This window comes from Jaculus jaculus, chromosome 21, assembly GCF_020740685.1.
Source record: "Jaculus jaculus isolate mJacJac1 chromosome 21, mJacJac1.mat.Y.cur, whole genome shotgun sequence".
Lineage (NCBI taxonomy): Eukaryota > Metazoa > Chordata > Mammalia > Rodentia > Dipodidae > Jaculus > Jaculus jaculus.
In genome coordinates, this window is record NC_059122.1 from 8,976,387 (window position 1) to 9,047,545 (window position 71,159).

Genomic DNA, 71,159 nt, shown 5'->3' on the forward strand with positions numbered 1-71,159 from the left:
ATGTGGGTCCTGGAGACTCTAACCCAGATCCTTTGGCTTTGCAGGCAAATGCCTTAACCGCTAAGCCATTTCCCCAGCCCCCCACTTTTTTTTTTTACATTTTATTTATCTATTTTATTTACTTATTTATTTGAGACAGAGAGAGGGGGAGAGAGAGAATGGGTGTGCCAGGACATCCAGCCACTGCAAGTGAACTCCAGATCTTGTGCATCTGGCTTATGTGGGTCCTGGGGAATCAAACCAGGGTCCTTTGGCTTTGCAGGCAAACGCCTTAACCACTAAGCCATCTCTCCAGCCTCTCTTTTATTTTTTTTTTAAATAGGAACTTGCTATGAAGCTCAGGTTGGCCTTGAACTTGCAGCCGTTCTTTTGCCTCTCCCTCCTCAATTCTAATGTTAGAGGACTTTGTCACCGGGCCCATCAGATACTATTACTTTTAAAGTAAATGCAAAATAAAATGTTGATAAATTGGTATTAGTTATAAAGTGATGACTGCCGTCTCCAATTCCACTTTTAAGTCCTTTGGAAATCTTTGTCCTCATTTAAATTCTCATCTTGCTGGGTGTGGTGGCGCATGTTAGGAGCCGTGCAGACGCTATTACAACTTGGCGCCGGTTTCTGGCCTCTTATTGGTCACAGCTGGTGTAAATCAAGCACAGTGCGCATGCTCCAACCCGTCGTGGGCCGATGCTAATGAGGCATCCAGAAAGTAACCAATCACTGGTGGCCACATATCCGCAGTTGACCAATCATTTGTGGGTAAGCGGCCTAAAACCCTATATAAACAGTTGCCTTTCGTGGTTCTGGGTCTTCGCGTCTTCGCATCTAGCAGTTTGGCAGTCCCCAATAAAGTGTGTTCAGAAGAATCCTGATTGTGGCGTCCTCCTTGCTGGTGAGGCGGGCGTGACAGGCGCACGTCTTTAATCCCAGCACTCAGGAGGCAGAGGTAGGAGGATCATCATGAGTTCAAGGGCAATCTGAGACTACATTGTGAATTCCAGGTCAGCCTGAGCTAAAGTGAGACCCTACTTCAAAAATACAACAACAAAAATTCTTCTTTCATTCCTTTGGTTAGGAGTTTATTTCTGGTTGAACTCGTGGTAGTCCTCCTGACTCAGCCTCCTAAGTCATAGGTACACAGTACCACATCTGGCCTTCCTCTAGAAAACTTTTTATTAGGGTTCTTCATGGTCCCGTCTTCCAACTTCTGTCCTCCCCCATCCTCAGATCCTTACTGGCCTGTTTGAGGTAATTCCGTCCCATTTCCAAAGCTCACATCGGTTCCTTCTTGCTGGAGATTCCTGGACTTAGAGTCTCAGCTCTGGAGAGCAATTTTATTTCATACCTGCCTGTGCATGTTTACAGCGGGGTTCCCAACAGACATGACGGATGGAGCAGGTCTACACTGTGTTCCCACACTGCCCCAACACCAGTCCACTGCAGCTGGCTGTTCCCAGGTCTGTGTTCATTTGAGGCAGCATATAATACTCACTAAAAAACGTTGTCATTTATGCCAACATGGTGGTGCACGCCTTTCATCACAGCACTCGGGAGGCAGAGGTAGGAGGATCTCCGTGAGTTCGAGGCCAGCCTGAGAATACAGAGTGAATTCCAGGTCAGCTCGGGCTAGAGAGACCCTACCTTGAAACCCTCACCCCCCCCCCAAAAAAAACCAGTTATTTATTTGAGACAGAGACACAGAGAAAGAAGTAGAAGACAGAGAGAGTGGGAGAGAGTACGGGCACACCAGGGACCCTGCCACTGCTAAAAAGAACTCCAGAGGCACGTGCCTCTTCATCAGATGTCATATGGGTATGGGGAATCGAACCCGGACCATCAGACTTTGTAAGCAAGCACTTTCACCACTGAGCCATCTCACCAGCCCTTGTATTCTTTTTTTTTTAAAAATTATTTATTTATTCATTTGAGAGAGCAACACAGGGGAAGAGGGAGAGAGAGAATGGGCACGCCAGGGCCTCCAGCCACTGCAAACCAACTCCAGACACATGCGCCCCCTTGTGCATCTGGCTTATGTGGGTCCTGGAGAGTCGAACCTTGGTCTTTTGGTTTTGCAGGCAAGCGCCTTAACTGCTAAGCCATCCCTCCAGCCCCTGGTTTTGGTTTTTCGAGAAAGGGTCTCACTCTAGCCCAGGCTGACCCTGGAATCCTCGTGTTCATTTTAACATCACCACCATGCATAGTGTCTGCCACACAGTAGCCAAATGTTTGTTGTTGCTGACCCAATAAATGCATGATTTTAGCTTTCGTGTGTTTGTTTTTTATACATTCACAGCCGCATTCTGTGGCTAGGCTGGTTCACAAATGGCTTCTAAGGATCCCTGCCTTTCAGTATTCATACCCGTAGGTGAACCATTCTCTCACTGAACCTGCTCTCAGGTCACTAGGGGAGCTGTTGTTGTGAATGCTGGGGACCTCTTAAAAAAAAGTTTGAAGCCGGGCGTGGTGGCGCACGCCTTTAATCCCAGCACTTGGGAGGCAGAGGTAGGAGGATTGCCGTGAGTTCCATAGTGAATTTCAGGTTAGCCTGGGCTAGAGACTCTACCTTGAAAAACCAAAAAAAAAAAAAAAAAAAAAGTTTGGGATTTGGTGGCTGGGTGTGGCCGCGCACACCTTTAATCCCAGCACTCAGGAGGCAGAGATAGAAGGATCCCAGTGAGTTCAAGTCCACTCTGAGATAATAGTGAATTCCAGGTCAGCCTGGGCTAGAGAAAGACCCCCCCAAAAAAAAGTTGGGTGCCTCAGAGACAGCCCTTCCATATTTAAGTCTTTTTTTTTTTTTTTTTTGAGGAACTCAGACCATCAGACTTTGCAAGCAAGTGTTTTCACCACTAAGCCATCTCTCCAGCCCTTGTATTTTTTTTTTTTTGGTTTTGGTTTTTTGAGATAGGGTCTTGCTCTAGCCCAGGCTGACCTGGAATTCACCACATAGTCAGGGCGGCCTCAAACTCAACAGTGATCCTCCTACCTCTGCCTCTTGAGTGCTGGGATTAAAGGCGTGCGCCACCATGTCCAGCATAAATCATATTTTGATTGCATCCATTTCTGTCCAGGACTCATGACTCACGAGATTGTAGATAGACAATTGGCCCAAGTCGGGTGCATCTTCGAAAGCCAAAACCCTTGCAAGGTCCTGCAGTCCTCAGTCTCGCTTTCCTTTGGGCTGTGGTAGAAAAGAAGTTCACAGTTAAATTGATTTATTATTAAGTTACTGTAAGAGTTAATTGTTGAGAAAACTGGTTCACTGAGTTACTGCAAGAGTTAACTGCTGAGGAGCTTTAAAAACTTTTCTTTGGCAGCAGGTGGGGAAAAAAGTCTCAAAAAAGAAGCTGTCCAGAAAGGGCCCAAAAGGATGATTAGAGAAAAAAAAAAGAAAAAAAAAAAAAAGACAGTTTAGGCTAAAGTAAAATGGAGTTCACTGTTAGGGTGGCCTGACTACAGAAGTGATTGATATGCAAATTTCCACATCTTGTTTGTTCATTTACCTCTCCCCTTAACTATAAAAAAAAACTACAAAATAAAAATAAAATCTGCACTTGGGGCCAAGACTTCTTTAAAAGGCTTACCTCAAACTTTTTGGGCCCCGGATAATAATAAACCCCGCTACTTTCACTCATGACTGTTAAGAGTGATCTTTCCAAAAAAATGTCTACAACTGGGCCAAAACCGGTTTAGAGGCTGCAGAGGTGTGATCACACCTTCCAAGGCTCAGGGTCCATTGCGGAAGAGGTGGCAGAAAGAATGTGAGAGCCAAAGGAAGGGTAGGACTCCTTACAAAGTGCTCCCTCCAGACACAGAATGGCCTGGATACCCATGACCTCACAGTGCCTGACACTACCTACACAAGACCATCATAAGAGGAGGAAAAGATCATGACATCAAAATAAAAGAGAGACTGATTGAGAGGGGGAGGGGATGTGATGGAGAGTGGCGTTTCAAAGGGGAAAGGGGGGGGAGGGAAGGTATTACCATGGGATATTTTTTATAATCACGGAAAATGTTAATAAAAATTGAGGGGAAAAAAATAAAATAAAACAAAATTTAAAAAAAGAAGCTGCAGAGGGCCGACCTTTGGCAGCTCACCCTTTGGACAACCCAGCTCCACCCTGCAAGTCCTCCACCGGCCACGCGGGGGCGCGCAGGGCAGCCACAGCGCGCTTGGGGTGGCGAGTCTTGATGGACGGGCCCCCTCGTGGTGGGCGTGGCCAGAGCCCCGGAAGTGGGGGGCGGGGCTTGCGGGACGCAGCGCGCCGGCGCGCCGAGGGCCGTGTCTCCCGAGTTCCTTCTCGGTCCGTGGCTGCGGTCGGTCCTCCCGGTGAGGATGCGCGCGCGCTCTGAGCGGCGGAGCGCGGCCGTTTGTTGGGGCGGGGATCTGGAGGGAGGGGCGGCGGCAAAGGAGCGGGAGGGGGGAGCGGGGGGGGGGGGGCGGAAGGGAAAGGCCCGGAGCCGGAAGCGGACGGGGTCGGTGTACGCCGGCCCTTCGTCCGACTTCCGGCCCCGCCGCGCTAAGTCTGAGCCTCGCCGGCCACCGTCCCGGTGCTGCGCGGGCCCCCCAAACGTGGACCCCGAGGCTGCTGGTCGGAGGAAGGAGTAAGGTTTCCTCGCTGGCGAAAAGCAACGCGGTTCCTGCTTTGACAGTTCAGGAAAGTTTAAGAAAAAAATAAAGAACAGTACTCATGTACAAGAATCACTTTCTAGGGCTCAGCGGTTAAGGCGCTTGCTTGCAAAACCTAAGGACGGGGGTTCGAATCCCCAGTGCCCACATAAAGCCCGATGCACAAGGTGGCGGATGCGACCAGAGTTCGTTTGCAGCAGCTAGAGGACCTGGTGCATCCACAAAAAAAAAATGATCATTTTGGGCTGGAGGGATGGCTTAGCGGTTAATGCGCTTGCCAGCGAAGCCAAAGGACCCAGGTTCGATTCCCCAGGACCTACATAAGCCAGATGCACAAGGGGGCTCATGTATCTGGAGTTCGTTTGCCATTGCTGGAGACCCTCTTTCTCCTTCTCTCTCTGCAAGTAAATAAATAATTAAAAAGAAAAAAAACCACTTTGTATAGTATTTACCTGTCACCAGCCCCAAGGACACAGAGCGGCAGTTCTGTACTGCTGGGCAAAACGTCTCGGGACGGGAGGGTATTGGGTGGGATTCCGTACGCACTGGCACTGCCGAGATTCCCACCTACCTATGTGGAAAGGACCTGGGTTCATAGGCTTAGGGGTGCAGCGGGATGTTTGCAAGCTTAAAAAGCAAGTGTGCTAATTTAACAATTTTTTTTTAAGCTCTCCGTCTTGGGTGTATTGAGCTGGGATGATTATTATCATTATTGTTTTGCCAATCTGATAGCCATTTCTATAGAAACTAGAGAAGAAATAATTTTTTTTTTTCCCAGCAAGAGTCTCAAACTTGTCTTGCAGGCATGTGTGGGGAGGATAGATGGTAACTACTCATTGTGAGAAGAATTAAGAGGTGTGAAGTGCTCTAGAGGGTAACAATCCACGTTGTTTAGTAGTGTCTCCCATCAGGAGTTTAGTAACCTTAGAAGTTGGCCAGCAATGTTTGCTTGCCTGCCACAGTTCATTGAAGAGGGCATGTCAGCCCTAATTCAATTTTAGGTGCTGCGGAGTCTATTGATAAGGTCCTTGAAAATAGATGCATAGCTTTTTTTTTTTTTCTTTAAGCCGGGTTTTAAGGGTAAACCAATGATTACAGATTATCAGCTACCATTGCCATTCTAAATGGTACTCATTTGTAAGTGATACGACTCATAAAGATTTTAATTATATAAATACCCAGACACAGTCTTTTGCTTTTACTTTCTGCCACAATACATAAGAATTTTGATATATGTTCTCAGATGAGCAGGTTTTTTTAAAGATTAATTTATTTATTAGATACGGAGAGAGAGACAGAGAGAGAAAGAGAACGGGCACACCAGGGCCTCCAGTCACTGCACATGAACTCCAGATGCATGTGCCACCTTGTGCATCTGGTTTACGTGGGACCTGGAGAATCGAACCTGGGTCCTTAGGCTTCACAGGCAATTGCCTTAACCACTAAGCCATCTCTCCAGCCCCCAGATGAGCAGTTTTCTTGAGCCATGTGAACAGTGTGCATGGCCCACAAAGGAGAGTTCTTTTCTGCCAGGTGTCAGCAAACCAGAAGTTCTGGAACTTAGCAATGTGTGAAGGCTGGTTTAGGAAAGCGCCTGGAGAAGAATGTAGAGACAGCGTAATGACGAGTTTTTTTGAAGCGTAGAGAACACCAATGGAAATTACAAGAAGGGTCACCTGGCTTGGGGTTTACCCACACAACACACCCTATATAAATGATTCAGTGGCACAGAAACATGAAAGAAGGAAATACTTCAGTCCCTTTTAACTGCCACCCTGCCACCCTTAGACGGGGCATGCCTCCTGGTTTGGAAGTGATTTTCAAGCTTCAATTAATTTTCCCTTTGTCAGCGTCATTCAAAATAAGAAAAAAATAGAAAGCATCTTACTAGTAATGTCAAACTACTGTAGATCAGACTGGTTTTGTCTAGTTTTAAATTGGTAGTGACTCAGAGTTAACAGGGAGTTCCCGTAACTTAGCATAGCCTTTGTTCACTTACATGTCACTACTGCAGTAGTAATGGTAATGCTGCTATCAATATTATACTATTTTTATGGATTACTAAGTATATTAATTGCATTAGTAAAATTAATAGTGTGTAGGCTAAAATACGAAGTTGAGTCACTTTGAAATCACTTAATATACAGATATCTTTATTTATTAGAACTGGCTGCTGTGTGGCCAGGGAGGTTGCTCAGTGGTTAAGGTGCTTCCTTGAAAAGCTGCTGGCCTGGCTTCCGTTCCCCAGTGCCCACGTTCAGGCCAGATGCTCGGAGCGGCACATGCCACACTTTGTAGGAGCAAGGGGCCCTGGTGTGCACACGCTTTCTCTCTCAAATAACTGGTGGATATGAACTGCCTTTTAGGTAATATTGCAGTAGACCACTTTGGCATAATTTTATATGCCCTTCACTTTTAGGAAGATTTAAAACATGAAGGCAAATGGAAACTATAAGGAAACCACGTGTAACCATCAATCACAGAGACCCTGATAATGTGTAATGACACTGTTGGCTCTGTGTCCTCTCTGGTGTGTGTGCGTGTGCGCTCGTGCGTAAGTGTTTGGAAGTAAGCGTCACTCACGCACAGGCCCTTCAACAAGTGTGTCATGAACACGATCTTCACCCCATAACCACAATCGTCATCGTAAAGAAGAGTAACAGCCCCCTAAAGCCCACTAAAGTCCAGGTCTGAATTCACATTCTTCCCCCCATGTCTGTTTTCTTACAAACTGGAATGCAGAGTCCTACATTGCATTTGGTTATTTTACCTTCTTTGTGCCTTTTAAAGATCGTGCGCAGTAATTTGGACGATCGAAAGGAGGCCCGGAGTAGCCCCCGCGCGCCTCGTGCCCGGCCGCCCAGGAGCCGCCGAGTGTTGGCAAGGAGCCCTCGCCTCGCCTCGCCTCGCCTCCAAAGAGAAGCCTCATGTTCCTCTTGGATGGGTTTTCCACACTCTCTGTACTTCGTTAGACAGTGTGTGCTTCATTAGACATTGTGATTTACATTGTTGATTTACAGGTTTTTTCAAGTTAGGACAAGTTTTGGTAGTTATTTCCTGAGGACTTTCCCCCCCTGCCTGTGTGTGAGCGTGGCCTCCCTGGCTGCTCCGTGACTCCCGGCTGGTGGCTTCCTTCAGCCTAGGACACTCACGGGCATCCCCACGTGGGGTGTGGGCCCCACACTCTTCCCAGGCACCCAGCTGAGGCCATTTTAGGGCTCATCTTGCTTTGTTCTTCCCCATCTCTTAGTCCGTCGTCGCCTGTTTTGCGACAGTCTCATGTCACGTAGTGCTGGAATCATAGGCCTGTGCCACCGTGCCCAGTGTTTAAAACCCCATTGGGTACGTGTCATGTTACATGTGTACGGTATGCTCATGTGTGAAGATGTTGAGTGTTTCCCGTCCCTCCTCCACCTGACTCACCCCACACACGGCCTCTCACTGGACCTGGAGTCCCTGCTTCTTGATTCAGCTATTTGCCTGGGGAGCCCAGTGACCCTCCGCCCGCGTCCACCCGCCCAGCCGCGGGGTAACAGACGGGCACAGGAATGGTCGGCTTTTTACGTGGAGCCCCGGGGCAAACTCGGGTTCTCTCGAGCCATCTCCTGGGCTCCTTCATAGCAGATTGCTTTATGTATTGAACTTTCGTTACATACATATTTCTAAGTTACATTATCTGGAAGTAAGGGCTTTCTTACTATATCTTGACCCCACTCAGAAGTCCCAGGATTTTATTTTATTTTTGTTTTTTCAAGGTAGAGTCTCACTCTAGCTCAGGCTGGCCTTGAACTCATGGCAATCCTCCTACCTCTGCCTCCCGAGAGTGCTGGGATTAAAGCCCTGCGCCACCATGTCTGGCTCCGGGATTTTATGTGAAGGATGTGTATTTGTATTTTAAAGTTTACATTCTACGAGGCAGGTTTTTCTGCCCCATTATACTTTTCTCCTCAAACCATTGCCAATTGATTTTCTTCTAATCTATTTTTTTATTTCCCAAATGATTTACTGAGAAAATAGATTCCATGCATTCAAAATTTTTTAAAAGTTAAGTGAAAAAAGTCAACTTTTGCAAGTAAGCACTGTCTGGACCTCTAAACTCATCAGTCAAGAGCAGATTATGTCGATTCAGTTGCCACACTTTATCCGCTCTTCACACATGTTAATTAAGCCAGGTTCCTTTCTCCTCTCATCCAGCCTAAGCCCTGGGGCACTCACTGGCGCTGTCACTTGGGGGCAGCGAGCATCAGGGGTTGGTCCACCCTGCTGGGCTGTCAAGGGTCCCACGGGCTGCTGCTTTTCATGGCGGGCAGCAAGAGTTGAGGAACAGTGTTCTGAGCTTTTGCTGTTTTTTTTTTTTTTTTTTGCTTCTCACATCTTTTTATTTTTTTTAATTTTTATTAGCATTTTCCATGATTATAAAAAAAATCCCATGGTAATTCCCTTCCTCCCCCTCCCACACTTTCCCCTTTGAAATTCCATTCTCCATCATATTACCTCCCTATCTCAATCATTGTACTTACACCTATATAATATCAACCTATTAAGTGCCCTCCTCCCTTCCTTTCTCTTCCCTTTATATCTCCTTTTTAACTTACTGACCTCTGCTACTAAGTATTTTCCTTCTCATGCAGAAGCCCAATCATCTGTAGCTAGGATCCACATATGAGAGAGAACATGTGGCGCTTGGCTTTCTGGGCCTGGGTTACCTCACTTAGTATAATACTTTCCAGGTCCATCCATTTTTCTGCAAATTTCATAACTTCATTTTTCTTTACCAATGAGTAGAACTCCATTGTATAAATGTGCCACATCTTCATTATCCACTCATCAGTTGAGGGACATCTAGGCTGGTTCCATTTCCCAGCTATTATAAATTGTTGCTGGGGCTTTACACCCATTTTTTCCTCAGCCATCATGGCTGCGGACAGCCACCTTAGGGTTGTCTCATTTGCATATCAGCTCTAGGCCATCCCTGGTCAGTCTCTGGCCTTGGCCCGTGGTTGCCATAGTGATCTTGTCGCTGCTGAGTGAGTACCGCACCTCTACTCCTAACTATTGCTCCTGACAGTCCCCATTTCTACTTCTAACTCTTGCCTCCGCCAGTGCCCACGTCCACCTGACTGGCTCCTCACAGCAGTGTACGGTGAAATACTGTCCGTTGCTGTCCTCTGCTTCATGTTGCCGTGGGGGTGATGAGCAGAACCCAGCAGGATCTAGGCGGGGGTGTTCAAGCTAGGGCAGCTGGCACGCCTGCTCACTGCCAGTGTGGTAAGTGCGTAGTTTCCACAAGGGCTCACGGTGCGTGTCTGTTCCAGATGATCACGCGGAAAGAATGATGGTCTTCCCCTGCGGCCTGCAGCCTGCCGCCCGCAACTGTCTTCTGACCCGGTTCAGCTCGGTGGCCGACCGGAGCAAATGGACCTCACTGGCAGTGACTTCCGCTGGCTGTGGTCTGCGGCAGCCCTTCCAGCCCGTCAAACAGGCCCGGGGACTGTTCTCCGCCAGCCAGTGGGATTTGGTGACCTTCCTGCCTAGAAACTGTCATTTCTACAGGCCTCATCATGACAGCAGAGCAGGATGTCTCTCAAGTGCCCACAGTAAGGAACTGTGCTGGAGCGCCCAGAAATGCACTGGGCGGCTCGACTCTTCCCCAAGACGGGAACCGATCCGAGCGGCGGCCGCTCTCCCTGCGCTCCGAGCCAGGAGTCTGCGCACGTCTGCGCGGGCTCACGCCGCCCCTGTCCCTCTCCTGCTGATGGTTCTGAAACCGGTGCAGAAGCTCCTGGCCATCATTGTGGGCAGGTGAGCCAGTGCTGCCAAGACCGCCGCCAGCCACGTCAACGTGACTGGTGTGTCCTTCCTACCTGGGCCACACCTGCTCTTGTCACTACGAGGAGGGGCCTGACGGGGGAGCCGCTGGCACCTCGGGAGGTGGAGCCTTGCCGAAGGCGGGAGTGGCCCGGGTGCTCTGCCAGGCCTAGCTGCCCTCGTCAGTTCACTCGCTCCCATGCTAACGCTCTCCCCCTGACGCTGGACAGGAGGTGAGGTCAGGCCTCTGCCCTGCCCCCTTTTCCTGCCGCTATGAAGCCTTCCCTCAAGACTGTAAGCCAAAATAAATTACATCCTCCTGTGAGCTGCCTTTGGTTGGATGTTTTGTACCAGCAGTGAGACTAACTGTAACAGAACATGGGTCCTGAGAAGGCAGGTTGATGGTACACGCCTGACTCTGGATTTTGGCCCTTTGGAACTGATTTATGGGAGGAATGTAGAAGGATTTGAAACCTTTGCCTAAGAGATGCCTTGGAGAGCTGTAGGTGGAGTTTGGTTGGCTTTTCTTGTGAGAGTTGAAGAACCTGAATGTCAACAGAATTATGGACTGCAAAGATCTGGTGTGTGACGGAGAGCATTGTCTAGACTAGGCTAAAGGCAGTGTGAGGCTTGCTGTTAGACCCATGTCCAGAGAACTGTTTTTTTGTTTGTTTGTTTGTCTGTTTGTGTTTTTTAAGATAGGGTCTCACTCTAGCACAGGCTGACCTGGAACTCACTATGTAATCTTAAGATAGCCTTAGATTCACAGCGATTCTCCTACCTCAGCCTCCTGAGTGCTGAGATTAAAAGCATGTGCCACCATGCCCAGCTATCCTGCAAATGTTTGCAGGGGCGTGTTGCGTAAAAATGGGCTGGTGTGAGCAGAAGGCTATGGCATAGAAGAACATGAAAGTTTCAGGCTGGAGACAGCATCTGCTCAGCTCAGTTTGGGAGATTATAACCGTTGAGGTTGGGCCAGCTGTTGTGAATTAGGACAGCACGAACAATGCTGACTCTGGAAAGTAGGGGTCTAAATGCTGAAGGAGTGTTCTGCTATTCAGTCAGCTTTATTCCTCCAAGTTAAAAATTCAGTAGCCCACTCTGGGCCTGGAGAGATGGCTCAGCAGTAAAGGCACTTACTTGCAAAGCCTGTTGGCCTGGGTTCGATTCCCCAGTGACACAGGAATTTGGGGCTCCTTGTACACCAATAATTTGGGGTGTTCCCAGATCCTTGTCCTATGAATTCGAAGGATGAAATCCACCGACCAGAGGATAAGGTTTAGACGGATTTTCTTAGAGTTTGAAGCTTTTGGAGGATGAAGATGCGGGGGCTTAAGCCTGGAACACGAGGAGGCAAGGTGGAGCTCCTGCCCAGGGAGGGAAGAGGGCTGTGAGAAGCCCACCTCGAGACTCAGATCTGGGCTTGTTTGGGAGTGGCTACGTGAGGAGGACCAGGTCAGCAGGGTGCAGTGGACAAAAACCAGGTTTTACAGCTTGGCCAGTCATCCTAGGTAAGGGCCAGAGTTTCTGTCCTTTAGCAAAGGTGCAAACTTAATCTAGAGATCTTTCCTGGACGGTATAACATCCAGGTTTCTGCAAGCTTACCGACATGTCCTGCTTTTAGTCAAGGAATAAAACACCATTACTTTTGGGGTCTTGTTACCCTAAAAATATCTGTCTCTTGTCACCAGTACCCATGTAAAGCCAGATGCACAAAGTGGTGCATGTATCAAGGTCCTTTGCAGTGGCAGAGGCTCTGGTGTGCCTATACTCTCTCTGTGTGTGTCTATGTCTTCTCTCTCTCTCTAAGAACAGGAAGGAAAGGAAAGAGGGAGGAAGAAAAAATCTTTTTAAAAAATATTTTTCCCATTATCAGCTTAGACAATTGGAACTTTTAAAAAAATGTATTTATTTGAGAACGACAGAGAGAGAGAGAGAGAGAGAGAGAGAGAGAGAGAGAGAGAGAGAGAGAATGGACACACCAGGGCCTCCAGTGACTGCAAAAGAACTCCAGATGCGTGCACCCCCTTGTGCATCTGGCTAACGTGGGTTCTGAGGAATCGAGCCTCGAACTGGGGTCCTTAGGCTTCATAGGCAAGTGCTTAACTGCTAAGCCATCACTCCAGCCCAGAAAAGCACTTTTTTAAATTATTTCTTATTTTTTCGAGGTAAGGTCTCACTGTGGCTCAGGCTGTCCTGGAATTCGCTATGTAGTCTCAGGGTGGCCTCGAACTCGGTGATCCTCCTGCCTCTGTCTCCAGAGTGCTGGGACTAAAGGTGTGCACTACTATGCTGCCCGGCTCAGAAAAACTTTTTTTTTTTACAAAAGAATTTGAACTCTGGCTCCATATGCTTAATTACTTTTTTCTTCTTTAGCTAAGAGCTTTATGAAGCAAAAGCTTACGTTTACAGAGGAGTATAACACAGAGACTCAAGTGTTTGATGATCGACAGTTCTGGCCCATGCATTTGAGGTTTGGTGACAGGAGGCGACAGGATTCTCAGCCTCTGACTTGTTCTCTTTGCTCCAGGGGCATCCGGAAGTGGTGGCAGGCGCTTCCTCCTAACAAGAAGGAGCTGTTGAAGGAGAGCCTGAGGCAGAAGCGGAGGCAGTGGTCGCTGGCCCTGGGCGGCTTTGCGCTGCTCTTTGTGATGTTCTATTTCACCCACCTGGAGGAGAGCCCGGTCACTGGGAGGCGGAAGCTGCTGCTGCTGGGCAAAGAGCACTGCAGGCTGCTGTCCGAGCTGGAGTATGACCTCGTAAGTGGCCAGGGTGCCCTTCCCGCCACTGCTGGCCGGGCCTTCGTAAACTCGGAGGGAGGGTGCCCGCTCTGACGCTCCGTCTTGGTATGAAACGGCCCGGAAGCCTCAGACCTGGGACAGGTGTCCCCACCGTGCACTTTGACGGTCACTCTCCTGGGAGCACCCTGGATGCCCCGTGGGTGGCGAGGGGCGAGAGGACCAGAACCCTGGGCTGCGCTGCTCCGCTCCGCGCTGGCGGGCCCGGCGTGGGCCGGGCTCCTGCTCGCTTCTGCCCTTCTGCTCTCTGAAGGGAGGACTGCCTCCTTCCCCATCTTTCCTCAGGGTGAGGACAGTGGAGCCGAGAACCTTGTCCGTTTTGTTTATTGCTTTTTAAAAAAGTTTTCGGTAATTATTTTATTTATTTGAGAGAGAGAGTAAAAGAGGCCGAGAGAGAGGGTTGGGGGAGAATGGATGCACCAGGACCTTCAGCAAACAAACTTCAGACACACTCGCCACCTTGTGCATCTGGCTTATGTGGGTCCTGAGGAATCGAACCTGGGTCCTTTGGCTTTGCAGGCAGGAGCCTTAACCACTTAGCAATGCCTCCAGCCTTGTTCAGTAAGAACTAGCACAGAATGCAAAGTAATGCCCAATGTGTGTTTACTGAATGAATGAATGAATGAATCTGTACTGAGAATGTTTATATCTTGAAAGCAAGGAATAATACGGTCGTGTTTGGTCCTCAACTTCTTTTGGCATTTCACTGTGTTCCCTTCCTCCTTCCTTCCTTCCCTCCTTCCCACCTCTCTCCTGTCCTACTTTCCTCCCTGCCTTTCTCTCTCTCTCCTTTTCTCCCTTTAGTTTTCTTCCTCTGTCTCCCTATCTGTTCTGTCTCCCTTTCTTCTTCCTTCCTTCCTTCTTTCATTCCCTTTTTCCCTCCCTCCCTTCTTTCCTTCCCTTCATCTGTCTCTCCTTTCCCTACCTGCCTGCCTTCTGTCTTTCTTTCCTTCCCCTTCCCTCCCCCCCCCTCTTTTTTTCTTTCTTCCCTTGCTATGTAGCCATAGTTGACCTTTACCTTGTGATCCTTCTTTCTTAGTTCTTTGAGGGATGAGGTTACAGGAATGTGAAGGCATACGAAACCCTATTTTCTTAATGCAAAATAAAGGTGGAATTGGAACATCTTAATTCCTTGGAACATATCATAACTCACACAGTGACTTCATGCCTGGTGAGTTGCTCCAGGGTGGAGATCATTACTGGGCTCCAGGCCCCTCCACATACAGAGGGTGTGCCCACGTGCTACTGGTTGAGTGGGAACTGGCCTGAGCATACCTAGGTCTTTATGTAATTACGTTTGAGGCAAGTGCATCACTGTAGCCCAGGCTGACCTGGAACTCATTACGTAGTCCAGGCTGGCCTTGAATGTAAGGCGATCTCCTACCTCAGCCTTCAGAGTGCTGAGATTAAAGGCATGAGCTACCACACCTGGTTCTTGATACCTTTTTATTACAAGTGAACTTCTGACCTTATCCACGGGAAGGGATTAAAAATAGAAATAAGGGCTGGAGATATGGCTTAGTAGTTAAGCGCTTGCCTGTGAAGCCTAAGGATCCCAGGTGGAGGCTCGATTCCCCAGGACCCAAGTAAGCCAGATGCACACGGTGGCGCACGCGTCTGGAGTTTGTTTGCGGTGACTGGAGGCCCTGATGCGCCTGTTTTCTCCCTCTCTCTCTCTCTCCCTCTCTCTCTCTCTCTCTCTCTCTCTCTCTCTCTCTCTCTCTCCCCCTCCCTCCCTCCCTCCCTCTTTCTCTGTCGCCCTCAAATAAATAAATAAAAGTAAACAAAAATTTAAAAACAAGTAACAATGAGTTCTTAATGTAAAATTTTTTTCTTAGTTAAGACCAATTTTTTAAGCTCTGCACCTATAAAGATTTGAATTGCTTCATAGTATTTAGCCTAGTAAGGGGCCAGCTAAGAGACTATTTTGGGAAGATGGAGACAGACATAGATGTTTTTAATTTACAGATGCAAATGCCTGCTTGATAAGAGAATTAAACATGTCCTTATGAGATATTATAAAGTACTGTATTCAGTACATGTGATCTTAAAAAATTACCAACTTAGTTTATGTGTGAGTGATGCTGTACATGTTATGGAAGCAAAAGTAATGCTTTGAGTCCACCCTCAGCATTCTCAACATTTGCAAGGATCTCCCTTGACTAACTTCAGGAGGAAAACGTTTGCGTGTAGAGTATGGCTGGTCTTGTCCTTGGTATGTGTGTGCTGCGTGCTCATGCTTGTTTGCATGTGTACGGAGCAGAGGACCAGCTGAGTGTCCTGCTCACGTGCACCGCTCACCTCCTGGGAGACAGGGCCTCTGGGCCAGAGCCCGTCAGCTGGGCAAGGCTGGCCTGTCCATGAGCTGCCCGCCTGGGCTGACAGGCGGTGCCACAGTGCCCAGCTTGTTATGTGGGGCTGTGAAGTTAGCTTCTCATGCTGGCGAGTCACGCATACCTCCTCAGGCTAGTCTTTTCTTTTTTAAAAAAAAAATATTTATTTGCAAGCAGAGAGAGGGAGAGGAGAGAAGAGGACACAGAGAATGGGCGCCCCAGGGCCTCCAGCCATTGCAACAAACTCCAGAGGCATGTGCCCCTTGCGTATCTGTCTGGCTCATGTGGGTCCTGCGGAATTGAACCTGGTTCCTTTGGCTTCGCAGGCAAAAGCTTTAACCACCAAGCCATCTCTCCAGCCCGTGCTAGTCTTTCTCAATCAGTGTCATGTAAAGGAAATAATAAGTGCTGAGATTTAAATCATTTCCTTGTAACCTATGCGAACAGAACCCTTTAAAATTAATAAGGTGTTATTTTTGGTAAAAGTTAAATCTTCCTGTACATACATGGTATTTTTCTGTTTAGCAAGTTATGAAAATAATTCTCTTTTGCATCTTGCCTTTTTCTTGAGACAGAGTTCCATGTGTCCCAGGCTGGCCTTGCATTTAATTGTGTTGCCAAGGCTGTCCTGCGTCCATCTCCCAAGTGCCACCGCGCCTGGTTGATGTGGTGCTGGGCCTGGGAGGCAGGACTGACTATGTGCACGTTAGGCAAGCGCTCCACCAACCGAGCACGTTCTTGGCCCTGCAAAGTTTTGTTTGTTCTGTGAGATTTTCTGTGAAACCTTTGTTCGATAGGTAGTGTTTTGGTTTCTGAAATGCCTGCGAAGGTAAAAATAACTTCAGCATTTTGCTTCCATTAGTAGGAAAGAGGACTAAGATTTCGATGTTAACACATTCATATGCAAAATTGATTCCTCTGTGAGTGACCATATTGCCTTTGCGTGAATAATTCAAATTTCAGAAATTTGAGTGTCTAGTATATGTAAGTTTTTATATAATTCAAAATTAAAATGTTCAATGCTAGCCATATACCTTTCCATGGAGCAGTGTAACTTTCATAGAGGTAAAATTCTTCTTGAATTATTTATTTATTTATTTGAGAGAGAGAGAGTGTGTGTGGGCACACTAAGGCTTCCTGCCAGTACAAAGGAATTCCAGATACATGCACCACATTGTGCATCTGGATTGATGTGGTATTGGGTAATTGAATCCGGCCCATCAGGCTTTATAAGCGAGAGCCTTTAACTGCTGAGTCATCTCTCCAGTGCCTGAAAGTGTTAATATTTCTTTGGTTTCAACCTTCCCAGTGGATGGAGAAATTTAAAAACGATCTGCTGGCTGAAAAAGATCCCCGATGCCTGACTGTTAAAGAGGTAGTGGATCATCTAGTTGTGTGTAATGGCGACATCCCAGGGATCTCCGAGATCAACTGGGTTATTCATGTGGTGGATTCCCCTGATATAAATGCCTTTGTACTTCCGGTAAGTAAGCGCCCTCAAGTGCATTTCCGTTGCCGCTTACTGTCCTTAATTCGTGTGGTGCTCTGACGGCTCACCGTTGTCTTCTTGATGGTGCAGAATGGACAGGTCTTTGTCTTCACTGGGCTTTTGGAGAGCGTGACGGATGTGCACCAGCTCTCCTTCCTCCTGGGCCACGAGATCGCGCACGCGGTGCTGGGCCATGCCGTAAGTACCCGATGGCGTCGCTTGCCGAGGTGCTGCTTTGAAGTTAGCGTCGTGCGGGTTTTAAGGAACTGGCTTTCCTCACATTTCTTTCTTTATAAATGATGGCATGTAATTGCCTTATTCTGTTACCTGGAAAAAAAAAATATGATTAGCTAATTTTGAGACTATGGTTTTTAGTAGATTATACTCAATAATTAGTGTTTCTCATAAATACTGTTTTTATCACTTGCCTCTTTTGCTGAAAAGCAATTATTCTCAACCTCTAATTATTTCAAATTTTAACCCTCTCGTAATTATTAACATATTTGCAATGCAGTCAGGAAATTAACCTTGGGAAGTGATACTACTATTTTAAGTGAGTAAACCAGTTTTCCTCCATCCTTATTCACCGTCAGAGGATAGCTTGGGACGTCTCTGGAAATGTCTGGGTTGATGTGTTACACATAACTGACGCAGAGCAATAAGGACACTTGTCACGTCACAGGTTACGACACTTCATCGGACTTCTACCTTCTCGTTCTTAACTCGGGACCCACAGGGCGCGTGCGTTCCTTCCGTTTCATCTACGAGGACGCTCACACCTGCTAAGGCTCTCAGCAACCCCGCTCGTGTGGTAGAGGCCGTGTGGCTCCTCGATAGCATAACACATGTATCTGTTTTACTCGGTTTTTTAAAAATGTTTTATTTGTGTAGTTGAGAGGAAGAGAGCATGGGCCTCTGCAAATAAGCCCCAGATGCATGTGGTACCTTGAGCACCGGGCTTTGTGTGGGTCCTGGGGAGTCGAATTCGGGTCGTTAGGCTTTGCAGGCGAGCGCCTTGACTGCTGAGCCATCTGTCCAGCCCTGTTTTACTCATTTTAAATTTTTAAAAAATTTTTTTGTTGTTGTTCATTTTTTATTTATTTATTTGAGAGCGACAGACACAGGGAGAAAGACAGATAGAGGGAGAGAGAGAGAATGGGCGTGCCAGGGCTTCCAGCCACTGCAAACGAACTCCAGACGCGTGCGCCCCCTTGTGCATCTGGCTAACGTGGGACCTGGGGAACCGAGCCTCGAACCGGGGTCCTTAGGCTTCATAGGCAAGCACTTAACCGCTAAGCCATCTCTCCAGCCCTGTTTTACTCATTTTAAATTGCTGTTCCTTAAACACAGAAGTGCTTTTTTCCACATAATTAGTCAGAAGTAGATTTTCTTTAACTGAAAACATGAAGGTTAATATGGAGGAGCTTGCAAAATGCTAAGTCAAAAATGCAAATCATACCAACTTCAAGTGGAAATTATGTTTATGACCCTTCTCAGAGTCATCTCAATTTCTGTCCCCGCCTTGAAGAGTGATGAGAGGAGCTGGGTCAGGGTCGTGTATTCTGAAGCGCAAATCCCTCTGATTTCTTCTAAGTCACAGGCAGGTTAGAAAAAACAACGCTTCCAAGAAAAAGTCACAAAAAGGGTTTCCAGACACATGCCAGAGCAAACTTTAGCAACGGGAGCCGTGTCGCTGTATGTGTTTTGCCCTCTGGAGCCGTGGGGGCCGCCTGCCAAGGCCGGGCTCGGCCACTGCAGCGTGGAAAGGCCTTGGGCCGGCGGGCGGGCGGGCGGGCGCCCAGCTCGCTCCTCAGCCGGAGCCCCGCCGTGCTCCCCGGGCCGTGCTCCCCGGGCCGTGCTCCCCAGGCCGTGCTCCCTGGGCCGTGGTCACTGCAGCCAGGCGAGCCGCACTTAGGAGCATTTCCCTGACAGGCTGTTAGCAGCAGTGTGCTCTCTCCTGGCAGTCTTGGTTTTGATGGAGTCTAGTCTGATGTTGTTCTCTTTGTTGAACAAATACACACTTTTAAAACTTTCTAGCTCTAAGTCATTTTTAACAATTAATAGCAAGATCATTCTGTTTGGTAACGCTATAATGTCTTTCATGTTAACATAATTTTTTTTTTTTTTTTAACCATTGACACTTCCTATATTGAAATTAAGCTTGTTTTGTGTGAACAGATGATACTGTGAAAGGTCATCATGTGCTTTTCGTTTGTAGCCACTTTGCCTCCCTGGCAATGACTGCGGTACTGTTGCTGTCAGCCTTACACGGACGCTTCCCAGTCAGCTTCGATAGCAAACAGCGAACCTTCAGACCATTCAACTTAAAGTCACATCACCACGTGAAACAAGTGTTTTACATAAAACCGTGTTTTGGTTACTCCTGTAGTTAAATTTGAAAACTCAGACTCTAGTTCTTTGGTGAGAAAATACAAAACATATGAAACTGTGAACTTTCATAAATGAGTGAGACTTTCACGTACTACGTCAAACAATCCAAAGACTTATGTATCTGACCAATGCGCTGTGCACGAACGAGGTTCCTCAAAAGACTTGTTTAAAAGAAACTTTTAATCGTTTTCTGAATTGTTCTTGTTTTAACGGCTTCATCTGTTACAACAGCGTCATCTTTATCTAGAAAGTTGGTCTGATAAGCACGTGACTTGTTTGAAAAGACAGAATGTCTGCATTACCCCCTAAAGCAGCCTGGGCCTGACTTTGGCTTCCTTTACTAATAGCTATGTGAATTTCCGAAAGTTTTTTTTTTTTTTTTTTCAAGGTAGGGTCTTGTTCTATCCCAGACTGAGCTGAAATCAGTCTCAGGCTGGCCCAGAACTCACAACGATTGTCCTACCTCAGCCTCCTGAATTCTGGGACTAAAAGGCGTACGCCACCAAGCCCGGCCTCCCAAGTTTTAAAAAATCTTCATTTCAGGTTCATTATCTACTAATGGGGATAGTTGTTCCTATTTTATAGTTTTAGTGCTTAGCAGATAAATGAAAACTGTATGTCCAGGGAGCCGTCATTCTCTCCTGATTAGCAGGTAGCTCAGAAAAGACAGTTGGAGGCACCAGAGCCTTGCAGGTACGTAAGCAAAGCAAAGGGCATCATGCTGGGCAAGGGCAAGTTAAACACACGCAGTTAATGTAGTGTGATCTGCGCAGTAACCAGAAAACGTGAGCATGCACTGTCTTAGTTTGTTAACTGTAATTTTCACTGTCTTGATTGTTGTCAGGCAGAGAAGGCCAGCTTGGTTCATTTGCTGGATTTCCTTGGCATGATTTTTCTCACAATGATTTGGGCCATTTGTCCACGAGATAGTTTGGCAATTTTGGGCCAGTGGATACAGTCCAAGTTACAGGAGGTGAGTGTAAAATAATTTGTATTTATACTGGTCTGTTTGGAAGATATGTCACCATTGTAAAGCGACATGTAATAGAAATGCTTGCACATTTTGTCATGGGATATGGGTCCCATATTTTAGTGGACCCTCCCCCATTACTTTGTTTTACAAGGTAGGGTCTCACTGTAGCCCAGGCTGACCTGGAATTCACTACGCAGTCTCAAATTCACAACGATCCTCCCACCTCTGCCTCCCGAGTGCTGGGATGAAAGGCGTGTGCCCCCACGCCCGGTAGATTTAGTACTTTTGGCTGGGGCATTTCTTTCATAGCTGGTGCTCTCATGGGGAGAACATCCAGTCCCTCCTCCTTCCTCTCTGTGACAGGCAGTGGACTGGCTGTTCCCTCCCAGCATCTGCCTTTGGCTGGAGAAGTCTTTACAGGACGCTCCAGCACTTCTCACCCCTCTCCCTCCCAGTTAAATTAGTACCACGTTGAAAACATGGAGAGGTCCGCATAGCTCCATTTCAAAAATTAACCCCTCATTTTGTCTAAAATACTGTGTCACTGAGAAGAAGCCTTGCCATCCTGACAACCGCTTTGTTCATGATGGTGATGGCGATGATGGCTGTGTTTGGTTTTTGAGGTGGGGTCGCACTCTATCCCAGGCTGACCTGGAATTCACTATGGAGTCTCAGGGCGGCCTCGAACTCACGGCAATCCTCCTACCTCTGCCTCCCGAGTGCTGGGATTAAAGGCGTGTGCGCCGCCACACCCGGCTGACTATGATTATTTTATATTGCTCTTCACATATTTCCTCCTGGCCTGGGGGGTTTGGTTATGCAGGAGCAGCCTGATACTTGCCAGTGTAGTGACGTGCCGGGGCACCCGTCTGGGTGCTGTTCAAGTCTGCTGTGCAGAATTCTGTGAGAAAAATGGTTTTTGAGACTGAGGGAGTCGTTTACAGTGTTGGTATGTAAATGCCTTCATTTATTGTAAAACCGAAGTTCTCCAATTGAAGAAGGAAGTACAGTGCTCAGGTTACAGAACCATGTGTGTATTCGACAGACCACTAACTCGCAGGGCCGTCAGAGGAACTTGGCAGCTTTCCCCACGTAGCTGCCGACGCCTTTTGTTTGCAGTGGAATCCGAAGGTCTGGCTGGGACACAGGCACCTGGGAGCTGCCGTACTCTTCGCGTACTCGCTGAATCTCGCCTCGCCACCAATTTTTCGGTTTAATAATTGACCTGCAAATGAAGTAGATGGTCTTCAGTGAATCCCTGTCCCCTGAGCTGAAGCCCTGCAGTGATTTTTTAATATTTTTTTTTGTTTATTTTTATTTATTTATTTGAAATTGACAGAGAAAGAGGCAGAGAGAGAGAGCGAGAGAGAGAGAGCGAGCAAGTGAGAGAGAGAGAATGGGCGCACCAGGGCCTCCAGCCACTGCAGACGAACTCCAGACACGCGCACCCCTTGTGCATCTGGCTAACGTGGGTCCTGGGGAATCGAGCCTCGAACAGGAGTCCTTAGGCTTCACAGGCAAGCGCTTAACCGCTAAGCCATCTCTCCAGCCCCCTGCAGTGATTTTTACTGGCATGCTTCGTTCCCTCTGCAGAGCTCCTCATTGTGTTTGCAGAGCAGAAGGGAAGGTTGGTGTTAAAAAAGTCGTTACTGAGTGGGATTCCCTGCATTCATCTCCTGGTCATTCATTTGCTGGGACAGTTGAATGACGCACGCAGGGCCTGTTGCCTCGGAGCTGTTACTCAGAGCACTTCAGCCGTGAGTGGGAGACCGCTTGGAAAACACCGTGACTGTCTCAAAAATGAAAATAAAAATGAAAATGTGGACCTTTACCGATCTCCCCAAGAAACCAAGCCACACCAGGTTAAAGCATGCAGCCCAGCGCCGCGGCTGGCGTGAGTGTGAGCTGGCGGCCCAGCCCGTCGCCCCTGCCGGCCGGGGTCTGCCGTGTGCCCAGCTCTGCTGTGCCCAGCGCTGCCCGTCCCTTCGTCCCAAGCCAGTGTCTGAGCAGAGTGCTGGGGCCTCCACGGGGCCCGGGCGGGGCTCCTAGTGAGGGTGCAGGTGCCGGCTCTAGGGGATGTAGCTCATCACCGTGAACCTGCAATTGCGAGGGAAGGAAGTCGCCCTCAGCCCTCCCTCACCAGGGATTTGATTAATTGCGTTATTTCTAGCCATCACAAACATGTGGCTACCTTTGAAAAATGGCTCTGTTGATGAATCGCTCCTTATTCAAAAGTCTTGCCTATTGATCCATACAGTTTAGTATTTATTGAAAATTAGCATTTAACTGGGAAGCATTCTTATAAATACAAGCAATTAGGAAAATTAAAGTTATAATATTTCTTGGTGTTTTTTTAAGTCCAAAGAAAATTTTATTTTCCCAACTAATCAATACTTAGGAAAGGCAAAGGAAATTAAGAAAATTTGTCAAAGAATGAACATTCTGCTCTGTGGTTAATTTTCTTGCTGAAACAGATTGTCTAGTCATGTCATTGACTGCAGTTGGCCTATAGTTTCTTCAGTTTTCAGTTAAAACTGCAGGATCTGGATGTTTCTTGGCCTTGTAAGCAGCTGACCTCATGAGCTGTCTGGAAGGTACTCTGCTCAGTGGTGGAGATTGTAGTTGGGAAGAGGGAAGGAAGCTAACAATTCCCAGGCTGTTCAGAATCTGTAGGCACGACTTTTCCTACTTTTTTTTATTGTTGCCAAAGTATTCATCTGTAATGAAAAAATAGAGCCTATTTTAAGAAATATATTTACTAGAAAGAGAGCGAGAGAGAGAGAGACTGAGAGTGGGCACATCAGGGCCTCCAGCCACTGCAAGCAAATCCAAATGCATGTGCTACCTTGTTCATCTGGTTTGCATGGGTTCTGGGGAATTGAACCAGGGTCCTTAGGCTTCATGGGCGAGTGCCTCAACCAGTAAGCAATCTCTCCAGCCAGCTGCATTTTACGTTTTGTATCACTGTGGTGGTTAAATATGAATTACAACGTGTAGAAATGTTGTTCTGTTTCTTGGGAGTTGGCCCAGCAGTTTAGGGCTCTTGCTTACAAATCCTGAAGCCTTGGTTTTGGTTTGCAGCACTCTTATAAAGCCAGATGCACAAAGTGGTGTGGGTCTGGAGTGTGTTTGCAGTGGCTAGAGTCCCTGGTGCACCTCTCTCTTTCATTCTCCCCTCCCCCACATGCTCTTCAATCAATAAATAAAGATATTGTAAAATTGGAAATTTTAGCTGGGTATGATAGCACATGCCTTTAATCCCAGCTCTCAGAAGGCTGTGGTAGGAGGATCGCCATGAGTTCAAGGCCATCTTGAGACTACATAGTGAATTCTAGGTCAGCATGGGCTAGAGTGAGACCCTACCTTGAAAAACAAACAACAAAAAAATAGGAATTCTACCCTACATTCTCCATGCAGTTATTTTTGAACATATTTTGTCATTCTTTGTGCCACGAGCTAAACCACCTTACTGTTTTCCTTCCTAGTATATGTTTGACAGACCGTACAGTAGAACCCTGGAGGCCGAGGCTGACAAGGTCGGACTGCAGCTTGCCGCAAAGGTAATGTGGTTTGTCACTGAGAATACGCTGTCCTCATCTGGGGGAGGCCGCCGCGTGCGCCCTTCCTGCTGGGAATGGGCGGTGCATGGCAGGCACACGTTACAACAACAAAATGCTGGGGACAGCCCTCTTACAGTAAGAAACAGCTCCCCGTTTTAGAGATTCGAAGGCGTGTTGCCTGCATGAACTCAGCTCTGGTTAGGGTAGAAAATGTGCCACAGGATCATGTGTAGAATCAAATCAGTAATGTCCAGAACCAGAATGGAGAGAGGCAGCAGGCTCTCACAGGGACTTTAAGGGGCCAGGAATCTCTCACGAGGCCCCATCCTCAGGGCCTGCCCCTTCCCACGTTAGGCAAAGCTCTAGTCACAGTGGGTGCTTAGGACCACTCAGCCCCCATCACGAGCACAACGCTCTTTACACGGTTTTCAGTGACCCGCAAAATTTGCTGAGCCATTGTTTCTTTAGTTATTGTGATAAAATACTGACGAAAGAGACTTAAGGAAGGAAGGAAGGAAGGAAGGGAGGGAGGGAGGGAGGGAGGGAGGGAGGGAGGGAGGGAGGGTTCATTTTGACTGAGTTTCAGGGCGCCTTCCCTGACGGCCAGGAAGGCGTGGTGGCAGCAGCTTGAGGCAGCAGCGTGGCGTGTGCAGCCAGGAATCGGGGAGGAATGCCCGCGCTCCTCCCGCGTTCTCCCTCCGTGCAGTTCCAGAGAGCCGGGTGATCTCCAGCAAGTTACTTTTGTTTCTATATCTCATTCATGGGATAGAACCAGTAAATGGGCAATTTTCGTAAGTCAAGTTCTTTTTTTTTTAATTAATTAATTAATTTATTTATTTGAGAGCGACAGACACAGAGAGAAAGACAGATAGAGGGAGAGAGAGAGAATGGGCGCGCCAGGGCTTCCAGCCTCTGCAAACGAACTCCAGGCGCGTGCGCCCCCTTGTGCATCTGGCTAACGTGGGACCTGGGGAACCGAGCCTCGAACCGGGGTCCTTAGGCTTCACAGGCAAGCGCTTAACCGCTAAGCCATCTCTCCAGCCCATAAGTCAAGTTCTTTATGTTCAAGTCTTTTTAATTGTTACATTTGCATGTCTTTTATTTTTCTCCCCTATCTCACAAGTACATCAAACTTAATATCTCTAATGCTAAACCCCTTAGTTTTCTTTCCCCTCAACCAGATGTATCACCTTATATTTCCTTTCTTTTTCAAAGCATGCAGTCCACCTTAGTTGGTCCCTAGTTAAGATTTACGTCTGTTCTTCACCCCATCTGGACCAGTTCTGGAGCAGGTCTCAAGTTCACATGGAAGTGGACGTTGGCTGTTGTTAACCTGCAGAGTTTGGTTCCGTTTCTGCGCTGTCCAAACTTCAGTACAGTGAGGTCCCCCATTACACGGATTTTCATTTATTAAACAACTGTTTCCTGTGTGTCCAGTGCCTGCCAGATTGTAGAAACACAGCAGAGAGTCATGGGAGTCAGAGTGTGGAGCACCATGATGGACTCTTACGGGTGACGCCCATCCTTCTGTGGGGCAGTGGTGAGGTTTAACTCACTCCAGGGTCTGAGCAAACGGTGTGAGAGGTACAATTCAGACAGAGGGCCAACGGACAGGTAGTGAGTATCCCAGTGATCATGCTGACGAGGCAGGTCTTAGCGGAGGGTTGACACAGAAAACAGTGTGTTCAAAGGCAGGAAGGACGGTGGCCTATTCCGGGAATTAACGTTTCAGTGTAGCTAAAAAGAAGACAGAGGTTAAGTGCAGCAGTGGCAGGGGATCTAAGTGACAGATGGCGGGGACTTCTTCTGCTCACAATCTCAGTGACCATAGGTCCTGAGCAGCGTAGCCGGTGGGCTCATGTCAGACAGATCTTTGAACTCTTCGTTTCTTCCGCATGGGCCGTAGGGATTTCGCTGAATGTCTTTACGTCTGCTTTCTAGTCAGAAGAGGAAGAATGGGGACCTCGGGCTTGCTCTTCATTTGTGTCCATTGTTGTGGACATCGGCGTACTGGGCACTTCTCTTTGAGGGACAGAACCTGGAGCCTCTTGTGTGCTTGGCAACTGCTCTCCATGGAGCTGTACCCCCAGTTCTCCCCGCAGCCTTTCTGCTTTTTACCGTTTCATAGTCAACTCACGGACTAGCTCTCCTTTTGCACACGTTCTTGTTACTGCGCGGCTGCCTTTGGCACATTCCTGTGAGACCGCACGTGTGTTCATGCAAGGACACATGCCGGCTGCACACGGCTGACCTGGCAGCAGGCGTGAGCTCTGCCGCCGTCCCCTTGGCGCTGTGAGTGAGGCTCGTAAGCGGGGTGAGTGGGGAGAGTTCTGGGAGGCAGACCCGTGGGTCACGTGCTGTGCCATTGGGTTCATGATCTGTCAAGGCTGAAGGCCAGAAGCACATGGAGACTCCACTGAAAGCACGTGATTCATGAGGACTAGTTCAAAATCGTCAGCTCACGTTTCCCAAGGTTCTTTCTGCTTCTGCTCCACTGCTGGCTGCCAATGAGTTTGTTGCTCATGCTTTACATTTTTATAGCTTACGTTATAGTTTCGGAGATCTGCGTCATGCTAAGCATCAGAAGGATTACTGTAGGGTAATAACCAGTAGGAGGACTGTCACGCGGATTGGACATGCAGTAACAGCTGCCTGGTCGTCCACTGACCAAAGATGTCCGAAATCCTTGATTTTGTTGTCTTTGCACTTTCACTTTACAGTTATGTATAGAAATGGCTTTTTAAAGATAATTTCACAAGTGAGGAGGACATCAGTTTTCATTTTTACTGAAGTAAGAAAAGGCAAGCTGTTTTCTTTTCTTGGTGGACCTATTCCAGGCAGCCCCTAAAAGGGCGTTGTGTAGCATCGCGCAGGCGTGGCAGTGATGAGGAGGCGTGCTCCTCCCAGACGGACATGGTGAGGAGGCCACAGAGCCCTGCCAGCCAGGGAGCGCAGCCCTAGAGTCACCAGCCGTGCCAAGAGCACCACCTAGCGAGCGAAGTGGGTAACAGCAGAATCTCCCGTAGTCCCAGGAAGAAAGAGAACATGCGATTTCACACTGCTTGTAAAAGAGTGGATTATTGAAGCCTGGACTTTTGGAAAAGGGAGGACATGGAAGTTAATTTAATCCATCTTGTCCATTTACATGTTGGGGCTATTGAGTCCAAAGCGGTGAATCGATTTATCGCATTCCGTGTCCAGTTAGTCGCAAGACGTCTGGCTCTTGTTTTCCAGGTTAGCATTTGGCACCTTCATCGCAGCGAACTGTGTTTGTATTTTACAGAGATGGCTGTCTTAGGTTTGTGGCTTAGTCATTTAAGGAAGTCACAGTAGGCGAGGAGAGTGTAAAGAAACTTTCATAATGCACGTAACATGCTATTTTGAACCCTATTTCATCACCCAGGGAAATGACTGTTAGTTTATTTTATGAAAGAGAGGGAGAGGGAAAGAGAAAAAGAGACAGAGACAGAGGGAGAGAGAGAATTGGCGCACCAGGGCCTCTAGCCACTGCAGTCCAACTCCAGATGTGTGCGCCATATTGTGTGCATGAGTGACCTGTGCTTACATGGGTTCTGGGGAGCTGAACCGGGGTCCTTAGGCTTCGCAGGCAAGCGTGGTAACCGCTAAGCCATCTCTCCAGCCCTGAGTATTAGTTTTTAGTTGCTATGATTGAATTATGACTGTTGAGCCTCATGATAAAATTTTTAAGACAGAAAGAAATGTATGTGAAAATTTACTTAAAATGTAGTGTGTACGCCGGGTGTGGTGGTGCACGCCTTTAATCCCAGCACTCGGGAGGCAGAGGTAGGAGGATCGCCGTGAGTTCAAGGCCACCCTGAGACTACAGAGTTAATTCCAGGTCAGCCTGGACCAGAGTGAGACCCTACTTCAACGCCCCCCCTCAAAATATAAATAAACACAAATAAAAAAATAAAGTGTAGTTGATTATATTGATTGAAGAATTGACATGGTGGCAGTCAACAGTGCAGAAACCTGGGTAGCCTCCTTTAACTTTCAGTGAACTGCAAAAGCACTGTGCTTCCTCTTGTCCTTGTGATGGTTCTTGGGTCTCTCCAGCATTTGTCACCATCTGCAAAAAGCAAATTCTCTAGTCAAAGTGACCAAATGCGTTCATCAGAGGGGACACATGCATACATTTTTTGTGCTTTTTTTTATGGTAATAAACCACCATTTAGCTAAAGCTCAGTGGAGGCCTGTGACGCAGTCTGCGCTGTGCAGGACCCACCGCCTCACCACCCCGGGCGCTTCTCAGTGCGTCTCACCACGCCATAGCTGCACGTCTCACCGCCGGGACTTCTGCACTTTGCTGGTGGTTTATTTCTCTGTTAGACGTTCCAGTATTTTCCCCAAACTGCATTTTGCTCTTACACTTTGCTGAACTTCTTCGTGAGTGTTCTGTGAATCATCCTCATTTTAAAGATCTTCGTTTCTTTGGCTTTCATCATCAGAGCTCTTAGTTTCCTTTCAAGGTGGCATTTTGCTCTTACTCTGGTAATTTTGTTGTTTTTGGCGGTGGTTTGTTTTTGAGAGAGGATCTCATGTGGCTTAAGCTGGCCTCAGTTGCTGTGAAATTGAGGATGACCTTTTACTTCTGATCTGCTGCTTCATCTTCCAAGAGCTGGGGTGACTGGGCCGCCCGCCACACCTGCTTTACACGGAGCTGGGGACCCAACTCCGCTCCGTGCGTGGACGCCGCACTGCGTCCTCCGGCCAGCGTTCCCTCCCCCACGTGTCCGCCTCTGCTTCAGCGCGTGCGTAGCAGAGCGCCCTCCTCTGGCTGGCCGTCCGTTCATGGATTGTGTAAGCAGAGACGGTCCCAGGGGACCAGGAGAATGGGTGCACCAGGGCCTCTCGCCACCGCAGACGAACTCGAGGTGCGTGCACCACTTTGTGCAGCCGTTTTACGTGCCTATTGGTGAATTGAACCCAGGTCCTTAGGCTTTGCAGGCAGACATCTTAACCACTGAGCCATGTCTTGAGCCCAGAGCTGTGGTTTTTAAAGCAATAAGATGACGTTTAGAATTACGTTGAGTCATTGGATACTTTTGTAAATGATTTCAGTTGAACTTAGTTATCCTGGTGCCACACGAATCTTGGCTTTGTGGTATGATTAAGGTGACCTGCCGTTGTTGGGACAAAACCCCCGCCAGAAGCAGCTGATAGGAATGGAGTTTTCTCTGAGCCTACAGTCTTGAGGGGAGCTTTGGCCTGGCAGGGAAAGGCTGGCAGGGAGACTGGGCATCACATCGTATCACAGCGGCTGGCAGAGAGCAGCAAGTGAGCTGATCTCGGGTTGTCAAGCAGAGCGTGTACATCTGGAAGGCAGGGGCCCAGTGCAGGGCACAGCCGTGGTGCGGGTGAGCGTGCCCTCGAGCCTGTGCCAGCAGACGTGCCCCGCTGCTGTGAGTGTGCGCGTGTGACCAGTGTGTCGTGTGGTGTGTGTGCGCGTGTCCACTGTGAGTCATGTGGCGCGTGTGCACGTGACCAGTGTGAGTCGTGTGGCGTGTGTGTGTGTGTGTGTGACCAGTGTGAGTCGTGTGGCGTGTGTGCGCGTGACCAGTGTGAGTCGTGTGGTGTGTGTGCGTGTGAGTCGTGTGTCATGTGGTGTCTCTGTCTTGTGTCCTTTGAGCTCCCCGTGACAGTGCTTAAGAGGCACTCAGCTGGTCTGGGGAGGCATCTCGGTGTTTAAAGGTGTTTGCTTGCAAAGCCTGCTAGCCTGGGCTCCGTGGTGCATTCAACTGTGATCCCACTGGACCTAAAACAATGGGAGGTGGGGCCAGGAGAATCTGAAGCTCACAAGATTCATATATACATATATATATAAAGGTTTTCAAAGTAAGTAAGCTACTTTTACTGGCTTTAATATATTTTTCACACATTTGAGGAAAGCGGGTATGTTGGTATACATTATAATACAACTTCTGCGTGCTTGAAATGCAATTGATTGTATTCGGCATGAAATTTCTTTAGTGAAGTTTAATAACAGATATGTTAAAACCTTATTTTAATGAAAGCATAAGAAAATTTTAATTTGTATGGAAGATTCTGCCCTTCATGTTTTAAATATCTATCATGTTGAAAACGGTGAGAAGCAGGATATTGTACGTATTATGTGTTGGAGTTAGGGTTTAGGGAGGTAGTCACATTTGTAATGCTATATTGTTTGAGCTTTGATTTTTATTTCCTTTTCTCCTGTCTTGATTTATACTTTTTTGCCGTCGGTTTTTGTAAAGCTATGGGGCTAGTGCATGCTAGGCAACTGTTCTACTTAATTACATTTCTAGCCTCAGGTTGTTTTTTGTTGTTGGTGTTTTAAATTTACTTATTTGCAAGCAAAATGAGAGGGGGACTGGAGAGATGGCTTTGTGATTAAGGTGTTTGTTGGGCCCAGGTTCAGTTTCCTAGTACCTGCATAAAGCCAGGTGCACAAGGTGGCGCACGTGTCTGGAGTTCATTTGCAGTAGCTGGGAGGCCCTGACGCACCCATCCCGTTCTCTCTGTCTGTCTCTGCTTCTCTCTCAAATAAATAAATAGAGAGGGAGAGAGAATGGACATGCTAGAGCCTCCAGCCACTGCATATGAGCTCCAGATGCATGCACCACTTTGTGCATCTGGCCTTACGTGGGTATTGGGGAATCGAACCCGGGTCCTTAGGCTTTTCCTGCAAGCACCTTAACCACCTAGCTGTCTCTAGCCTAGTTGTTGCTGTTTTTGAGGTAGGATTTCGCTCTAGCCCAGTCTGGTTTTGAACTTAACACCATCCTCCTGCCTCAACTTCCTGGGTGCTGGGGTTAAAGGTGTGAGCCACTATCCTTTTCTAGCCTCAGTATTTTGGTTTTTTTCGAGGTAGCATCTTGCTCTAGCCCAGGCTGACCTGGAATTCACTGTGTAGTTTCAGGGCGGCCTCGAACTCACGGTGATCCTCCTACCTCTGCCTCCTGAGTGCTGGGATTAAAGGTGTGTGCCACCATGCCCGGTTATTATTTATTTATTTTGAGGTAGGGTCTCACTCTAGCCCAGGCTGACCTGGAATTCACTGTGTAGTCTCAGGGCGGCCTCGAACTCACGGTGATCCTCCTACCTCTGCCTCCCGAGTGCCGGGATCAAAGGCGTGTGCCACCATGCCTGGCCTAGCCCCAGTATTTCTTAAAGCAGTGAATATAGTCTACTTTTATTAAAATGGTGATAGGATGTTTCTGGAACGTGTAATGACATTAACGTAAATTCCCCCACCCTTCCTGCTTTTCCTTGGTCCTCTTGCCTCAGTCTCTTGAGTGCTGGGACCTGTGCCACCACAGTCGGCCAAGGAACTGCTTTTCAAATCATGATAGCTAAGCTCATTGTGTGCTGTTATTAATTCTGCCTTTAGGCATGTGTGGATGTAAGAGCCAGCTCCGTGTTTTGGCAGCAGATGGAGTTTGCAGAGAACCTGGGTGGTCAGCCCACACTGCCAGAGTGGTTCTCGACACATCCTTCCCATGGAAACCGAGCAGAGCATCTGGACAGGCTCATCCCACAGGTGAGCTAGTACTTGGTAAGGTAGGACGTGCATTGACCGTGTACTTTACTGTTACTATGTACACATAACTATAATGATGGGTCATTGGTTTCCCGAGGGTTCAGCTAAAAACTAAAATCTGCTTGCCCACGAGTTGGGGAATGAATTGCTACGAACAGATGACTTTTCTGTGATGAAGACTTAGTACCTGATTTTCAGTTAAACTGATGGGAACAACTTGAAACTTCAGACAGCACTGTAATCCCAGAGCTGGATAGATAAAGACAGGAGGAGCAGACATGCAAGTCATCCTCAGATACAAAGTGAATTTGATGCTAACCTGGGCTACATGATACTCTGTCTAAAACCTAAAGCAAAACACTCCAGCCATAAAGTTTCAGTACCTTGTCCATAATTTGACTTTTTTTAAAAAGAATATTTTATTATTTATTTATTTGACGGAGAGAAAGAGGGAGAGAGAGAGAGAATGGGCACGCCAGGGCCTCCAGCCACTGCAAATTCCAGACATGTGCGCCCTCTTGTGCATCTGGCTAACATGGGTCCTGGGGAATCGAACCTTGGTCCTTTGGCTTTGCAGGCAAACACCTTAACTGCTAAGCCATCCCTCCAGCCCCATAATTTGACTTTTTATAATAGTGTTAGCTTTTTTTTTTTCTTTTTTGTTTTTTCGAGGTAGGGTCTCACTCTGTCTAGCCCAGACTGACTTGGTCAGTTCAAGCAGCAAGGAGTATCTGTGGCAAGATAGAAAGAAAAATCCAGTGTGTTTGATCGTGTGCAGTGCTCACTGAAGTAGGGTTAGTAGAGGGAGTGTGATTGTCATGAGGAAGTACTGACACAGTGGTACGAGGTTTTAATGAAGAATTATCAATCTAGTTTGAGGTAAGCAGTTTCATTTGTCAGTATCATTGGTAGTTATTAGTAAGCTGTATTCTAAATATTTTGTTTGTTTGTTTATTTTTATTTATTTGAGAGCAACAGAGAGAAGGCGGGGGAGAGAGAGAGAGAATGGGCGCTCCAGGGCCTCCAGCCACTGCAAATGAACTCCAGACGTGTGCACCCCCTTGTGCATCTGGCTAACATGGGTCCTGGGGAATCAAACCTGAGTCTTTTGGCTTTGCAGGCAAATGCGTTAACTGCTAAGCCATCCCTCCAGCCCATGCTTTCCTCCAATCTTAAATGTGCTCCATGTGCCAACATGGGAAACACCCTCCTGTATGGCATGCAAATGTCTTGCTGGAGAGACAAGAAGAGGAGTTCAGTACCCCCAAGACTTGTTCATTCAGGATCAGGTTTAGGTTTGCTCACATCTGGAGTTCATTATTTCCCCCCACTCCCACCTGCCTTTATCTGTAAGAGCTCTGCCAAGGAAACAAGGTTGCCAACATTGCTCCTCATTAGGTGCGAGCCTCGAACCGGGGTCCTTAGGCTTCACAGGCAAGTGCTTAACAAGTAAGCCACCTCTCCAGCCCAGCTGTAGTCTATTGCTGAGGAACATGCAAAGAAAACCACTACTTTCTTGGAATTTATATTCTATTTAGGTGATGCAGATAAATATTCATATGTATAATATGTATTGTGGGGTGACAGGAAAGAAGGGCGTCCTGTTCTGTGATGTGGTGTCAAGGAAGGCCTCACGGAACAGGGTCTGGAGGGGCCAGGGAAGTCCTGTGGGTGTCGGAGCGAGAACCTTTCAGGCTCTTCAGAAGTCTTGGAATAAGTCTGCTAAGAGATGATGGCAGCTTAGGTCAAGACTGGTAGCAGAAAATGGCAAGAAGAGTGGCTAGGTTCTGGCTGCATTTTGAAAGGAGTGATGGCTGACGTTGACCATTTAAGTATATTCTGTACCTCTCATTAGCATTCATGACCTGCGGGGCGGGGCTTCTTAACATGTGCCATAGTTCACTTGGGCCGCTGCAGTAGAATACCGTAGACCAAGTGACTTAGGGACCGTGGGAATCCACTTCTCAGTGTGAGAGCCTGAGAAGCCCTGGGTCAAGAGCCGCACACTGGGTGTCTGGAGGGGATCCGGGCCCTGGTCATGGATAGCTCTCCCGAGTTTGTTTATATTTGCTGTGTTTGGGGCCCGTGTCACTGTGGACCTTGAACTTGCGCTCTTCCTGCCTCAGCCCCTGGTGCTGGGATAGTGGACGTGGGCTTGGAGTGTCTCGTAGAAACAAAGGCCCTCATGTTCCTCCTCGTGAAGGCTCCATGGTCATGACTCCTCCCATCCCAAAGACCCCGATTCATTGCCCTTGCATTCGGAATAGGGTTTCAGCATAGGAATCTTGAGGATCATAGCATTAGTTTCTTAGCAACTCCTAACCTAACCAAATTTCATTTAGACACATAATTTGAAGGGGAAAACTAGGGGGAAAAAAAGCAGTGAAATTTTCCTGTCTCTGCAGCCATGATGAACACACAACTTCTGTTTACTTTTTTTTTTTTCTGTTTACTTTCAGTCAGTGAAATTCTAAAACTCTGTGGTTTGTTTAAATTAGAACGAATTCCACTAGCCCACTTTGATTTGAAGCCTAAAGCCTGAAGTTGTCATTTCATCAAATTACTGAGGATCTTCAGGCAGGTAAAAAAAATGTGCTTATAATAATCAGTTGATTAGTTAATGTGGACAAAGATAGTTGGAGAAACACATGCTATTTGGGAGTCATTGATGAGGAACAACAGGAGAGGTATTTTTCTTTTAAAAATAAGCGATCCCGGTGTAGAAACTTAATTGAAAACCTGACAGAATTTCTTATTCTTCTCCCCCAGGGGATTAAATTCAGTTTGAAAGCCATGCGGCTCCACTACACCACTGGGGTACCTCGCTGGTTGAAGTGAGAACAGGGTGCTAATTAGAGGACAAGTCATAGCGTGGCTGCGGTCTGTCATGAAAGCGCGCAGTTCCTCAGGCCGTGGGTGATACTTGAGGCTACATGTTACTCCAGACTGCATTTTAAATACCACATGTGACCTGAGATGTTTCTCTACTCACATGCGTGAAGTGTTGCATTCTACCTAACATTCCTGTTCTTGAACATTTCTGACAGACATAACTTAAATTCTATGCATCTCTAAGGTACTTGGCACAAGAGGCCCAGAGCACAGGCATAATGATGTCAGCGTCGCCCCAGACACAAGACACTTGCTAGTTCAAAGCAGTGAAGCTGGAGGAATTGAATAGAGAACAAGACGCAAGACAGCCTAACCCCAGAGTAGACGTTTTGTTTGTATTTTTTATTTATTTTTTTGCATTTACTGCATTTAATTGGTGGGAGACAGCCTGTTGAGGATCAGATCTACAGGACACCAAGGAAGCAAGCCCCGTGGTTCTGGGGTGGGAACACACATTTTAACAACTTTGGTTTTAATTTAATGTAGTGAGTACTATAGCCCTGTGGTTCTGGGGTGGGAACACACATTTTTTTTTAATTTTTATTAACATTTTCCATGATTATAAAATATATCCCATGGTAATTCCCTCCCTCCCCACCCCCACACTTTCCCATTTGAAATTCCATTCTCCATCATATTACCTCCCCATTACAGTCATTGTAATTACATATATACAATATCAACCTATTAAGCATCCTCCTCCCTTCCTTTCTCCACCCTTTATGTCTCCTTTTTACCTTACTGGCCTCTGCTACTAAGTATTTTCATTCTCACGCAGAAGCCCAGTCATCTGTAGCTAGGATCCACATATGAGAGAGAACATGTGGCGCTTGGCTTTCTGGGCCTGGGTTACCTCACTTAGTATAATCCTTTCCAGGTCCATCCATTTTTCTGCAAATTTCATAACTTCATTTTTCTTTACCGCTGAGTAGAACTCCATTGTATAAATGGGGAACACACATTTTAACGACTTTGATTTTAATTTAATGTAGTGAGAACTATAGCCCTGTGGTTCTGGAGTAAACACATATCTTAATGACTTTGATTTTAATTTAATGTAGGAAGTACTATAAGACTTTTATTTTCATTAGATTTCATAAATATTATAAAAATATTTCTTATGTAGTATAGCAACATTTAAGATATTTTAAATGTGTGTTTTGTACTTTCAGCAAGCGTTAACTAATTGTCTGTTATGTGCCGTGTTGTAGGTTTTGCAAGTAGTGTGAACTGAGCAGACCGTGTGCACAGCCTCATGAAGCCTGTTCTGCAGTAACACCAGGCGGAGGATGGGTAGAGAGGAGGGCTGGGAAGCACCTGTGGCATTTTTAACGAGGGCACTAACCTGTTGGGTCACAGCTCCATGCTCACGACCTCATTTAACCGTGGCTACCTTCATGTAGGTCTGTGTCCTAATATGTGTGTGTATTCAGGGCCAGGGCTTCAAAGTATGAATTTTGGCAGAAAACAATTACTTCTTTGGCAGAAATGCAAAATGTGAGCAGAGACGGGACAGGGGTTGGAGTAGCCGTTCAAAGTGGGGCGAGCAGAGACGGGACAGGCTTAGCAGTTTAGGGTTTAGGATGGGGAGCAGAGACGGGACAGGGGTTGGTGTGGCCGTTTAGCATGTGGGGATACAGAGGGCATGGGTGTTGGAGCAGCCCTGGACGAGTGTTATTAGATGAAGGAATAGAGGTGGCGTGGGCGTCGGGGAAGCATTTACAGTGCGGGCATCCAGCTGGCACGGGTGTGGGAGTCGTGCTTTAGAATGGGATGAGTAAAGCAGGCAGGCTCCGTGAGGAGCCTCTTCTTAGGGACGGAAGCCTGGCGAGGGTTCGAGCAGCAGTCGTGTGTGGCCGCGGTGACGGGCTCCGCTGAGGGACGTGGGCGCCGTGCGGAACGTCCTCGTGGAGACGGACGCCTGGCGAGGGCTACGTGCGTGTGCTCCGTGTGGACGCTGATGCCTGCGGCCCCTGCACGGCAGTCTGCGTCAGTATTTCTGGAGCACTTTAAGAAAATAGGCTAGTAGTTCCTATTTTTGGTTTGTCTTTAAATGAATAACCCCGTTAGAAAAAAAAATTCACTGTTTTTGAAATGTGAGATCTCACATAAAGCATTTATTGTTGCCTAGATAAATATAACCCTGTGGTCTACTCGCATCTAAAGAGGGTAAATGTAGGTTTGTGGTAATAATATTACTTCTTGTGGATAAGCTGATATGCTGTAATTTTATTTACTTGAAATAATCAGTTAAATTTAGGAAACATACCCCACATATTTTGGTTACCATAACAACTTGGGTGAAAAATTGAAGAACAGATGTTTCATCAACTTGTTGACGTTTAATACTATGACAGTTCAAATTATAGTGAGTCTATTCAGACTTTATGTACTCCATAATTTGTCCTTGAAATAAATACCTTACTTAAGTATTTTAAATATTTTTTTTTCTAAAATATCAATCATTGTTGGGCTGGAGAGATGACTTAGCAGTTAAGCACTTGCCTGTGAAGCCCCTGGTTCAAGGTTCGATTCCCCAGGACCCACGTTAGCCAGATGCACAAGGGGGCGCACGCATCTGGAGTTTGTTCGCAGTGGCTGGAGGCCCTGGCGCGCCCGTCCCCCCCCCCCCCGCCTCTTTCTGTCTGTTGCTCTCAAATAAATGCAAATAAAAAAATTAAAAAATATATGAATCATTGTTAATAATAGAAATTTACTTGAAACATTTACTTTAAAATCGGAAGTAGTTAGATTGAATGTTTTGGTCTAATTTCTCCTGTGTTTTCTTGTTTTCACCTCTCTTTAGGGTGTGGGGGAGGCAGTGGCAGATGACAGGACGTGTAGGAAGGCATTTCAGATTATGATACTGGAATCACACTTCGAATAGCATTTATTCTCTTGGTTTTCATGTTTATAATTTCCTATTTTTAGGCATGAGAATTACTCAGTGGCAGGCTATAGGTGCATTTATCTTAAAAATATTTTTATTTATTTATTTGCAAGCAGAGGGAGATAGAGAAGAGAAACAGTACAAATGTGCACCCAAGAGCCTCCATCTGCTGCAAATGAGCTCCAAATGCATGCGACCTTTTGTGCATCTGGCTTTACATTGGTATTAGGGAATCAAACTTGGGTCGATAAGCTTTGCAGACAAGCACTTTAACTACGGAGCCATCTCTCCAGCCCTATTTTTTTTTGTTTATTTTTATTAATTTGAGAGCAACAGAGAGAGTAAGAGGCAGAGAGAGAGAGAGAGAGAATGAGCATGAGAATGGGCTTGCCAGGGCCTCCAGCCACTGTGAATGAACTCCAGATGCTTGCGCCCCCTTGTGTATCTGGCTAACGTGGGTCCTGAGGAATCAAGCCTTGAACCGGGGTCCTTAGGCTTCACAGGCAAGTGCTTAACCACTAAGCCATCTCTCCAGCTCCTCCGGCCCTATTTTTAATCAAAAAAAAATTTTTTTTTTTTTTTGCTGAGAGTAAACACCTGTGTAAATAATTTTCATGTATTTATAGTTGGATAAATAAATACTGTATCATGAGAAGAAAATAGCAGTATTTAAAGTTATTTATTTATTTGCATGCAGAGTGAGTGAGTGAATGGGTACACCAGGGCCTCCAGCCACTGCAGACGAACTGCTGATGCATGCGTCCCTGTTCCTCCAGTGGCAGTGTCTTTAACATGACATGAAGCATCATTGCTGGCCACTGGGCACCTCCCGGGGTCTCGTGTTGTCTAGCGTGGAGAGTGTGGAGCAGGCAAGGGTGGCAGCAGCTGTGGTTGGCGGGACACTGTGCCAACCTTGAGAAACGCCCCTGCGCAGTTGTCACGGCGCTCTGCGTAAGGCTGGAATGCATGAGCCGTTAGCACAAAACGGCTTTTTAAGGCAAGGCAACAGCAGCAACCCTTTTAGGAAACCTGTTGAAAAAGAGCAATGATGTCTACCCTCCCCTAAAAATGTCGTGCTTTCTGTTTTCAGGGTGAGCTTGTAATCTAACCACCAGCTCCTCTGGCGTGAATTTTTCCTCTCCCTGCATTAAGCTATTATCACATGCGGGCGCGCAGTTGTTTCATCTAGAAGGATCCCGGTGTTTGCCGGTGCTTGACTTTAAACCTACGTGGTTACGAGAAGGAAGGATGGCCTGTGCTTTTGAAAAATATCATACCCGTGTGTTTATCATTCATTTGTTTTAATCCTAGAAGCTGCCTATGTGTGGTGGTACACGCCTCTCATCCTAGCACTTGGAAGGTTGAGATCGCAGGATTGCTGTGAGTTCAAGGCCCGTCTGAGTCTGCATAGTGAATTCTAGGTCAGCCTGGGCTAGAGCAAGACCCTACCTTAAAAAAACAAAAAGCAAAAATACCATTTTCTATAAGGTGCAAAATGATGTTTTAGTATTTTAATGAGCTGTGAAATGAACAGATCCATTGCCTCATGTACTGACTTTGGAGGGTAACGACCCAGCCTTCGCTGTTGGCAGTTTTCGGTATACGATATGGTTGATTGTGGTTATAGCAGCACGGTAGCCCTTTAGAACGTGGTGTGCTGGTGTGAGTGAAACGCCCGCCCGCTTGGCTGGCCGTCTCCTCACCTCTGCTCGTCTGCACCAGCCCTTGGCGGTCACTGGTCTCACACTTCCTAGGGTTGTGCCATTTTACATTCCGCGTGTAAGGTTACAGGATGGCGTTCTTCAGACTCATCTGTATTGAAACCGGGCATGGCCACACACACTTTTATGCCAGCCCTGGAGCCAGTGGGAGGATCCCTGTGAATCCCAGGCCAGCCTGGGCTAGCATGAGGCTGCTTCTGAAAAACAAACGAAAGAGTGGGGGGGGGGAGGAAAAGAAAAGAAAGAAAAGGTCTGGAGGGATGGCTCAGTGTTTAAAGTGCTTGTTTGCAGTGCCTGGCAGCCTGGGTTTGATTCCCCAGTACCCGTGTATTGCTAGATGCACAAAGTGACACGTGTACCTGGAGCTAATAGGTAGTGGCAGGAAGCCCTGGCAAGCTTACATTCTCTCTGTGTCTCCTTGCAAATCAATAAGTAAATAAAAATATTTTAAAAAGAAAAAGAAAGTGAAACATATCTCCATTGTTGCATATTACAAGACTTGATCATTTTGTTGTTCTCAGACAGTGTCTTTCCCTCCCTCTCTTCCCCTCTTCCTGTTTAGCTCTGGCCTGGAACGTGGACCTTACTGTGTAAACCAGGCTCAGGCTGGCCTCGGGCCTCTGTCACCCCCCACCCGTGCACCCAGGCGACGCGCCGTCACTCCTGGCTAGCTTCTTCCCGTTCTCATGGTAGCAGTTGTCTGTAAGCAGGTTGCTGAGCCGTCTCCCTAGCTGCTCTCCTGTTTGCATCAGGAAGGGGTGCTGTGTTTTGTGGAAGGCCTCTTCTGCATCCATTGATATGATCGTGTGGGTCCTGTCTTTGTGGCTGTTGTGTGATGTATTCACTTACCGATTTCCTTATGTTGAGCCTCCTCTGCTTCCCCAGGATGAGCCCTGTTGACTAAGGTGGTTCCTTCACTTGCCTGTTTTTGTTTTTTTTTTTTTTTTTTTTTTTTGGTGGTGTTTGGGTTCAGTCTGGGAAGTGCCTGGAGCTGCTTCATGGATGAGGTGTCGCCATTCACTTGTGGCTGTGCTGGACCTTAAACCTGGCTCTCAGCCCCAGTGGGAGATCTTTTCTGACACCCTCCCCTCTCTGCCCTGTGGGAAGAGGGCTGCTGAAGGGGCTGCGGGTGCTGGGACTTGGTTGGCATCCTAGCTTCAAATTTGAGGAGATGGCACACTCAGGGTAAAAGGAAGAGGATTCCTAATGGGAGTCCAGCTGATGGAATTTAAGCCCGCTGTCCCAGTTAAGTCCCCATGAAGGTGGCACGTGTTGTGCAGAGCACGAAGTGAAGCGGGCAGGGTCTCTGGAGGGAAGGGCTCCACACACGTCCTTCCTGATCCAGGTGCGAGGGCCCTTGGTGGCTTGGGGCGGCATAGTTTGATCTCTTGTAGTCATATTGTGTCCTGAGCTTCATTGTCAGGGGAAGAAAAAGGCTTCCCTATATCTCTTTTTGGTTCTTTGGCTAGATTACTAGGTACTCAGACATGAAACAGTAACAGGAGAGAAGCTGTATTTAATCAGATGTGAGAATCTGACAAAGTATGAGAGTCAAATAAGGAAGGGTGAGATGCTTTCAGCTCGTACTGTGTCTGCATGACAGGGAGGCTGTGGGCTTCTGCGGGAGGGCGGGCGTGCAGGTTATGAGATGTAGGGAAGGAGATGTGTGGTGAATGACCGCTGCTGTATAAATAAATACTTTCATTACTCTCACGCCATAACAGCTGAAGGATAGTCTGTTGTTTATTCAAAAGATTTATGATATACTTCAGGGTCCTTAATTATTTTCACTACATGCTCATTTAATCTGATCTAATAATCACTACATAAAGGAAAGCCAATGAAATGACCCCTGTCTCCTAATAAGACTTTCTCACGTGTGGAAAACTGTGGAAAGGAACCCCAAATCTCGATTTGCACGTACAGTGAGAAGCTTTACTCCCTTGACGGGCAGAGCCTTCATGGCAAGGAGTCCCGCCGAAGCGGAGCCCCGAGGCTGGTGTGAAGGCCTTGCCTGTTGTGTGCTGCCAGTGGGCGCGCAGAAGACCAGGAGGAGGTGAGGGGGATTCTGGGTGAATATGGGCAAAGCACTGCTCGCTTTTAGAGAGAGGAAAGTATAATTACTATGGTAGATTTTCATTCATAAAAAGTAAAAGATACTGGTACCTTGCCATACAATAAGGTAAAGACGACATGAAAGCCAAAAAATGTTGTGATTTTGTTTTTCCCTCTCTGTTGTATTAGTCCCACTCATAAAGGTCATGGCTGGGTAGATATTTTTTTTTTAATGTTTTTTTAAAAATTTATTTATTTATTTATTTGAGAGCGACAGACACAGAGAGAAAGACAGATAGAGGGAGAGAGAGAGAATGGGCGCGCCAGGGCTTCCAGCCTCTGCAAACGAACTCCAGACGCGTGCGCCCCCTCATGCATCTGGCTAACGTGGGACCTGGGGAACCGAGCCTCGAACCGGGGTCCTTAGGCTTCACAGGCAAGCGCTTAACCGCTAGGCCATCTCTCCAGCCCGATATTTTGTTTTCCAGTATGATCAGACAAATATATTCCACTGTTTTCTTTAAAAAAAAAATCTCTAGTAGGGGCTGCAGAGATGATTCAGCAGTTAAAGGTGCTTGCATGTGAAGTCTGGTGGCCTGCATTTGATTCCCCAGAGCCCACGCAAAGCCAGCTGCACGCAGAAGCAGAGTTGGTTTGCAGTGGCAAGAGGTCCTGGTGGACGCTCCTCCTCCTCCTCCCCTGTCTCTGCTTCAAATAAACACGTGAAACATATGTTTTAAAGCTCTGAGAGGTGTTTTTTTTTTTTTTTTTTTTTTTTTAATTTGGGCGGCGTGCTCAAGGATGACCGGAACCACCGTGCTGCCCTAAGACTTGGGGTTCTCGGCACGCCACGTGGTGGTTGCCGCACTCAGCACTGCTGCTGTTTAAAGCACCGCCGCCCGGGCTGGAGGGAGGGCTCGCCGGTTAAGACGCGCGCCTGCGAGGCCTGAGAACCGGGTTATCGCCCAGTGTCCACGCAGGCCACATGCACAAGGGCGCACGCACCTGCAGTTTGTATGCAGTGGCTGGAGGCCCTGGCGTGCCCACTTTCATATTCTCTCTCTCTGAAATAAATAAATAAATAAAACAGTAGCGATTGATCAAATCGTGGAAAGTAAGTACCATTAATTTATCTGTGCTTCTCTTTCTTATATTATGCTTAAGTTTTCTTTGCATCCTAAACATACAGAGTATCTTCTTTTCTTTTATTTATTCTTATGTGAAGAATTGCATGATGTCCTTCCTTTATAGGCTCTCAAAGTCAGAGAGAGCTGTAACTGCCCACCACTTTCTGGACCAGACCCTCGGCTGCTGTTCAAACTCAGCATGAAGCACGTTCTCGAGGAGTCAGAGAAAGGATGCGTAGGCGGCGGCGGGAAGACGGCGGTCGACCCTCTGCCCACGCAGTGGCCGGCGCCGGCGCAGATCCCCCTGACGCTCATCGTGGAGAAAAGAGCCGGCCGTTGAACGAGCGTTTACGAGACTCCGGCTGCGTAAGGGACACATCATTTGTAGTCTCCCTTTAAGAAAGTTTGAAATTTGAAAAAAAGACAACGAGGTTAAATCATGTGCATGGCAGATAATTAAGTTCTTGTAGGTTTTTATTTTTCATGAAATAATTGCCATATTTTAATCTATTTTAAAATATCAGTGAGAAAAATATCAGAGAATAAATTTTCACTCTCCGTTTTTCTGTCTCCCTCGTACTTGCCTTGGATTTGAGAGGCCGCCGCCTACCTGATGAATCTTCTGAGGTTCTGCCGGGTCCACCCGTGTTCTGGAAATGCAGGGGCTTGTGCGGTGGGGACCGGCAGTCTGGGCTCATCTGTGAGCAGAACATGGTCTGCGCTGCGGTGGGATTATGTGGAAAAGGACCCCAGTGGAGAGTCGCCGGTTTTCGCCTGTGGATGACGGGAGGGGCAGCTGCAGGCAGAGGGAGAGGAAGCCGTTTCCATGGGGACGCGCAAGGACCGCTGCTGTGGTCCAGGTGACCCAGTGAGCAGCGCCGGGTGCAGGGTCGTCATCAGGCCTGGGCAGCGTTTCCGGGAAGTCTGACCAGTGTGGCTCCACAGCGGCTTACAGTTTAAGGTCCTCCGGAAGAGCAGCACTGGCTCCCAAGGGCCCCTCCCAGGACGCAGGAGCGGGTGCTGTCCCGGACAAGCAGATGACCACGAGGTACCGGCAGAGACGACGAGAGATGCTCAAGACACACCATCAGCGGGGCCAGGCTGGTCCGCACAAGTGTGTTTTAAAATACGGGTTATCGTTCATCCAATCCTGAAAGAGAAACTGGACACGTGAGGGGGTGTAAACGAGAAGTCTTCCTTCATCACTCCCCATCTTGTTTCTCGAGACAGCGTCTCTCACTAGCTGGAGCTCACTGGCCAGGGTCCAGGGCCAGCCAGGAAGTCCAGGGATCGCCCATCTCTGTCCCAGCCCTGGGATGACAGGCACAGGTGCCCAGTGGGTGCCGGTGATGCAACGCGCTCAGCTCTTGAGCGTTGTGTGGCAAGCACTTCACTTCTCGTGCCATATCCCCAGCCCCTGTTTGTTCAGCACCCAGGCTGGCGAAGGCCGGTGCTACTTAGGTCACGCTTGCTTATTTAGAAGAGGGACGTTTTTCTTGAAATACATAATGAGAACTTTCTTAGTGAATTGAAAGTGAACGGAATTACTTCCTGCTGAGTAACTACTATGAGCTGAGCCCTATTTGACTTATTTCTAAGAGGAACATTTTTCTTGAAATATATAATGAATCCCTTCTTAGTGAATGAAATTACTTCTTGCTGAGTAACTGTGAGCTGACCCCTAATTTTATTTCACTCACTCCACATCCCTGTGGGGGTGGAGAGGTTTACTACCACACCCAATTTCTTCTCTCCTAGAAAGAGCAAAACTGGCTGGGCATGGTGGTATGCACCGTTAATCCCGGCCCTTCAGAGGCCCAGGTAGGAGGATCGCTGTCCTGAGACTGCACAGTGAATTCCAGGTCAGCCTGGGCTAATGCGAGACCCTACTGCGAAAAACAGAACAAGACAGAGCAAAACTGATGACCAGCCTGCGTTTGCACGGCTCCCGGGAAGCCAGGACTAACGGCCGATGGCCAGGCGCACGCTGCGGCTGCCCGGCAGTTGCTTATTAGCTCGCGGTGGGCCGCAGCACAGGACCCCGCGCACAAGCCCCGGGCCAGACATGCTTACAGAGCAGTGAGCGGAGCGGAGCAGGCCACCCTTCCCGAAGGACCATGGAGTCTTGCGTCTCCTGCTTAGACGGCACGTTTGCCTCGTTGTCAAGAAGACAAATCTGGGGCCTGCTTATGCTCCCCAGAGCTTATGTTAGACTGTGAATACGGGATCTCTTGATCTGCATACAACACAACACTTGTCAGGGAGAATTTCCCAGTCACTGCTCTCCACAGTGTTCCTTACTTACCCTCCTGGTGACCGTAGTTTTGTGGCAAGCACTCCATAGCATGTAAAGCCATTAAGAGAGTGTCATGAAGAGGAAAACTATAAAATACACTGATGTTCCTGAAGGTTTCTAGAGAAAATAGTCCAATAGATGAAAGTCTAACCATAGTTTTGTAGGACTGATGGTGGATCAGTCATTCTGTATTTAAGAATACATTTGCTGGGGAAACTCGTTCTTACACAGAAACAAATTGAATTTAATTCCCTTCATAGTTATTCCCCTTTGGATGGTACTACAGAGAAGCAACACAAAATTGCCAGTCTTTTCTCTTGGGGGAGCGAGCTAAGGACACGTATTCTGTCTAGTGCCCAGGGTCACTGATTTTTGTTTGTGTGTTTTTGGTTTTTTGAGGTAGGGTCTCACTCTAGCTCAGGCTGACCTGGAATTCACTATGGAGTCTCAGGGTGGCCTCGAACTCACGGCGATCCTCCTACCTCTGCCTCCCGAGTGCTGGGATTAAAGGCGTGCGCCACCACGCTCAGCTGGGTCGCTGATGTTTTAAGCGCAGCCCCTGCTTGTTTGCTCGGTATACAGAGAGCCGCTCTTCAGCGCAGTCCCGCCTCTGTGCCTTGTCACGTTCTCTGAGACGACGTCTCACGGTCCCTGAGGCAGACATGGAACTTCCTTTGTAGCCCCGGCTGACTTCAAACTCATGATCCTCCTGCCTTAGCCCCACCCCCCAGGTGCATCACCACACCTGTCCCCAAGCTGATTTGTACCTGTGGTGATGCCCCTGGTCTGGAGAGTGCTCTGAGCTTCCAGCATTTTCCACATTCTGATGCTTAAAACTAGAGGGAGTTAGACCCACCTTCTGAGATAACCAACCCATTCAATAATCAGGGTAAGGCCTTACCAGCATATCCTTGAATTCACAGCACCCCCCGTACCCCCGCCCCGCCTGCTAGTCTTCTCCATTTATGGGTAAGAAAGTGGAAACTCAAGGAGACCAGTACCAGACCAGTGCCACAGCCCAGATCTGAGAATCAAAAGCTTTAATCTTTAATTGTCTTTAATGCACTTTCCCTTACACAGAAAATAAAAGCAACTGGCTGGTTAGGCCAGGAAACATTCATGTGGGGCTCTTGCTTTTATTTTTTTTTTTAATACTTTATTATTTATTTGAGAGAGAGAGAGAGAATGGGTACACCACCAGCCACTGCAAATGCACTCCAGATGCGTGCGCCCCTTTGTGCATCTGGCTTATGTGGGTCCTGGGGAATCGAGCCTGGATCCTTTGTCTTTGCAGGCAAACGCCTTAACCGCGAAACTATCCCTCCAGCACTGGGGATCTTGCTTTTATTATGGTGCCTAGAGCTGTTTTCCTGCTCCATACAGCCTGAAACTTTCCATTCGGTCACCTTAGCAAACCTTGTGCAGTCAGCTAACTGAAAGGTAGTTATGCAAAAGGCCCGGCAGCCCTCCTGGACAGATAGCGAATCACAAGTAAAGAGTCTGTGAACTCTAGCAAGGAGACTAAAAGCATTGGTGGATGGGTATATGGAAGAATGAGTGGAAGGAAGGAAGCAATAGGAATCACCGATGCCTAAGGTGGTTTCAGAGTGGATTGTGTTTACTGAGGTAGGAAAGGGCAGGCCTCGTGCCTCCATGCACTTCCGGATGTTTCTCCACCACACGTCCCAGTGCTGAGGACCCTTGTGGCAGGGTGTGGAGAAGTCCCACCATTCTTACATCCACTAGTCACTGCTACTAACCCTTCCTTTCGGCTGTGTTTTATCTTCACAGTACATCCTTCTGAAAGCACAGGTTTATTTATCCACAGACATGGCGCTGACTTGAGCTAATCTCAGAATTAGGAAGCAACTGCCTTCCACCAGGTGACACCGTCCCAACTAGTGGGGACATCCACAGCTTCCCCATCCTCTCGGATGGTTCCAAGGGACATTGCGCTTGGTCAGCATGGCCCCCGGGAGGCTGAGCCTTAGTCTGCTCTCCAAGCGCTCCCTCCTGTCTGACCTTCCACATCCTTCACGAGTGGTTCCCGGAATCACTGACATCTGCCAGACTTTGGCCTCATCTGGAGGAACAAAGTGAAGTTAGCTAACAAGACATTTTTAAGTCTCCCCAGCAAACCCACTTTATGGAGAAGGGAGCTAAGTTCAGAGAGGCAAAGGAACTGGCCCTTGTTACGCAGCAAACAGTTCTATGACTCCGTCTTGTCTTGGGGTTGTTTGAGGAAGTAACAAGTCAGCTCCTGGACAGCTGCGTAATGATGTGTGTAATGGTGGTATTGTGCACACATTGCTTCCTACTCCTTCCTAGTGCAGCCTCGAATGATAAGACACTTTAGGGCAGTCAGTCCCCTGTGATGCCCAGAGGGACCACAGACACGCTCAAGTATAGTAGCCACCCTCTCCCTTTTCAGGACACGCAACCGGTCCCCAGAGCAGCTTGAGCCTGTTATCCATGGTTCACTGGTGTCCAGAGTGACCCTAAAGACTACCATGATGTTGGAGTTTGATTTGGAAAACATAGCCCAGCATGAGGTGACATTAATATGCATGTGACAACCTATGAAGGAGCAGGAGTTCATCCAATAGCAAAAACAGGTGACTGGTCATACTCAGTGGCCTTACCCAGAGCACAGAAACCTTGCCGTTAAACACGCTTGGGAGACACACCAAACCCAGGGATACTTGCTTGGTAGCCTTCAAAAATTATGCTGCAAAGGGCCCCCGCTATATTGTCCTAGACTTGAGGTTCATTAAGGCTTAGAAAGATCTAGTCACTAGCAATACAAAGCAAGAACAGTGGCATCAGTCATTATGAAGACCCCTCGCAAACCAAGTCCCGAAAGCACTTGACCCAGTAGTTCCTTCCACAGTTCTGTGAGGTAATGACTGTCCTTTATACACAAGGAGCCTAGAGCCCAGGGAACCTGAAGGACATGACTGTGACCTTACAATCTTACAGCCAAGACTTCCTTGGCTTTCTGGGGGTCATGCTATCCTGGGATCATGTCTTTTGGAGGCATGAAGTGATGCTGGGCTCTGCCTGGTCGGTTCATTTGCACTTCATAAAACATCCTACTTTTGTAGAAAAGTATCTTGAGTCATCCAGACCTTAGAAGACTGCTTCTATTTCCTGAGGCTACTGTCCTACCTCATGTTGTAGACACCTGACCCATGGAGCCTCTGTGGGAAGGCAGCGTGTGCGCATAAACCAGTAAACTTGGCTGTGGGAGCTCAGGAGAAGTTGTAGAGGCAATAGTGAGGCAGCTGTCTGCATTGTATCTGCAGTCGGGAAGCAGAGAGATGAAGGGCACTGCTCAACTTTCTCCTTTTGACTCAGTCTGGGACTCCATCCCATGGGGTTGGGACTGCCTACATTTGTGGTGAAGTAAACATCTCCAATGTGCAAAAGTGACACATGCATCTGGAGTTCACCTACAGCGGCAAGAGTACCCACACTCACTCTGCCTGTTTGCCTCGTTCTCTGTCACAAACAAGCAAGAGAAAAGAAAAGCCACAGAGAAGGCTGGGTTTTGCTTGGAGTCTAAGTGTGAGGGTCTCTGTGTAATTATGTCTTCTCTCCTTGCTTTGTCTAGAAAATTCTGAAGATCACCCAGACCCCAAGCTCTGGTACTTCTCTCTTGAAACATTGTGTGAAGTGAGATGTTTAGCCCCTTCATTAATTCATATTGCTGTTAATTGCTTATTCTCTCAGTGGTACCAAGAAGTATTCATGTCAGTAATCTAATGGTCACAAAAGTTCTGTTTTACAAATGATAAAACCAGGACTTAAGTCACTTGACACAGGTCACACAACCAGTAAGTGGAAAGGCAACATACCAGGCCTGAGCTCAGTTTCCTTGCTACTGTTCTGCCAGGGTAAGTCTGAGGCCAACGGGGAAAATCACATACCAGGGGCAAGTGTGCCAGCCAAACTGAATAAGAGCTCTTGACCCTTGACAGCTTGGCACGGTTGTGTGCTCTCCATCACTGCAACACTCCAAACAATGGTAACACGACCATCTCTCGTCCGGGTCTGAAGGCAGAGGTGTCAGAGACAGACTGTGAGTGAGAGGTAGACGTCCCATCTGTGTCTTTGGGAATGGAGCCACAGGAGACAGCTCTGCTCCCGGCCCACACACGGAAGGAAGTGATGGCATGAATGTAAGTATCAGTGTGCCAGTTTGGCCACAACTTAACTCTGAACCTTTGTCAAGTGGGAAGATGGACTCCACCCACTTCACAGGGACACCATGAAGAGTAAATGAGATGATGGGACATTGCCACAAGCTCTTACTTAATAACATTTTTTAAAAACACTTTAATTTGGGCTGGAGAGATGGCTTAGCAGTTAAGCGCTTGCCTGTGAAGCCTAAGGACCGCGGTTCGAGGCTCGGTTCCCCAGGTCCCACGTTAGCCAGATGCACAAGGGGGCGCACGCGTCTGGAGTTCGTTTGCAGTGGCTAGAAGCCCTGTCGTGCCCATTCTCTCTCTCTCTACCTATCTCCCTCTCTCTCTCTCTCTCTCTCTCTCTCTCTCTCTGTCACTCTCAATAAATAAATATGAACAAAAAAAATTAAAAAAAAACACTTTAATTTTATTTATTTGAGAGAGAAAGAGAAAGGGGCAGAGAGAGGGAGAGAGAAAGGGAGCGCCAGAGCCTCCAACCGCTGCAAAACAAACTCCGGATGCATGCGCCATCTTGTGCATCTGGCTTACGTGGGTCCTGGAGAATTGAACCAGGATCCTTTGGCTTTGCAGGCAAACACCTTAGCCACCAAGCCATCTCTCCAGCGTCTCCACAAGCATTTATTGAAGGAATACTGTGTGCCTAGCTTTCATCTGAGTCCTCATATCTATGTGAGCTGGAAAAAAGTTTTTCCAAATTTACAATGTTAGGTATTTATTCTTAAAAGTTGTTCAAGTCTTGTCTTCCTCCTGTCGTACTGAGTGAACTAGGAAAAATAAAGCAGGACTCCATCTAGTTTGAAATAAATTGAGCTCTTATCTAGGAAAGCAGAAGAAATGACTCCAGTGGACAGAGTTTCCAGCAAGACAAATCCCCCAGTGGCCTCTCTCTGCCACCGCTCAATAATGGTGTTTGCTATAAATCAGAAAGCTTCTTTATCAAGTGCTTGGGAAGCGCTCGGGACCGATTTAGCCCTAGAATGAGATTAATCACAAATGCTCCTTTAGGGAGAGTGATGGGTGTGAATAAGAAGAGTTCAGAGAAATCCCTGATTCACACCAACTGTCACAGTGAGAGTTTGCGGAACCAAAGCTTGAAGTTTCTCAACATGTCTCAGTTTGTGAAGAATTGTCGCACCCAGGGATAGACTTCTCTGACGATGGCTTTGCGGGATGAGGAGAAACGATGCTGTGTGAAGCACCGCTCTGGGCGCCAGGCATTGGGCTTTCAGAATGCCTCCACGACCCGAGTCTGATCACCCTGGCTTTGCTCACAAGAAAAGTGAGACCAAAGCACTGAGATGGACTTATACAAGGTTGTAACGTGACTAAGGGACTCGACAGTCTTACCTGAGAATCTGCTAGAGTTTGGATTGTAGATGCTCAGCCACAAAGCTCAACGTGGCTGTCAGGAAATGAATGGAAGCGGCTTGCTGTGATGGGGCCACAGAAATGATGATAACTGGGCTGGAGAGATGGCTTAGCGGTTAAGCACTTGCCTGTGAAGCCTAAGGACCCTGGTTCGAGGCTCGATTCCCCAGGACCCACGTTAGCCAGATGCACAAGGGGGCGCACACGTCTGGAGTTCGTTTGCAGTGGCTGGAGGCCCTGGCACGCCCATTCTCTTTCTCTCTCTCTCTGTCTCTCTCAAATTAACAAACAAACAAACAAAAACGATGACAACTCATGGTTTAGGGTTAGCTTTAATGACACTGTACTGTGGATATTTTCTCTAACTTCTCATTTTTTTTTTTTTTTAAAGTAAGCTACAGAATGATTTACTGGTGAACGTCCTCCTAGGAGTAAGTCTCTACTTCCTCTCTGCGCACCTGGTATGGCGGCCGTAAAGCGGCTCGGTTGTCATGACAACTGATGGGGTCGTGGGTGAGAATGCTGCGGCAGCCATGCAGGTTGGAGGATGCTGCGGAACCGTGCATGGCTGGGGAGTCCTCCTGCCGTTGTCCATGGCTGGGGAGTCCTCTGCAGTTGTCCATGGTTGGGGAATGCTCCTGCCATTGTGCATGAGTGTTTGGAGAATGCTCCCAAACTCATGCATTCTTGGTGAATGCTCCTGCAGCCATGCATGACTGGTGAATGATCCTGCAGCCATGCATGACTGGTGAATGATCCTGCAGCCATGCATGACTGGTGAATGATCCTGCAGCCGTGCATGACTGGTGAATGATCCTGTGGTCATGCATGCTTGAGGAATGCTCCTGCAGCCGTGCATGACTGGTGAATGATCCTGCGGGCATGCATGGCTGAGGAACATTCCTGCAGTCCTGTGGTCTTGCTTTCTTCTCTACCACAGTGTTATACTGGGCTATGCGCAGTCAGGGAAGGAGCACAGGAGGGGCGAGGGGGGACTCATTTCTACTAAGCACAGTGCACGCCAGTGACCAGCCTTTGCTCCGTGACTCCCCTTGGCCTGGTGGGACTTGGAACTGCTCTGAAATCAAAGGCTACTTCTGCCCGTGTACGAATGTCCCCCTGCCCCTGGCCGCTCTGCTCCTTTGTTGTTCACAAGACTTTCCCCATAAGCCTCTTGCACATCGAATGCTTCTTGGTGTCTGCTCCTTGAAGATGCCAATGGACAGGCATAGTGGTTTTGGTTTCTTAAAAACAAATGCTTATCATCAGGAAAGGGGACCAATACTGTGATACTGTCATGCAAACAAATAAGACCAGAGTGGCGGGCTGGAGAGATGGCTTAGCGGTTAAGCGCTTGCCTGTGAAGCCTAAGGACCCCGGTTCGAGGCTCGATTCCCCAGGACCCACATTAGGCAGATGCACAAGGGGCCGCACATATCTGGAGTTTGTTTGCAGTGGCTGGAGGCACTGGCACGCCCATTCTCTGTCTCTCTCTCTCTCTCTCTCTCTCTCTGCCTCTTTTTCCCTCTGTCTGTCACTCTCAAATATATAAATAAAAATGATTTAATAAAAACATGATACATCCTGCCGGGCGTGGTGGCGCATGCCTTTAATCCCAGCACTTGGGAGGCAGAGGTAGGAGAATTGCCGTGAGTTCGAGGCCACCCTGAGAATACATAGTGAATTCCAGGTCAGCCTGGGCTAGAGTGAGACCCTACCTCAAAAAAAACAAAACAAAAAAAAAAACCTGATACACTTCAGGAACATAATGTTGAGCAAAAGCAGTTGCCAAGTAATGCAGTGTGTAACTCGTAGCTGGCATTTTAAATAAGTCACTGTAATGCATAATCAGTAGTCACAGACATATGTAATAAAAGTCTAAAAACCCACTGGGGAATGATAAACCCCAGATTCAGTAGGGAGGTAACCAGTGGGGAAGAGAAGGAAAGGGTTCATGTTTAACGCTGTGTGGTTCTGCACTGTGTTTTCCGTATGCCTGAATTATTTCAGAATAATAATAAAATAAAAATTAAAAAAAAACCCCACTCTCAGGAGGCAGAGGTGGGAGAATCACTGTGAGTTCGAGGCCACCCTGAGACGACATAGTGAATTCCAGGTCGGCCTGGGCTACAGTGAAACCCTACCTCAAAAAAGCCAAAATAACTAAACAAGTAACTAAAATTTATAAAAGCCAAACAAACCCAAAACATCAAATCATATGTAGAAAATTATTTGTTTTGTCAAATGCTATGCAGGCGGGTGTGTTCCAGGACATGTTAGAGTGTGTTGTCGCGAGCCAGCCCCTGCGTCTCTTCCTGCACACTTGACTTTACTGAGCGGCAGTGGCCTGTTTGCACACCTGTTCCCGCTGCAAAGCCACCCCGGTGCCCGCAGCCTCCGCGTCTCCTCGGGCAGCGGGTGGCTCCGGTGACCAGAACGGCACCCGGGCTCACTGTCTGATCGTCGGCAGGGAACTGGGAAGAAAGATGGCAGGCAGAGCAAGAGAACAGGGTGTGAGTAACTTCTTTGTTTTCTTCCAGTTTAGCCAGAAAGTCGGCTCGTTCCACTGGTGAGTGCTGCTCCAATTGAGTGGGCGTCAGCGACCAGGAAGATACTTAATTCTATACTGTGCCAAACATTTTTGAAAAGGATACATGTATTTAAATTTTTTTAAATTTTGTTTATTTTTATTTATTTATTTGAGAGCAACAGACAGAGAAAGAGGCAGAGAGAGAAAGAGAGAGAGAGAGAATGGGCGCGCCAGGGCCTCCAGCCTCTGCAAACGAACTCCAGACGCATGCACCCCCTTGTGCATCTGGCTAAAGTGGGTCCTGGGGAATCGAGCCTTGAACCGGGGTCCTTAGGCTTTGCAGGAAAGCCTTTAACCACTAAGCCATCTCTTCAGCCCTAAAAAAAAAAAAATTTCTTTTTCACTATAGCTTGAAGACTTAGGCATGGTCATTGTATAGTTCAGGACTGACCAAGACCACAGAGACCCACTCTGAGGTAAAGATGGAAGCTTTTATTCCAGAAAAACATGAGCTGTCAGGACTGACTCTCAAGAGCGGAGCCGTCAACTTGGGGTTACAGACAGCGCACTACATAGAGCTCTTCAGTTGGGGGAAAGCGAGGAAGAGAAGTAGCGAGGGAGTGAGACCAGAGCAGTGACCTGACCTGAGAAATAAGATAGGGGGCAGGAAACCCACACCTGGGGTATTGTTGGGCAAGGAAGGGATAATGGCTGGGTGGCTCCTTGAGGAATGGGGATGACCGTCTTCCTTATGTCTCTGTGGTCCTCCCTTCTGCTGTCCTCGTGGATTCCATTTTGTCCTGACCTGACGGTCATCACTGCTTACAGATGAGGAACCTGAGTGTCAACACACCTGAGACTGGCCGGAGCTGCTGGCCTGCTGAAACACAGCCAGGTTATGACTCAAGTCTCTGTGGTCCTACCCCTCCCCCCACCCCCCACTCCCCCATCTCCCCCCGCCATGCTCATGGAGGCACTGTACCCGGGACTGGATCTGCACAGCCCGGCTGGGTATTTATTGATCAGTGTGCTGACTTACTGGAAGCTTTCTGAATATCAGGGGACCCCCGTGGCAGAGAGAGTGCAGCGGGGAGCTGCACCCATTGATTGTGAAGGAGCCTCCCCACCCCCCAAAGGTGAAGGCACAGACTTGGGTGGCCGAGGGGGCCCGTGACAGGAGGCCATGTCCCCACCTGGCTCCCCCTTGGGCTCAAAGTAACCTAAGACAAGCATGGTGCACACATAAGGAGGGGCTCGGTTGGCCAGGGCAATTGTTGGGGTCCTTGGTCAGCGATGTTTCCTTGAAGTCAAATATCGCAGAGGCCTTCTCTTTTCTTCTTTGTCTTTTGGTTTTTGAGGTAGGGTCTCACTCTAGCTCAGGCTGACCTGGAATTCACTACGGAGTCTCAGGGTGGCCTTGAACTCACGACGATCCTCCTACCTCTGCCTCCCCAGTGCCAGGATGAAAGGCGTGCACCATCGAGCTCCGGCTAGAGGCGTTTCCTTACAGCCACCATGTGGCCCCCATGGTTTGCTGATCCCCAAACTTTGAATTCTTCTTTGGTTCGTATTTCTGGCTTCTCCCTGGAGAAGAAGCGCATCTGGTCAGAGTATGTACAGCCGACTGTCTTCCTGCTGTGTTTCCAGCCGGGGACCTTAGGCAAGTTAGTACCTTCCTCCCCTCCCCCCAACAACCTCGGTTTCCTTACATGAAACCTTGGGTCTCACACAGTCATCACATGACTGGATGAGTCACAGCGCATGTTAAGTGTGCGTGGGACCCGAGTGTAATGGTATCTGCCATGGCTTTAATGCCCTTGCTCTGCGGGACATCTTCCTGCAGGGAGGCAGCGTTTCAGAGTGTCCGGGCTGCTGGATGCTGAGCTCAGCATGTTGCTTATGCAAAGGAGGCCTTTATATTGTGGTAATTGCGGACAGCCCACAGTGGGGTCCATGGGCCTGAACCCACCCAGAGCTCTGAAAGATAATTTCTTCTTTCTTTTATATTTTTGGTTTTTTCGAGGTAGGGTCTCACTATGGAGTCTCAGGTTGGCCTCGAACTCACGGTGATCCTCCTACCTCTGCTTCCTGAGTACTGGGATTAAAGGCATGCACCCCCACGCCTGGCTTTGCTTTGTACTTTATAATTTACTATATAAATAATCATATATTTATTTCTCTAATTCCTACTACAACCTAGAGAGACCGGTGTTATCTCAGAGACAAGGTGAAAGAGACCGAGGGATGTAACTTGCTCAGAGCACACAACTCGTGAAGGGCAGACTTCAGACTTGACGCAGATTTAGTCAGTAGAATTCCAAAGGCCCTGCTTTTGGTTGTTGGTAATTTTTCTCTGCAGAGCATGTTTTCCTTGTTTTGCCCATGCATAGAACACTGGATCCTTGCTGGGTGTGGTGGCGCAGGCCTTTAATCCCAGCACTGGGGAGGCAGAGGTATGAGGATTGCTGTGGGTTCAAGGCCAGCCTGAGACTACATAGTGAATTACAGGTCAGCCTGGGCTAGAGTGAGACCCTACCTCAAAAAAAAAACAAAATAATAATAATAATAATAAATTAGAACCTCAAGGGCAAGAGGAAACGATTTCCTTTCATTCTAGTCCTTTCCAAACACCTCATGGAGTAGGTGCTGTAGAAACTGAATGAAAGTCAGTGTCCTTGGGAGCTGGAGAGATGGCTTAGAGGTTAAGGCATTTGCCTGCAAAGCCAAAGGACCCAGGTTTGATTCCCCAGGACCCATGTTAGCCAGATGCACAAGGGGGCTCATGTGTCTGGAGCTCGTTTGCAGTGGCTGGAGGCCCTGGCGTGCCCATTCTCTCAGTCTCTATCTTTGTCTGTCAAATAAATAAATAATTATAAAATATTTCAGAGAAAGCTGGGTGTGGTGGCACACACCTTTAATCCCAGCACCAGGAGGCAGAGGTAGGAAGATCGCAGTGAGCTCGAGGCCACTTTGAGACTACAGAGTGAATTCCAGGTCAGCCTGGGCCAGAGTGAGACCCTACCTCGAAAAACCAAAAAAAAAAAAAAAAAAAAAAAAAAGATATTTAAAAGAACGTCATTGTCCCTGAGGTTCAGTTGTATCCCATGTCCAGCTCAAGGCGTGTCCCGCATAAATGCTAAATGTGCATGAAGGCACCCATGCCAATATCTTCCGTTCCTCCCCATGATGTGACCGGAGTTACAGCTTTAAGGCGCATCTCTGGCTTTGGGGAAAACTGTGGACGTTGACGGATGCTATCCTGCCCGGGACTGCCTGGCCACGTAGCTCTTTTCATGCTGTCTTCTCCCTCCTCCAGCCCGGGTCTGCGTCTCTGTCTCCACTGTGTGCTCCTCCGCCCCTCCCTCTGAATTCACTGCTTGCTCAGGGGAGGGGGGGTGAGTGCATCTCCCTCCCAAACCCTCCCGTCACTTCTGCGTCTACAACCCCGATCTCTTGGTCTCAGCTCACTCCCACAGGTTCCAGCAGGCAGCTCCACTGCCTGCTGGGTCTCAGGCTCCCAAACGGTATCCACACACGTAGCAAGTACATGTGTGGACTCTCACGTGTCTGCAGAGCCATGGGATTTTCACAGGTGTAGCCACATGGCCATACAAGACCGCTGGGCCATGTCCAAACACATATTTGGGCCTAGGGGAGCAGACGCAGCATTCACATGCACACACATTTGTATTTTGCACTCAGCACGTGGCTGTCAAGTGAACTGAGGACCCATGGCTAAGCCCGTGGGTGTGCTGATCACCTGCAGTTTACATGCCAGGGTCATGCAAGGCTCACCCAGTCACACGAGAGCCAGCGTGGTAGCATTAGCTGTCTGCTGTCCAGGCTGTCACGTTCAAACAGATTTCCCCCACAGCCCTTGGCCCTTTACAGACAGGATCATACCAACTTCCTTGAGGCTGGGCTCTCCTCTGTCAAGTTGCCTGGCCCTGCGAAGGTGCTAGACTGTGCTGGAGGCTTCCCTAGGTCTTGCCTGTCACCTCCATGCTCCTCTCCTCTTCTCCTCCTCTCCTCGGGAGCTCTGATCTCAGCGGGAGAAGGCACTAAGGCTCAAGGTAATTAAATCTCTGCCTTGCTCGGTAGCACCGATCCGTACAGGGACGCAGTCTGACTCCAGAGGAACAGAGCTTTTAACCTCTCGGCTGGAAACGCATTCTCGGGCTCCCTTCCCATGTGCGTGAGCAACAGCGAAACTTCCAGCCTGCAGTCTCATCCTCAGAGTGTGGTTTAGGTGTGGGGCAAGCAGCGTATGCACTACCCCCACTTTACAGATGAGCAAAGTGAGGTCACGGCAGCTGTCCCTGATTTCTGCAAGGCACCCGGCACTGTCTGCTGTCTCAGAGGGCTTCAGCATGTTAGATCCTGAGACTGCGTAGTGTCCTTTCCCCCGTCTTCCAGTGAGGAAAGTGAAGCATGGCAGGTCAAGTTCACAGGCTGAGGTGACATGCTTTGGGAAGCACTCTGCCTATCTCTTCTCTAAGAAGTGCAAAAACCCTACAGGCTTAGCCAGGCACGGTGGCGCCCGCCTTTCATCCCAGCACTCGGGAGGCAGATGTAGGAGGATCGCCCTGAGTTCGAGGCCACCCTGAGACTACACAGTGAATTCCAGGTCAGCCTGGGCTAGAGTGACACCCTACCTCAAAAAATCAACCAACCAACCAACCAAACAAACAAACAAACAAACAAAAACCAGTACAGACCTCTCACCGTGTTAAGTCCTTTAGTGGTTTTCAGTGCCTGGCCGACCCGGGTCCCTTCCAGCCCGTGGCTGCACCAACGCGTGGGCTCCAAGACTACCGTGCCAGTCTTACAGAAAGCAAGCGCAAGGCCTTTAGGTGGGTAGTCGTGCGGGCCAGACCTACAAGAGAAAACTGTCACTTCCATTCTTGTGCTGTCACCTGAAAGTGAGGCGCAAGGGCGTGTGGCACGGTAAGCCAGGGGCCAGGGGTGGAGGCCAGAGCCCTGGCAGGTGCAGAGCTCTTCCTAGTCTTCCTCCTGAGCTGCACATATTCCAGAAGACAGTGACCACAGGGACGACTTTCATCAACCATCAGGACTCTCCCCTTGAAAGATTTTTTTTTGTCCAATACAACACTGTACTCATTAAGAAGGAACCCCTGTCAAGCCACCTGGACGAAACCTTTTGGAAGTTTTGCAAACCCCTCGGGCAATCCTCCCCAAATCGCTGTGCGCTGAGATGCCAGGGGTCTGAAGAGGCCACGCTGGAGACCCACGGGAAGTCGAGAGGTCTCAGATGGCACCAAGTCCCAGTCAGTCCTGGCTCGACAGTTTCCCTACCGGATAAGTAACTTCACCTCCACCTCAATTTATTTACCTTCTGTGAACGATGGAAACAAAGAAATGAAATGAGGGTGGGCGCCCCAAATTGCCCGAGCGAGGGAAGATATATGCAAGTGTCAGAAGCCCGAGAGAAGAATGGGAAAACAGTTACATAAATTGTGAACTCTATGTCGGGGCTCTATTTGTCTAGAGACAGGAGGAAAATCAGCACATCGCTCATCGAGACAGGAAATGCAAACAGTGGAAACTAAAGGCTTCTGGAGCAGCTCAGGAACAGAAAGCCCACTACCGCCCGGGCTGTGTGCCCCCCTGCCCACCCTGTGTGGCAGTCAGGTCCGCATTGCTGGTAGAAATCACCCGATCAAGAGCAGCCTGTGGGGAAAAAAAAAATGGTTTATTTTGGCTTACAGGTTTATTTGACTCAAGGGAAGCTCCACTATGGCAGGGGAAAATGATGACATGAGCAGAGGGTGGACATCACCCCCTGGCCAACATTAGATGGACAATAGCAACAGGAGGGTGTGCCAAACACTGGCAAGGGGACACTGGCTATAACACCCATAAGCCCGCCCCCAACAATACACTCCCTCCAGGAGGCGTTCATTCCCAAATCGCCATCAGCTGGGAAGCTAGCATTCAGAACACTTGAGTTCATGGGCGACACCTGCATCAAACCACCACACCTTGGCACTCGCTGGCTCCACATCCACTGGCCATACCCTTCCAAGTTGGCCGGCTTGTGCCTGGCAGGGGGCAGTTTCTGTTCCTCCCTTGGGTACCGGGACGATCAGAACCAACTTCTGCTTCCTCCTCGGCAGCTCTGGAGCCCCCGCTCTGGCTCTGCAGAGAGTCCATCTCCAGGTCTCCATCGCTGTTCTCTTCCATCTCGCTCACCTCTGCTTGGTTCCAGCTTGCTTCAGGAGCACGAGGCTGAGACTCAAGTCTAAGACGAACAGCTGGACTCTGAAGCAGTGGTCTCTGGGCATGTGCCTCTGCCAGCAAGGAAGATGTTTAGCATCAACATTCACGCAGTTCTTTTCCAATAACATGGGCTACAAGAGGGCCTACACCTAGAAAATTCTCTCTAAAATAACAATGGTTTTCCCATTTATCCGGTGCTGACCTCACTCTCCATTGGAGAATCTGCTTCTCTTTTTCCAGATGGACACAGAACCTGAGGAGAGAACCAGCCCATTGCACCTCACCAGGGCCCCAGCAGAAACCATAGAGGAACTGGGGAAATGAGCAAGAGCGCTGATTGCTTAGTGAACCTGGTACCAGCACAAGGGTGAAGGAGACAGACGCAGAGAACACTCAACTCCTACCAAACCAGAGATCCAAAGACACTGAGGCTCCCAAGAGCCCATCACTGAAGCAGACCTAAAACGAACTCAACGTGGCTCAGGGAAATTCACAGAAGAGGGGGCAGAAAGGTTGTTAGAGCCACACGTTGGGTCATTATGCACAGAGACATTGCCTGTTCCCCATAACTGATGGCTAATCCCACAGTGCATGACCCACATTCCCCAAAGAGGAGGGTACCTGCGGAGGGGGGCAGGGAGAGGTTAACAATGGTACCAACCTGGCTGTATACACACTGTATACATTACTAATAAAACATTTTAATGATGTAAAAGTAAATACATGGTGTACTTGCTTCGGTACTAACATTTTATGTGTGAAACATACACAAATGAAGATTTGAAGATAGATACAGATTTCTTTCTTTCTTTCTTTCTTTGACAGAAAGAGGCAGGTAGAGAATGAGAGAGACAATGTGCATATAAGGGCCTCCAGCTGCTGCAGATGAACTCCAGGCACATGGGCCCCTTGTGCATCTGGCTTACGTGGGTTCTGGGGAATTGAACCTGGGTCCTTTGGCTTTGCAGGCAAGTGCCTTAACCACTAAGCCATCCCTCCAGCCTGAGGATAGATATATTTAAAGCATGAGATTAAACAAAAAGCAGTTTCAAAATTATTAATGAGAAAAGTATTAGTTCACACTAAAATATGCCTTTGGAAACCTTGGTTTAACACTTTCAGAAGTAGTTATTTGAAGGCTTAGTCTAAAATTTAGTTTATAGCAGGTTGAACTTAGCTATAAGAGTTTGCCAATAAGCTGGGTGTGATGGCATACAATTTTTAAAAAATATTTTATTTATTTAACAGAGAAAGAGAGAGAGAGAGAGAATGGATGCACCAGGACCTCCAGCCACTGCAAACAAACTCCAGACACATGCGCCCCCTTGTGCATCTGGCTCACGTGGGTCCTGGGGAATCGAACCTGGGTCCTTTGGCTTTGCAGGCAGACACCTTAACTGCTAAGCCATCTCTCTAGCCTTTTTTTTAAAAAAAATATTTTATTTGGCACACACTTTTAATCCCAACACTTGGGAGGCAGAGATAGGTGGATTACCGTGAGTTTGAGGCTACCCCGAGACTACATAGTGAATTCCAGGTCAGCCTGAGCTAGTGCAAGACCCTACCTTGAACAAAACAAAACAAACAAACAAGCAAACAAAAAAACTGTGTTAACACTGGAAATGTTTCTAAGTAGAAGAGTTTCCCGTTCTTCCCTCTCCAAATATAACATCCCATTTAGGAGAGAGGCTGTGTGCCCACTGAGATCTTTCTGTGCCCCATCCCACACGACACAGCTTTGCTGCCCATCCTCTCCAGGGGTGTCTACTTACTTTCCTCACCCTACAGAAGCAAGCCTCTGGTAGGGTCCAAAACACCTGGGTGGTCAAGTGGCATTTAGATGGCTAGACTTCGCGCCTTCAGCTCTGGTTATCTGCCATGTACTCTGCTCAGAAGAGCTCTGGGTTTACCACCCAGTTCATACTTGTGGGGGTTTTAACATATGTCACAAATCCTGCTCCTTTTAAGATGTGGACTTTGAAAGCCGGGCGTGGCAGCGCACGCCTTTAATCATAGCACTCGGAGGCACAGGTAGGAGAATCCAGTGAGTTCGAGGCCACCCTGAGACTCCATAGTGAGTTCCAGGTCAGCCTGCGCTGGAGTGAGACCCTACCTTGAAAAACAAACAGACAAACAAAAAATATGTGGAGTTTGATTCCTCTATCTAAGTGTAGATTTGGGCTTAGTGACTTTCTTCTTCCTTAGATTATGTTCATTTATAATTTTATTCTTATTTATGAAGGAGAGGGAGAGAGAGAATTTTTCATTTTTTATTTATTTATTTGAGAGTGACAGAGAGAGAGGGAGAGAAACAGACAGATAGAGAGGGAATGGGCGCGCCAGGGCTTCCAGCCACTGCAAATGAACTCCAGACGCATGTGTCCCCTTGTGCATCTGGCTAACATGGGTCCTGGGGAATCGAGCCTCGAACTGGGGTCCTTGGGCTTCACAGGCAAGCACTTAATGGCTAAGCCATCTCTCCAGCCTGTTAAAAAGATTTATTTTTATTTGTTAGAGACAGACAGACGGGGGGGGGGGGAGAAGGGGTGCACCAGTGCCTCTAGGCGCTGCAAACCAACTCCAGATGCATGTGCTGCTATGTGCATCTGGCTTACATAGGACCTTGAGAATCAAACCTGGGTCCTTAGGCTTCACAGGCATGCGCCTTAACCGCTAAGCCCCCCATTTATATTTTTTAAGGAAAGAAACCACGCGAGGCTGGTGCCACTCTGTTGGACAGGGCGACATTGGATTGTGAGCTCCAAGGAGGTCAGGACCAAGCCTGCTTGGCAGAGTCAAGCACGCTCACAGTGAGCCCAGCACCAGCACCTGGCACAAGGAAGGCCTCTGTAATAAGCTGTTGAATTAATGAGGGTGTGAAAGAGTAAGTGATGCGTCTTGGGCACCAAACACGTAGCATCTCTCCATCGGCAGCACGTGGGTCTCGGTGGGTCCTTCTTGCTTTGCTCATTCCTGTCCAATAGCAGCCAGTGATGTTCTCCTGCAGGAATGTCATTTGAACTGCAGGAATTGGACAGTGGATTTCAGAAGACTGGGGTAGAGGATAGGGAGAAGAGAATACCTCTACATTACTCTTAATTTTTTTAAAATATCTTTTATTAGCCAGGTGTGGTGGTGCACGCCTTTAATCCCAGCACTTAGGAGACAGAAGTAGGTTGGATCACTGTGAGTTCGAGGCTACCCTGAGATTACATAGTGAGTTCCAGGTCAGCCGGGGCTACAATGGGACCCTACCTCAAAAAAAACAAAGAAAAGGGCTGGAGAGATGGCTTAGTGGTTAAGCGCTTGCCTGTGAAGCCTAAGGACCCCGGTTCGAGGCTCGGTTCCCCAGGTCCCACGTTAGCCAGATGCACAAGGGGCGCACGTGTCTTGAGTTCGTTTGCAGAGGCTGGAAGCACTGGCGCGCCCATTCTCTCTCTCTCTCCCTCTGTCTTTCTCTCTGTGTCTGTTTCTCTCAAATAAATAAATAATTTTAAAAAAAAACAAAGAAAAAATATTTTTTTAATTTATTTGAGAGAGATAAACAGGGAGGGAAAGAGAGAGAGAGAGAGAGAGAAAATGGGTATGCCAGGGCCTCCAGCCACTGCAAATGAACTCCAGACACATGCGCCCCCTTGTGCATCTGGTTTACGTGGGTCCTGCAGAATCAAACCGGGATCCTTTGGCTTTGCAGGCAAACGCCTTAGCTGCTAAGCCATCTCTCCTCTACATCTTTAATGGGCCACAGGGGACCAGAAGTCCACCCAACCCCCATCCCTCTAAGACCGGATGGAAAGTCTGTAACAGAGACGGTTAAATTAATGATGAGGCTCAGTGACAGGGAGGCCAGGGCAACCGCTTAAATGTCACCTTCGTTATCTCTCAAGCGGGCGAGACAACTGCCTTCCCCATCGGCTTCCATGTTGTTATTGTTGCGCCTCGGGGTAGATGGACGTCCCCCCACTGATCCGTACGATGTGAGGGGTGTAAGTTCAGCCAGGGCAGCAGGCAAGATGGCACTGGCTGCTGCTTAATAAGGGGTCTGGCTGTCACCGAGACTGAGCGAATGTGCAGACATGGAGAGGTGGCTGGTTGGGGACACTTGCTGGGTCTCTCCTGGCTTTCTCCGTGCGATGCAGGGTCTGCCTCTCCAGCCTGGGGAATAAGAGAAGGCTGTCTGCGTCTTGCTGTCTCCGTGCACTCCTCCTCTGGATCAATATTCCGGCGCGCACAGCCTGGCTGCAAGCAGTAAATTCGAACTTAGGAGTCTGGGATCTGACACTCTCCGTGTGGCTTTCTTCCAACAGCGTATCTCCTGTCTCGCTCTTCTCTGAAAAGGGAAATAGTATTGGACATCAGCCATTAAGATTTTTTAAAAATATTTTTTAATGTTTTTTTTTTTATTATTTAAGAGAGAGAGAAAGGTTGATTGGGTATGCTAGGGTCTCCAGCCACTACAAATGAACTCCATTGTGCATCTGGCTTACATGGGTCCTGGGGAATCAAACCTGGGTCCTTTGGCTTTGCAGGCAAGTGCTTTAATCACTAAGCCATATTTGTAGCCCTTAGATTTGTTTTTATTTATTTATTAGTGAGAGAAAGAGAGAGAGAGTGAGCGAGAGGGAAAGAGAGAGGGAGAGAATGGGCACATCAGGGCCTCCAGCCACTGCAAACGAACCTCAGATACAGGTGCCACCTTGGGCATCTGGTTTACAGGGGACCTGGAGAATCAAACCTGGATCCTTAGGCTTCACAGGCATTGCCTTAACTGCTAAACCATCTCTCTAGCCCTTAAATGTTTTCTTTTTATTTATTTGAGAGAAAGAGGTGATGGGAGGGAGGGAGGGAGAGAGAGAGAGAGAGAGAGAGGGAGAGAGAGAGAATGGGTGTGCCAGGGCCTTCAGCCACTGCAAACAAACTTCAGACACATGTGCCCCCTTGTGCATCTGACATATGTGGGTCCTGGGGGAATTGAACTTGGGTCCCTAGGCTTTGCAGGCAAGCGCCTTAACCGCTAAGCCATCCCTCCAACCTAAGAATTTTTTTTTAAAGCTCTACATTTGCCTATTAGGTATGAGTGTATTTTTTTCAGTCCCATAAATTAAAGCACCGGTCCTGGCTCTGCTTTGACCGAGCTGCCGTTTTAGCTCTGGGAAACAAGAATCCTACAGCCTCCAGGGGGCACTGTGAGAGTTAACAGAGAGACAATGACTCCAGTGGTCTCAGCTCCGCTGCTTGCTGTGGTCCACTAGAGTGCTTTTAATTTTAAACAAATTTCGGCTCCTGCACCTAACCTGCCAAGATGCCCTCTTTAGCGGGGTGTGGTGGTGCTAACCTTTAATCCCGGCACTCAGGAGGCAGAGGTAGGAGGATCGCTGTGAGTTCGAGGCCACCCTGAGACTATAGAGTGAATTCCAGCTCAGCCTTGGTCAGAGTGAGACCCTACCTCAAAAAAAATAGACTCCCCCCAAAACAACAAAAAACCCTCACTTTGCTGTCTGCCATGAGGTCTGAAAGCCGAGCCACTAAGGTGATTCTGAGTCACATTACACCTGGTGGAGGTTGTTCACACGCAGCAGGGACCTTCTAAGTATTTGGTGATTCAATACATATTACAAAGATCCCTTGGAGAAGAATCTCCAAGCCTGGCTCCCTGAGCCTAAGTTACACAGGTCAAAAAATAAAAATAAGGCTTAGCATGGTGGCACACACCATTAATCCCAGCACTCGGGAGGCAGAGGTAGGTGGATCTCCATGAGTTCGAGGCCACCCTGAGACTACATAGTGAATTCCAGGTCAGCCTGGACCAGAGAGAGACCCTACCTCAAACAACAATAATAATAGTGATGATGATGATGATGTCCTCGACTTGCAAAATACAAATCTAAATTAATTCTTACTCACAACCTCCCCGGCCCTTCCCTCACTGCGTACTCTGTGGTCATCCCTGCTCCATCTGGGCTTCCATTCAACTCCTGCCCAGGACACTCTGCTGTGACCATTGATATTGCTCTCCTGGGATCCTCCAGTGCACCATGATGTCTGCTGTGTGAGCTTAGCGCTTCCAGTATGCGATTCAGCCCGCCCCGGTCCCTCAGCCTGACCAGTGATTGGTTATGCAGACCCCATAACCAGAGCTCTCACCTGAAAGCGGGGCCAATTATTACCTGTGCTGCTCTGATTCAGGGGTCCCCCATGAACTCAGGTGTTCTGAATGCCAGGTTCCCCACTATGGAGATTTGGGAATTAGCGCCCCCTGGAGGCGGTGTATTGTTGGGGGCTTATGGGTGTTATAGCCAGTGTCCCCTTGCTAGTGTTGGGCACACTCTCCTGTTGTTATTGTCCACCTGATGTTGGCCAGGGGGTGATGTCCACTCTCTGCTCATGCCATCGTTTTCCCCTGCCATCGTGGAGCTTCCCCTCGAGTCTATAAACCAGAATAAACCCTTTTTTCCACAAGCTGATCTTGGTTGGGTGACTTCTGCCAGTAATGCGAACCTGACTGCAACATTACCTATTTCAGTTACCTTTTTATGAGGGAGGGGGATGTTGAGGTAGGGTTTCACTCTAGCCCAGGCTGACCTGGAATTCACTGTGTAGTCTCAGGGTGGCCTCAAAGTCATGACAATCCTCCTACCTCTGCCTCCTGAGTGCTGGGATTAGAGGCATGCGCCACCATGCCTGGCCAACCTTCTTTTAAAATTTTTATTTATTTGAAAGAGAAAGGCAGAGAGAGAGAGAGAGAGAGAGAGAGACTGGGCACACCAGGGCCTCCAGGTGCTGCAAATGAACTCCAGACACATGCTCCTCCTTGTGCACCTGGCTAAAGTGGGTCCTGGGGAATCGAACCTGGGTCCTTTGGCTTTGCAGGCAAGGGCCTTAACTGCTAAGCCATCCCTCCAGCCGAGTTACCTTCTTTTTGCTGGGACAAAACTTCTGACCAGAAGCAGATGATAGGAGGGAGCATCAAACAAGGGGAAGCTTTATCTTGCTGGGAAAGTGTGGCAGAGAGCAGCGAGCAATGAGCTAGCTATCACCCAGTACGGCTGGCCTAATAACCCCAAGGTCTGCCCCTAGCGACATACCTCTTCCAGAAAGGCTCTACAGTCCAAACTCTCACCAGCTGGCGACGCAGATTCTGAACCCACTGCCCAGTGGGTGAGGTGACACATACCAAATCAGGAACCACGCTTGTGGCATTCGGTTCTTTAAGAAAAGGCACCCATTCTTTCTCTGCCTCCCACTTTCCTGTTGCTGTGGTCCACCTGATGTTAGCCAGGGAGTGATGTCCACCCTCTGCTCATGTCATCGTTTTCCCCTGCCATCGTGGAGCTTCCCCTCGAGCCTGTAAGCCAAAATCAACCTCCTTTTTTTTTTTCCCCACAAGCTGCTCTTGGTTGGGTGATTTCTACCAGCAAATGCGACCCTGACTGCAACAGGGAGGATCATCTTGTCTGGAGCACCGTAGGATGCAGGAGCAGCCCGAGCTAGGGGCGCCTGCACGGTCGGTCTCCGTACCAGGACCTGGTGGAAGGCAGACACTCTGAAAGCGGGGGTGTATAACAGCTCAGGGGCCAGCCTCCCTGTGCCTGCTGGGGAATGCCCTTCTGCGGATCTGCCTGGCATCGTCAGCCAGCCCCTTTGGCTGCTCCCAAAGCCGACTTGTGCAGCCACTTGCTCGAGGTGAACCCCGAGTCTGAGTCAGCTCCTCCTCGGGACGCCTGCCTCCTGCCCACTTGGTCTGAGATGCCTCTTGCTTTGGCTGCTTGGAGTGGGTCTTTTATAGTATTATTATTATTATTAATGTTTTAAGTTAGCATACAAGCCAATGGATTTCACTATGAGACTTTCATACACACATACGATTATACTTTTTTCTTCTATAAACTCTGCTGCCCTCTCCGTCCCTCCGACTCTCCTGTGCTGGTAAGCTTCTCCTCAAATAGCACCTCCTTCTACATTCCCTCTCTCTCTCTCTCTCTCTCTCTCTCTCTCTCTCTCTCTCTCTCTCTCTCACACACACACACACACACACACACACACACAGGTTCTACATATGAGAGAATGTGATACTTGTTTCTTTGTCCTTTGTTCCTTTAGCATATTTCTCCTGTTTTCAGGTATGACTGTACCATATATATATGTATATATATATATATATATATATATATATATATATATATATATATACACACACACACACACATATATATAGATTCATCTATATTTAAATATAGATTCTGCGTATGAGAGAAAACGTGATATCTTTGGGAATCTGGATTACTTTGCTTTACATGATAATTTCTAGTTCTATTCATTTTTCCTACAAAGGATGTAATTTCAGGCTTCCTTACCCTGAAAAGAACTCCATTGTGTGCATGTATCATTTTTCTCTTTTAATATTTTATTCATTTTTATTTTTTATTTGAGAGTGACAGACAGAGAGAGAAAGAGGCACAGAAAGAAAGAGAGAGAGAGAGAAAGAGAGAGAGAGAGAGAGAATGGGCGCACCAGGGCCTCCAGCCACTGCAAACGAGCTCCAGACACGTGCGCCCCCTTGCGCGTTTGGCTAACGTGGGTCCCGGGGAATCGAGCCTCGAACCAGGGTTCTTAGGCTTCACAGGCAAGCACTTAACTGCTAAGCCATCTCTCCAGCCCATGTATCATTTCTCTTTAGCCAGTCTTCTGTAGATGGACCTCCGGGCTGGTTCTGTATCTTGGCTGTGGTACACTGCCTTCTTCAAGATGCATCCTCAGGGCTGGAGAGATGGCTTAGCGGTTAAGGCACGTGTCTGCAAAGCCGAAGGACCCAGGTTCAATTCTCCGGGACCCACCTTAGCCAGATGCACAAGGGGGCGCATGCATCTGGAGTTCATTTGCAGTGGCTGGAGGCCCTGGCGCGCCCATTCTCTCTCTCTCTCTCTCTCTCCCTCTTTCTCTGTCAAATAAATAAAAATAATAATAAAAAAAAAAGATGCATCCTCAGGCCAAGGCTTGGGTGGCCGCTGCTGAACTGCTTCCTCCCCTGAGGACAGGTGGGTTCCTGACTTGTCCTGAAAGGGGTGTGGGAGTGTCAGGTTGGCAATGACTCTCAAGGGCACTTTCTGCAGTGCCTGCATTTGACCACAAACCCTGGCAAGAGCGGCTTGTAGGGCTTCATTTGACACTGAGCTTTACCCGGTTGCTACCCGAGGCCTGAGGACACCTGACCCCAGACTGGAATCGTGTGGCAGGCCCAGGAGGTTGACTTCTCATCCCAACATGTGGAATATTTTGTTTAAAAATATTTTTATTTACTTATTTGCGAGGAGAGGGAGAGGGAAAGGGAGAGGGAGAGAAGGCCAGAAACACCAGGTGTGCCAGGGCATCCATCCACTGTAAATGAACTGAGACACACGCGCCACTTTGTGCGTCTGGCTTCACGTGGCTATTGGGGAATCGAACTCCGCTCATTAGGCTTTGCAGACAAGCAGCACCTTAACTGCAAAGCCATCTCCCCAGCCCTCAGAACATTCCAATTTTTGCAAACTCACTCGAAACCATTTGCTTTTCAGAGTCCTCAGGGAGTTGATCCATGAATAGTTTCCCAAGGTGTTTATTTGCTTTTAGTGAGAGCCAGAAAGCGTGGAAGACACCTCTTCTATCTTACTAGGATCCAAATCCCTCCTCCTTTATTCACTAATTGTCTCACTTATTCCTGTCCAATTATTCATTCTTCTAGTAAACACACACATACACACACACATACACACACACAAATCTGATTTGAGCGCTTACTATTCCTTGGTGTGTAATGATTACCCAGTTTACATATATGAAAGAAACATAGTTCCTGTTTCCAAATTCATGGGCTCTAGGAAAAGCAAATGAGTTTTGAAATGAATATTCATATAGGGCTGCAGAGATGGCTTAGCGGTTAAGGCGCTTGCCTGCAAACCCTAAGGACCCGCATTCGATTCCCCAGGACCCACGTAAGCCAGATGCACAAAGGGGTGCACGCGTCTGGAGTTCGTCTGCAGTGGCTGGAGGTCCTGGAGAGCCCATTCTCTGTCTACCTCTCTCTCTAATAAATAAATAAATATATTTTGAAAAAAGTACTTCTTTAAGGACATCTGCCCAGCAGCTGTCTGTCCAGCAACTTTGCATTGATGACACCCTTTCATATTTCATATTTTTTAAATTTGCATATGTGCGCACCAGGACCTTTTGTCTTTGCAAATGAACCCCAGACACTTGTGATATGTTGCCTTATCTGGCCTGTGTGGGCAGCCTGGGACGTGAACCCTAGGCTGGCAGTCCTTGCAAGCAAGCTCCTTTAACCACTGAGCCATCTCGCCAGGCTGCTTGGCACTCTTGCCACTCAACATCACGGCTCAGAATTATTGCTTCACAGGCAAGCGCTTAACCACTAAGCCATCTCTCCAGCCCCAGTCTCTCTTTTATTTTGATGTCATCATCTTTTTCTCCTATTATGATGGAAAACCTATGTGATCCGATAGCTCTCATCTCCTCAAGGAAGCCTTCACTGACTGCTCACACTGGTTCATATTGTCCAATCATACATTTTTTTCTCTGACACCACGTGACTTTCTTTTCTTTTTTCTTTCTTTCTTTTTTCTTTTTCTAGGTAAGGTTTCCCTCTAGCCCAGGCTGACCTGGAATTCACTGTGTAGTCTCAGGCTGGCCTCGAACTTATCGCCATCCTCCTACCTCTGCCTCCCAAGTGCTGGGATTAAAGGCGTGCGCCACGTCACCTGGCCCTTTCCTTTTTGTTTCACAGCAGTTGTCTGCATTTACTTGTGATTATTCATAATTCTAACTTGTCCATAAACTCTGTGGAAGCAGGTGATGTTTCCTTCTTGCCCTCTGTGTCTCCTGTGGCTGGCCTAGTGCCCAACATATGACCAGTGCACTGTAAGCATCTGTGGAATGAGGGAGCTAATGGGTGGCACGCACAGTGATACACGCAATGTGGCGATGTGTGAACATATAGAGATGTGTGTGTACAGAGATATGTGTGTGTTTGTAAGAGATGTGTGCATGTATAGTAACGTGCACATGTTTAGTGACACACGCATTACAGTGATGCATGCATGTACAGAGATGTGGGTATAGAGATGTATGCATGTACGGAGATGTGTGCACAATACAGAGATGTGTGCAAATACAGTGATGTGTGTGTGTGTGTGTACGCAGATGTGTGCCCATAGAGATGTGTGCCTGTCGCAGCCGGGTTCACATTGCTGGTAGAAATCACCCAACCAAGAGCAGCTTGGGGGAAAAAGAGGTTTATTTTGGCTTACAGGCTCAAAAGGAAGCTCCACCATGGCAGGGAAAATGATGATCATGAGCAGAGGGTGGACATCACCCCTTGGCCCACACAAGGTGGACAACAGCAACAGGAGAGTGTGCCAAACACTGGCCAGGGGCCACTGGCTATAACACCCATAAGCCCGCCCCCAACACTACACCGCCTCCAGGAGACATTGATTCCCAAATCTCCATCAGCCAGGAACCTAGCATGCAGAACACCTGAGTTTGTGGGGGACGCCTGAATCAAACCAGCACAGTGCCCATCCAGAGATGTGTGCCAATCCAGACATGAGTGCCCACACTGAGACGGTTGCCCACACAGAGAAGTGTGCGTGTACGGCGATCCGCGCATTGCAGTGACTGATGCGTGTGTGCATCGTGACGCGGGCACGGACAGCGACACATGCCCTGGTAGCGGCGTGCGCCCAGACAGTGATGGCACACGCGTGCAGAGGAGCACGCCTGTGCAGTGTGCAGTGTCACGTAACCACGGGGACAGACTCTGAGGCCATGTATGCTCACACAAACCCGGATGATAAGGCCTATTACACACTCGGGCTACACGGCTTAGAGTGACTGCTCGGCCACAAGACCTACAGCCTGTCACGCATAGAATTTCTTTTTTTTTTTAATTCAGAAATCTGTCTTGCATCACATGACTGGGTATGGGAAAAATGGCACACAGCAGCGAAGTTTACCTCTGAAAAGTTGATCAACTCTCTCTTTTTTCATTTTGACGAATGACTTCGTATTTGATCACTGGCTGACGTATTTCAAAACACTTTTAAATAGACTTTGCAAGGCACCATCACTTCCTTCTCCCGAGGAGCGGGTGCTATTCCAACAGCCCACCCTTTGCTGCTATTCTCTCAGCGTGCACGAAAGCCAAGCAAACCTCCCTTTCTTTGATTTTTCCTTCCTCCGAAGGCTCCAAGTGATTGAGCTGTCATTACCTGTGAATGAATAATGGCCAGCTCTTGGCTGGTATACTGTT

The 71,159-nt window shown here is 48.1% G+C and overlaps 1 protein-coding gene across 1 annotated transcript; it reads left to right on the forward strand.

Annotated features, from left to right (window-relative positions):
* Positions 1–4,251: 4,251 nt before the first annotated feature.
* Positions 4,252–45,624, forward strand: Oma1 (OMA1 zinc metallopeptidase). Its single transcript, XM_045139290.1, has 9 exons — positions 4,252–4,333; positions 9,949–10,435; positions 12,972–13,200; positions 16,882–17,055; positions 17,152–17,259; positions 20,297–20,425; positions 23,911–23,985; positions 31,376–31,525; positions 42,335–45,624. Exons 2-9 carry the CDS (start codon positions 9,966–9,968, stop codon positions 42,548–42,550), a joined length of 1,551 nt encoding a protein of 516 aa, XP_044995225.1. The 5' UTR covers positions 4,252–4,333; positions 9,949–9,965; the 3' UTR covers positions 42,551–45,624.
* Positions 45,625–71,159: the final 25,535 nt, after the last annotated feature.

Coding starts and splice junctions, on each gene's coding strand:
- Oma1 (XM_045139290.1), top strand. CDS start 9,966: ATGATGGTCTTCCCCTGCGGCCTGCAGCCTGCCGCCCGCAACTGTCTT. Junction 17,056..17,151: donor TAAATGCCTTTGTACTTCCG/GTAAGTAAGCGC, acceptor TTGATGGTGCAG/AATGGACAGGTCTTTGTCTT. Junction 31,526..42,334: donor TGGACAGGCTCATCCCACAG/GTGAGCTAGTAC, acceptor CTTCCTTTATAG/GCTCTCAAAGTCAGAGAGAG.